Consider the following 72,089-nt stretch of genomic DNA (forward strand, 5'->3'; position numbering starts at 1 on the left):
ACAAAATCTCTCAGTAGACTTCGTGTCAAGATTTCTCCAAAATCTATTAGTTACAACATAAAAACATCTCCATTGTCTGCTTCGCTAACCACAGAATAGTAAAAGAGAGTCTATTTTCCAAGAGTCAACAAACTTTCATACATCTCATAACTGTTTCCTCTAGGACTTATCCAAAGAGTTTTACAATCAATAAATGTATATACATTCACGCACATTCATGCAAGAAAAATATAGTACATGCACACAGAATCCTGTTCTCGGGAAGCAGCGTACAATCTGCTCCACTACAGAATTATAACATACATTAACTAAGCAACTTCGCCCAGTTCCTCAAACAAGCTCAGAGAATACCTATTACTCCTCCTGCGATAAGCTTTAACGGAAATCCTTACGGTTTCCTGGGACTTAAGACCAGAGTTTCACAGATAACCTTCACTATGATACACACTCCTTATATACCAGAAATATATTCTAATAGTAACATACAACAATGTCACTGATTCCGAACCCAGACAATGTGAACGCGCAACTTCAATTGTCACACGTTATTCCTTACAATCCCGTCTTTCCCGAGAGCAGCATATACTTCCCTCTGCCCTACTACGGAACTGCTACAACAGCTTCCAAGTTCCAGAAGCACTACATATAACTCAACATGACGACTTCAACATATAATATTAGTACATATACCAATATTGACAAAATAAAATCAATAATCAATAAGCCAATGTACAAGCAATCTTATCAGATCAAGACAACCATCTAAAACCATCAATCTCTGCTACCAGGAAATTGATAGAGATCCGGGTATCTAAAATATGCCCACTACCACGGATAGAGTAATCACACAGTTACACGCACATACATTCATCATACGCTAGGGCCCATTTCACTAACATACGCTCAAATACTCTACCAGCAATAAACCTGTGGAAAGAAAACACCTAAACACCCTGCATCAATATCAGGTCGATCAGATCTGGTTTAGTGACTGTCCTAATCAATAACATAATCTACACAACATATACAATAATGATCAAAAATATAAACCCAATAATTGACAAGAAAGAAAATTCAACACCATGTTTAAAATTATATTGCTTTATCTAAAATTAGTCAAAATAAAATCAATCAGAATAAATCATTTCTCATAGTTACCTATTCTAACTAAGTGTCAGAACGGGTCAGGACAAGTCTCTCAGTAAAGTCTTTCAAGACGAAGTCCTCAGCACGATCCTCGGCAACGCAATCTCCCGCAGCAAAGGTAAAATGGCAAGTGGCAAAAGGGTGGCAAGAACCCTCTCTAAGCTAACAGTTTTTATAATAAATTGAACAAAGGAAAGATACATTAGAACATAGGAAAAATCATGATGTCCGCCGGACTCGCTGAGCAGAGCGAGAAGGAAAGGATGCAACATTGCAACATTTGTGAACCTCCGCTCAGGAAAAATACACATAGCGAAGACTACGGAACAGGAACCAAGAAAATAAAACATGTATCACATTAATCCGGCTTCTCCTCGGCCATCGAGCCACAGTTCAGAGTTTCCCTCTAAGGCTCCTTTGTTTTTCAAGATTGCCAAGGACACTTTCACTTCTCTTGGAGAACTCCCAAAAACTGCTGCTGTCCTCATGGAAAGTTTCATTCAAGGACCATGGTCAGTCAACTTCAAGACCATTTCCAGCAGGGGTCTACCTCGTCACGTCTTTCACATATTCACTCGAGGCCAGGCTTCAAAATTCAGCCATCTTAATACAGCCTCCATAGGCCACAATAGACCATCTTTAATTAAAGAGACAAAATAAACGTTACTACAGCATAGTGATTAAACAGTGTTAACCCCACTAATACCCTTATGTGTATGCATTTATCTAGCACTTGCAACATGGAAAAGCATTAATTCAAAAGCGTTTTGTGCTCAAAAATAAACAGCACATAGCAACGTTTAAACATGAAAACATGCACGTTAATTTTAGTCAGCACATTTATGCACACTCACGTGTAACTCTCTCTTCTCTTGTTAGGACAAACGGATTGATTAATATAAACGCACTTGCACAAGACAAATAATTAATTATTAATTATTAATACTTAGTACAACGAATAGACATGCCAGAACTTCAAAAGCCCCAGAATTTTCAAAATGAAAACTCTGCTCCAGCAGTTCTTTAGCTCTATCGCTTCCCTTAAGTCCTCCCAAGCCTGCTGCTGCAAACTAGTTTTATGCAAAAACAACAATTGATGGACAGAATGCAGAACAATGTCATACATTCACCCCAGTACAGAGATCTGGGCCTAAATCCATCGTTTTTTTGCTCACCATGCCGTTCCAGTTTGAACCCAGCCATATGCAAATCAGTCTTGACCCTGTGCCTCATGGGAACAGTCCAGCCCGAACTGCCAAGCCAGGTTCTCCCTGGACTGGAAACAAGCATCCTAGGACCGGTTTCTGGCATTTCAGCCGTCTTCAGCCAGGCTTGCTTGATTTCCAGTGGCATGGAGAGCAAGGGACCCACTGGGATGGGTATTCCCAGACGTGGGACCCGTGCTCACTACGCCACTGGAGTCAAGCTATCCTGGCTGATGACGGCTGATAGCCAGAAACCGGTCCTAGGATGCTTGATTCCGGTCCAGGGAAGACATGGCTTGGCAGTTCGGGCTGGACTGTTCCCATGAGGCACAGGGTCAAGACTGATTTGCATATGGCCATGTTTAAACTGGGGTGGTGTAGTGGGCAAAAGAACGATGGATTCAACCCAGATCTCTTGACTGGGGGAGAATGTATGCATTGTCAGCATTCCATCCATCATTTGTTTGTTGTAACGCTTTTCGCCCTAAGTGGGATGGGTATTCCCAGACGTGGGACCCGTGCTCACTACGCCACTGGAGTCAAGCTATCCTGGCTGATGACGGCTGATAGCCAGAAACCGGTCCTAGGATGCTTGATTCCGGTCCAGGGAAGACATGGCTTGGCAGTTCGGGCTGGACTGTTCCCATGAGGCACAGGGTCAAGACTGATTTGCATATGGCCATGTTTAAACTGGGGTGGTGTAGTGGGCAAAAGAACGATGGATTCAACCCAGATCTCTTGACTGGGGGAGAATGTATGCATTGTCAGCATTCCATCCATCATTTGTTTGTTGTAACGCTTTTCGCCCTAAGTGGGATGGGTATTCCCAGACGTGGGACCCGTGCTCACTACGCCACTGGAGTCAAGCTATCCTGGCTGATGACGGCTGATAGCCAGAAACCGGTCCTAGGATGCTTGATTCCGGTCCAGGGAAGACATGGCTTGGCAGTTCGGGCTGGACTGTTCCCATGAGGCACAGGGTCAAGACTGATTTGCATATGGCCATGTTTAAACTGGGGTGGTGTAGTGGGCAAAAGAACGATGGATTCAACCCAGATCTCTTGACTGGGGGAGAATGTATGCATTGTCAGCATTCCATCCATCATTTGTTTGTTGTAACGCTTTTCGCCCTAAGTGGGATGGGTATTCCCAAACGTGGGACCCGTGCTCACTACGCCACTGGAGTCAAGCTATCCTGGCTGATGACGGCTGATAGCCAGAAACCGGTCCTAGGATGCTTGATTCCGGTCCAGGGAAGACATGGCTTGGCAGTTCGGGCTGGACTGTTCCCATGAGGCACAGGGTCAAGACTGATTTGCATATGGCCATGTTTAAACTGGGGTGGTGTAGTGGGCAAAAGAACGATGGATTCAACCCAGATCTCTTGACTGGGGGAGAATGTATGCATTGTCAGCATTCCATCCATCATTTGTTTGTTGTAACGCTTTTCGCCCTAAGTGGGATGGGTATTCCCAGACGTGGGACCCGTGCTCACTACGCCACTGGAGTCAAGCTATCCTGGCTGATGACGGCTGATAGCCAGAAACCGGTCCTAGGATGCTTGATTCCGGTCCAGGGAAGACATGGCTTGGCAGTTCGGGCTGGACTGTTCCCATGAGGCACAGGGTCAAGACTGATTTGCATATGGCCATGTTTAAACTGGGGTGGTGTAGTGGGCAAAAGAACGATGGATTCAACCCAGATCTCTTGACTGGGGGAGAATGTATGCATTGTCAGCATTCCATCCATCATTTGTTTGTTGTAACGCTTTTCGCCCTAAGTGGGATGGGTATTCCCAGACGTGGGACCCGTGCTCACTACGCCACTGGAGTCAAGCTATCCTGGCTGATGACGGCTGATAGCCAGAAACCGGTCCTAGGATGCTTGATTCCGGTCCAGGGAAGACATGGCTTGGCAGTTCGGGCTGGACTGTTCCCATGAGGCACAGGGTCAAGACTGATTTGCATATGGCCATGTTTAAACTGGGGTGGTGTAGTGGGCAAAAGAACGATGGATTCAACCCAGATCTCTTGACTGGGGGAGACTGTATGCATTGTCAGCATTCCATCCATCATTTGTTTGTTGTAACGCAAACTAGTTTTACGGCATTTTACTGCCGATTTATAATTTGCCCTACATAGGGTCACCCTCCTCTTATCTCTTGGGGAGGATTTTAATGCTAATTTCAGCTCTCTCAGGGCGCGGGAGCACTTTTGGTCGAACCACCTTGGGTCATTCGTTCTTTCTTTGTATGTTTTGGCCCTAAGCAAACCATCAATTAGATGGGCGATACCCTCGAATGCCATGACCAGTTCAATACCCTCCACATTTGGGTTTAGACAGTCCGCGATAAGCTGTTAGCCATTTTCAGCTAATGCTCTGTAAAAAGCTTCGCCGTTAGTCTGTGACCATCTGAGCCTCCTCCCTTGATCTATAGCACATACCACCCCCCCCCCCCACTTTCTGTGGATTCTTGTAGGGATTTAACTCCACGAGGGACATGACTAGAGGGTTATGATCACTGAAAATACTTAGACATATTTTGAAACCCGTGACCCATTTTTTTAGTGTATTCGAAACAAAGATAAAGTCAATAAAAGAAACACTTCCTCTGCCTTTAAATGTGGGGTGCACAATTTGATCCTTTCCAGCTTCAGCCAGGTCCATGGTCTGTGTGAGGGCATGTGTGTTTAGAAGCTTGCCTAACGCCCTTCCGTCCTTTGTATGTTCCATGTGCGGGCCCTCTTCCAGAGTGTACGACAACCAGTCCCCTCCATTAACTTTCAGGTGTGGGCACAGGTGGCAGATAAAATCGCCAACTAAAACCAGCTGGGACATCTGCGCCCCTTGCTCCTGAATGCTCGTGAGCCTACTCTCCAGCTCGGCCACTCTTGCAGTACACTGGCCCGGTAAAATCTCATTATAGAAATTAATAAAATTTAATTTGTGGCCCTTATTATAAAACTTAATCCCCTGCATAAAATCTGAATTCCAGTCCAGATCGGTCCATCTGCCCTGTAACTTGAGGTCGACATAAGTGATCAATCCTCCCCTTGCTATCTCCCCGATGTGGCCATACTTGCAGGCACAAAATAGGTTTTATAACCCTCAAGGTGGAGGGTACTACTATTTACCTCCCACGTCTCATGTAGACAGATAACCTGAATTTTTTTTATGTAAACTAGCCAATCCTCATTTTTAAATTTGGTACCTAAGCCTGCTATATTCCAGGAGATTATCTTAAAATCCCTCAGGCTGTGTCCGTCTGGAATATCTGGTGTAAGGCAAAGTAGGGGACTGTGGGGTTCTGTGAGTGGGTAACTATGCTCTTGCGTGCCAGGTCCCAAAAGCTCTAAATACGATGGACTTGAAGTGTCCTCATTTGGATTTGCCCTAGCGGTTCCTCCCAAGTCTGTGTTAGAAAGATGACTCCCCACACCATGGGCGCCCCTATTTACTCCCGGCCAATCCAGTCAATCAATATCATTTAGATCCCTCGCATTCTTAAGTGAAGCATACCGATTCCATACTGAGATTGTTGAACCACCCCCATATGTTCCCACCATGTGGCCCTTGTGTTCACCACTGTTGTTCGTGTTCATCGTATGCCTATAAAAGAAACCCAGGGGTAGCATTTTAATGCTGGAGCCACCCTCATCATGATGAAACCCCCTACTTAGCGTGAGCAGGTTATGTACAAGCTCAGGGTGCCTTAAATTCACGATCACGCAGTCCCCTGGAAAACATTTCCTGGACTTGCCGATCCAGGACACCTTTCTGACCATTTGAATATGCTTGTGATTAATAATGTTGAATCCTGCGTTTCTACTCATCCAGTGGGCTGCCTTATTAGTCAACATTAGAGGGGTTTCTTCTCCATCACTTATACAAGCCGGAACCCCTGTCAGAACCACTGTGTATGGGCATGAAGCAGGCGGCAAATCTAAAGACGGCAAGTCTGGGGTACCCCGAACAATAAGGGCTGACATTTGCTCAGAGTCTTGGATTGTGGATACTCTACCCCCAGTATAAATGGGGGCTAATTGATGATTTGTGTTGTGACCTATAGTTCCTTCCCTTGTGTGCCTATGACCTCCGGGGTTAATGTGTACACTGGGTGGCCTTCCTTCCAGGGGCACTGGGGATAACACTCTGCCTATTGTGGTTGGTACATCTGGTAAATTGGGACCCTCCTGTACCTTGTGGCTGCTAGTTGCACGCCCATTACCCTCAATAATTGAGGTACTGTTCTGTGTCAAGAGCAGCGACAATTTTTCTTCTACGGACCTGATTTTCTCTAGTACGGGCCCCAAAAGGGTGGTTAATAACATTTCCATCCGTGTCCAAAGTTCAGTGTCCACTCCCTGCCCCGCGTTATCCCCTACACAGTTATGACACAAGTGATTATCTACACTGCTCTCTGTATCTGGGGGCCTAATAGCCTTAGGCACTGGTCTGGGCTTTTGTTTCGGTTTTTGTTTGGAATTAGAAGGCCCCCCACCCCTCGTTCGCTTTGCTGAATCAATATCGTTGTCCAGTGACTTTGTGGTGCTATTTAATCTGGTGGCCCTTTTGGAGCGAGTTATAACCTCCCCACCTGAGTGTGATGTGGTTTCAGCGTTTGTGCTTGGTGCAACCAGTGCGATGGTCCCCTCCCCCTGCCATGACAATGCGTCCAAATCAGTATCCCCCCCCCCAATATCTCTTGCAGCTTTCTCCAAGGAGCCACTTTCCACAGACTGCGGCTCACCAAGTGGGGGTAGCGGGGGAGATACCTGTGGGGACAAAACAACGGGAATTGGGCTTTTTTGGTTGTTACCACCTCCCCTCTTTTCTGAGCATGGAAGAACCCCGTCATTAGGTGATTTAGACATGGCTAAACTACCCATAGATGATCGTTTTTGGGTCACTATGGAGTCCAGGGAGAGTCTCTTCTCCGTGAGCTGGATTTGATGGACCAATAATGATTCCGCTCTAATTAAGAAAGCATCAAGCGTCCCTGTGACCCCACCCCCCACCAAAAAGCCGTTGCCTTGCGCTTACTCATTCTACGGGGCTAAATGCTCTTTGAGGTTAAAAAAGAGAACAGTACCTTTTGTGTCCTTAGTTGGCCACTCTAGGGTCCGTTCCAAAAATCACAGGTATCCCCTAGTGCCAAGATGTCAGATGTCAGGGGGGTGGCCTGGCCCAGCCCTGCCTCGTCCTGCGTCCCGCGCCGGGGGAGCGAGGCAGCGCTTTGAGCGCGGGGGCGGTGCCTCCCCCTCGTAAGCGGCGGTGGGAGGATAAGGCTGATGCACCCTGGGACTTGTGAGGTGCGGGGCAGAAGATGCGTGCGGCGGCAGAGGGTACTTCCTAGGACAACAATCCCACCAAGATGCTGCCAGATATGCCCCCAGAGTCAGCCCCAAAGCACAGAGACCAAAGCAGCAGCGTTGATTATACTCCTCTGGCGACTCCTGCTGTTGCAGAACAAAGGCTTCACAATCCGTGCCACATCAGAAGCCAACTTGCGGAGAAATAATATTTTGCGACTACCTGCTACTGCTGCCTTGGAAACTGGAGAGCAGCACAATGCGTTTTGTCCTGATGGGACTGCTCGTCAAAAAATGCAGTGAAGCCTTGTGTGAGGGCGTCGTGTTATAGCTCTATTGAGTCCGGCCAGATAGTGACTTCTACTCCGATCTTATTCAGCACTTCTGCATATGGTGCTTGGCGATGTGCCCCTAGGTCGTTAAGGCTGCACACTAATTGCAAGGGCATATAACCTGACTCCCGAAGATTCTAACAGACTCGTACCCAAATTCAGGAAACCAAGGGGTCTCTGACGGGCTGTGGGACTCCTCCAAGAGTTTTATGGTTTCTGGCGTGGCCCCACCCCTCTCAGCCAGGGGTCAGGGAGCAGGAGAAAGTGCTCCGTGCAACAATCTGGGGGTCAGGGAGCAGGAAAAAGTGCTCCGTGCAGCAGTCCGGTTTTCCGAGGGTGCCGTGATGCGGTATACCTCAAAGAGTTTGGTGGTGTCTGGGGTGGCCCCTCCCCTCTCAGCCAGGGGTCAGGGAAAAGGAGAAAGTGCTCCGTACATAATGTATAGGGTGCGTGTTGTTACAACCCTTCCTGCGCCGCAGACGCCGGCACGCGCAGCTGGCGATTACGGTGACGCTCAACGCGATCACAAGTATTTTCCGATTCCTTTTCTGTTCAGAAGAGGCATAACATCCAGTCAGTCAGTCAGCCTGCTCGGCCAGACCTCTATCAGAGGGCAGTAAGGAATGGCTTCCTCCCATGTCACATTCTGTTTGCTGCCTTTTCTTTCTGCTTCCTTGATCATCACAAGGAAATGAGTCCCACTCTGGGAATCTGAACCAGTTTGATCTTGGTGCAATGGAAACCAGACAGATCTTGGCGGACCGCAGAGCCGGGTTACAAAACTGTTTCCCCCCTCGGCAAAGAGCCAACTTACATTAGTGCCCTAAAGCGAAACAGGAACCATCTCAGAGAGGGCCAAGATGTCAAACATAAGGAGTCCCAAGGTAACTCAACAAAACAAACTGGATCGATATACGCTCCCTAAAGAGACGCTCCAGGACCTACAATCCAGGGACAAATCAATGGGGGGATCAGAGAGAGACCTCCCGGAACTCACCCTAAAAGATGTCATGGAAGCAATAACTGGGGTCAAAACATCTCTGAAGCAGAAAATGGACACAATCTTGTCATAAGTGACTCTCATTAGGGCAGACCTCACAAAAATCAACAAAAAAGGTCAAACAGATAGAGATTACAACAGCAAACTTGGTGGATGACACCTCACACCTACAAAGCGAAATTCGAGACCTGCTAACTTTTCGAAAATTCGCTGAAAGAAAGTTAGATGATTATGAGGGACGCCTCGGGAGGAACAACGTACGCATTCTGGAGAGAGCAGAGGGGCAGGCACCAGACATTTTCGTGGAAGACCTCATCCTCAAACATCTGCAACATAAAGGCCTGGGAATTTTTTTTGTAATTGAAAGGGCGCATAGAGTTCCTGGGGGACGTTGAGGGTTCAGAGTTTTTGTATGTTGTTGTTGAATCGACAAACATAGACATTTACACCTATCAAGAGGATTCCATGACTTACACAAGGTGTAATGAGTACACAATGGGACAAAAGTGTTAAAATACTGAGTTGGAATGTCAAAGGGCTTGGGGATAAGGTCAAACGCTGCGTAGTCCTACAATATATTAGAAGACAAGCCCCGGACATTATCCTGCTCCTAGAAACGCACGTAGTGGATAACTCCTGAAAGGCATTAAACAATTGGGGCTACAAGTTGGTGGCCCACGCAGGTTTCACCACTGGCTCAATAGGAGTAGGTATAATGTTGAGAAACTCCTTTCCCCTCTCCGTGTACTCCACATGGTCAGATGACTGGGGTAGATACATAGGAATCACGGGACAATGAGAGGGGACCACACTAACGCTCATGTCGGTCTATGTGCCACCTGGCCTTCAGAGCTGTACATTTAAGGATTTGGGCTCAATGCTAATCTTGCTTCTGGAGGGTCTTCTGGTGGTGAGAGGTGACTTCAATTCAGGGGTTTCAGGCTCCTTAGACCCATACCCACCACGGGAGCTTGGGGCCTCATATCGATGGCTACCTGACTTTCTGGAGGCTTTAGGCCTAGTGGATGTGTGGAGAACTTATCACCCAGACAGTATCCAACACACTTTTCACTCAGGGGCACATAACAGTCTTTTCCATATAGATTATCTCCTAGTCCTGGCATCCCAAGTGGCAAACGTCCAAGAGATCAGACACATGACGAGGGGTATCTCCGACCATTCCCCGGTGTGGGCACAAATAGTCCTAGGACAGAGGAGGGAGGGTAGAATTGCTCCCATAAATCCGTGGTATCTCCGAGACCCAGGCGTCTGAAAAGCACTACTCCACACCTTTGCCTACTACTTCCTAGATAACAAGGTTGAATCCCCCCAGGTCCTGTGGGAGGCATTTAAATCAGTAATACAGGGGCAAGCGCTGTCACTGATAGCCGGTACACAAAAAGAGAGATTAAAGGAGGTAGTGGAGGCTGAAAACGAAGTCCTCCGGCTGGAGGAAGACCTAGAAGTAGAGGTTACTCAGGAGAAACTGCACACATTACAACTCCAAAGAGATGACTATAAAGCGTTGGCCACAGACAGGGCTAAAACACTGGGGAGAGGAAAAGAGGGCAGAGTGTATGACCTGGGTGACAAGGCAGGGAAGCTAATTGCATGGCTTGATAAGCAGGAGTGGGCTAGTAGGCTGGTGTCCGAGCTGATGGATAAAGATGGCAGGTCCATGACTGACCCTCAAGCAATTGCAAATAAGTTTGCTGCACACTATAGTGAAGTCTACCGCACAAGTACACCATATACTGAAGATGACTCCCAGACGCTAATCAAGGACAAAGCACTTCCCACTCTGTCAGGAGAAGACCGGAGTCCATTGAAGAGCGACTTTACTAACGATGAAATAGCACAAGCTATCAGGAATCTCCAATCAGGCAAGGCCCTAGGTCCTAACGGCCTACCTATTGAGCTCTACAAACTCAGACCAGAAAAACTAGCTCTGCACTTGCATGCCATGTTTGAGGAGGGCAGGGAACTGGGGACACTTCCACTGGATCAGAGGATAGCCACACTGATCACTATCCACAAGGAAGGTAAACCAAAGACTACCTGCGCCTCCTATAGGCCGATCTCCCTACTCAATGCGGAGCCTAAAATTCTAGCCAAACTCCTGGCAAACCGCCTCGTCAAAGTAATCAGTGGGCTGGTGCATCCTGACCAATCAGGCCCCATCGACACACCGCGTTGAACTTGCGTAGAGTGCATGGTGTTCTGGGGGGAATGGCCACAATCCAGGAGGCAACGATAATTGTTTCATTAGATGCCTTCATTGCATTTGACACCATTGAAGGGCCGTATCTCTTTGCAGTCCTCACAAAGATGAGTTTTGGACCGAGCTTCATCTAGTGGGTCAGACTCCTCTATCCGGAGCCCCCTGGCTCAAGTTGTGGTCAACAATAAAAAATCTGAAGTGTTCAAACTGAGTCGGGGGACTCGCCAGGGCTGTCCGCTGTCTCCCCTCCTCTTTGCCCTGGAACCACTGGCTGCATGGATTCGTAGGGATCCTGTGATACGTGGACTGCGCTGGTCAACAGAATGGGAGGACTGCATCTCCTTATATGCGGGCGACATTCTGCTGTTCTGAGCCTCCCGAAAAGCGTCACTCGTAAGTGTCTTAGATATCTTTGCAATATTCGGAATGGGGGTTGGAAGCACACTGCCTCACAGTCCCAGCACAGTTTGCCCCTTTGCATCCTGGTAAATGCAGTACACAGTTCAAACCCACTTAAAAATTAGCTGGAGTTTTTCACCAAAGTTGGTGCAGACGTTGTATATCTCTAGACACGTGTTTCTGGGTTGAGCCAGTCATCAGTAGGGAGCAGCAGTATTAGAGAGCAAAGAAAAATCATCTGGGGTTGCTGGAAATGCTGCCAAGTTTCTCTCAGGTCACAGTACCACTCACAGGCACACAGGTGCATCTCCAAAGCTCGTCAGCTTGCTGGCTCAAAGGAGCCTTTTAAACAGAATGGGGGTTGGGAGCACACTGCCTCACAGTCCCAGCACAGTTCGCCCCTTTGCATCCTGGTAAATACAGTACACAGTTCAAACTTACCTAAACATTAGCTGGAGTTTTTCACCAAAGTTGGTGCAGACATTGCTGTATATCTCTAGACACATGTTTCTGGGTTGAGCCTGTCATCAGTAGAGAGCAGTAGTATTAGAGATCAAAGAAAAATCATCTGGGGTTGCTGGAAATGCTGCCAAGTTTCTCTCAGGTCACAGTACCACTCACAGGCACACAGGTGCATATCTAAAGCTCGTCAGCTTGCTGGCTCAAGGGAGCCTTTTAAACAGAATGGGGGTTGGGAGCACACTGCCTCACAGTGCCAGCACAGTTTGCCCCTTTGCAATATTCGGAAGATACTCTGGGTTCTCAATTAACTGGAGTAAGTCCCTCCTATATGTCCTCAGCGGTACCCCACCCACCCACCCCACCCCAGGACTGTCCTTTACAAATCACTACAGTTGGCTTCAAATATCTAGGTATTTTTGTCACCTCAGCCCAGAAACTCAGATTCGACCGCAATTTGCTCCCATCATTACAAAGGTTGAAGCAAGACATAACAAGCTGGAAAGCGCTTCCACTCTCGCTGCTGGGCAAAGCAGCTCTTTTCAAAATGATGTCCCTACCCCGCTTTCTTTATGCATTGCAGAACTCCCCAGACCTAGTTCCGGCATCCTATTTCAAGGAAATTGAGGGCCTGCAGAGGGATTTGCTGTAGGACGGGAAACCCCGTATAGCATTGGCCAAACTCACCCTAAATTGGTACGACGTAGGGATCAGTCTCCCAGATATCAAGAAGTACTAATGGGCGGCCCACCTAGCGCCCATCAATCATGGCACCTATGGACATACGTACGATCTGGGATATGCCATGGATAGGTGGATCCTGCCGGGAGGGAACTACAACAGGGCACTCTATTCTAAACCCCTGCGATACCCCCTAATAGGACCGACTAAACACTCAGTCCAGGTCTGGCACGCTGCGAATAGAAGTCTGGGATGGGAACAAAAACTTAAATTGGCAACTCTCCTCTGAGATGGCGAGAAACTAGTTAATCTGTGGACAACGAAAGGGTCCGACAAATGGGGTCTAATGGGATCTCAAAAATTGGAGACTTGTGGGTGAAAGGCGACGTGACACCGTTTGTCTCCCTGCAGCAGGATTACGAACTAGCCAACTCCGAATACTTTAGATATCTACAGGTTCGCCACGCCCTACACGCACACCTCCCAAATGGTTCCTTTCCCGCAGTATCCTCACCACTTGAAGACAGGCTGCTGGACGGCTACCTACCAGAGAAAGCCATATCGCTGACCTACAAGAAACTGATCAACAACATGGCGGACCCTCTCCGGCAGACAAGAGAGAAGTGGGAAAGGGATGGCATTGAATTAGACGACGAAGAGTGGCAGGAGGCAGTAGCCAACCCAAGGGAAGTGGCAATCTCTGCCAGACTGAGGCTAGTGCAACTTAAAATTCTTCAAATAGTATACATCTCTTGGCCCTGTCTGGTTCGAATGGGGAGGGCGGAGGGGGGAGATTGCAGACAACAATGTGGCCGGGAGGGCACTTTTATGCACGTACTATGGTAGTGCGATCGCATTCAGCCATACTGGCACAAAATACATGAAATCCTTAGTGAAGTGCTGACACTTGTCCTCCGCCCTGAAGCAAAGATAAGCCTTCTGAACGTATGGGAGCCTGCGGACCTGAATAGTAAGAGTAAGCTTTGGGTCACTCTAGGTCTAATGTTAGCAAAGATAAACATTGCGCAATTGTGGGGAGCCACGCATCCACCCAAAATAGAGGCATGGAAAGCAGACATAGATTGGTGTACGTTCAGGGAAAAGATGGTATATGTAGCACGGGGCTGCCCCAAAAAGTGGTCCCAGATTTGGAACTCTTGGAACATCTACCGAGAGAATATCTGTAAGCCCCCGCATAGCTCCATTACTGACGATCCACCCTCGCCATGAATAATGTAACCCCATTGTACTATTGCTCTGTATCAGTTTGATAATGTACCTGCAAATAGACTATAGAGTTGATTCCTCTTAACTGTGAACTGCTTTGTCGATTAACTATGTTTAGTAAAAAAAAAAAAGCGGGACCACAGGAGCCAGGCGGTCAGCTAGTAGTTTGTCAGAATTTTATAGTTTGGTATTTAGGAGTACCAGTAGTCAATATGAGCCCAACTGCTCAGGGTCTCTGTCTTGTTTGGCCAGTGAAACTAGCAACAACTCGCGGAGCGATCCCGACAGGGCAGATGCCTCCAGCGATGCTTCTTAGAGGGCCAGCAGGGGGGGGTCTAGTGCTATAGCATATGCTTTGTAGTATTCGGCTGGTAGACCATCTGGCCCAGGCGCCTTCCCCGGGGCCAGCGCCCCAATGGCTGCTTGGACCTCGGAAAGCGTGATTGGTTCTTCAAGTTCTACCCGCTGCAACAACGTGATGATGGGTAGGGAGATAGTAGAGAAGAATGATTCCAGCGCGCCCGGCTTGCCCCGAGAACGGACTTGTATAGCGCCATATAATGCCTGGTCAGTTCCAAATGTATCTCCTGTTGAGTGTGTAGCAGCAGGCCTTTGAGCGCAAAGACAGAATCGGGCGCCACGTCTGCTGCTGGCATATCAGCCACGCCAATAGACAACCCGCTTGGTCCGCTGTGGCGTAGGCCTAGTGAGCTGCGTAGTTTAGGCAGCGCAGTCGTTCCAGTAACTCCGCATGCTCACGCCGTGCCTCATCTAATCGCCGCTTGCGCTCCAAGTCTTCCACCGCGTCAGATTCCAGCTGAAGTAGCGACATCTCGAGGCGTGCTATGTCCCTGTTCAATTGCTTGCGGATGATCCAGCTAAGACCCAGACAATGTCCTCTGACCACAGCCTTGAATGTGTCCCATTCCACCCCCCCTGTTGGTGAGTGAGCCTGCATATCCTTCAAAAAAGGTGTGGATGGCATTTCCCAGTGACTCCAAAAAAGCAGCTCTGCGAGCGCCGCCGGTTGGAGGCGCTATATATGTGCAGTCTGCCCTGCTCCCTCCTGTGTCAGTTGGAGAATGTGGTGTCGAGGACTGCATTGAAATCCCCCCGATGAACCAAGGAAGAGCACTCCTGCGAGCCAGCCCCTGATATAGCATGCCAGAAGATCACCTGTTCTGTGTTGGGGGCATTTACAGTCTCAAGAGCTGACGTTCTCCGTCATGGCGCCCACTCACAAACACGTATCTCTCATTAAGGTCCACCTCCACCTAATCTACCGCAAAGGGGACTCCTGGCCTCACCCAGATGAATGCCCCATGGCGTATGAGGAGTATCCTGTGGCAAATACGTGTCTGCGCCATCAGCGCTGCAACCTGTGGATCTTGAGCGAAGCAAGGTGAGTGTCCTGCAGCAGTACTATATGGGCCGATCTGCGCTTGAGGTAGAAATATGTGGCATATCGACACGCATGGGTATGCATGCCCCTTACATTCCAGGTAATTATATTAATGGCCGATATCTATTGCGCAGGATATGGTTACACCCAATGTATGAGTGTTGCAGAGCATGGGGGCGAACTAGATGTGTAGACCCAGTTTTACAGGTGGGGGCCACACCTTTCAGTCTGTGTACTGGTGAACTGTAGTGAGTAACATACTTAAAAGTGGTAAAAACAACATGAACCTTAACTGAAAGAGAGGAGAGGGACAAAATGTATCTTCCCAAACTGTAAAAACACCTCTCTGCAACTATCTGCTAATCACACCGGATTTCTAAGGCTTGTGGCCTGTTGGGTGGTGGGAGGCGAGCGCAGTGATGCCCCAGAAAAACACATCAATGCGCACACTTTGCGCATTGACGTGTACAAGAGTCTGTTGCGGGGGAGGTTATTTGTTAGTCTGGATTTTGACAGCAGTGTCCAGCTGGCCACACCCTCCTCCCTAATATCCCCAGCAATGTGTACAGTATGGAGAGATGCAGTCCGTAGGTTTCACAACACTCTATCGGATAGAACAGTTCATCTGCCGTTTGTGACGTGACACTTGGAGGTTTTCCTTCTTTCTCCTTCAAAGGGCCATGTCGCGGAGGAGCCCTCTTTGCTAAGGGAATGCTCGTACGAGGTATCCCGTTCATGTCTGCCATCGTTGTAACGCATCTTTGCAACTGATTGTAAAGCCTGCGGCCGTTCTTGTATCACCTGTTCCAGATTTGGGCAGGCTTGTGGCGGGGGGAGTGGGTGTCTGCTGCGTCTTCATTTTCCTCTTTGGTTGGTCCTGTTTTCAGTGCCACTTTGTACAGGTTCTTCACTTCTGGGCTGCGATACCCAGTGCCCAGGAGACTCCAGCCAAGTCCACACCTCCCCCGGTGCATCAAAGAAATGGGTTTGCCTTCGAAGATGACCCAGAGACATGCCGGGAAGAGGAGGGAGTATTGGATTTCCAGATCACGCAGTTGCTGTTTGACCGCCAAAAGGATCCCCTCTTCCTCAGCACTCCTATGGCATAGTCCGGGAAGAAGAGCACTGCATCATTCTCCACTTGCACCTCTCCCAGCCTGTTCAGGTTCTCGGTGGCGGCTGGCCCGCTGGCACTCTGTGAGCTCGTTCACCTTCGAAGAAGGGCGAGAGCACTCCGGATGGCAGTAGGTTCCACAACCGTTGCTCGGCCCATGCCACCGCGTCACCCCCTCTGGCCCCACCAGCAACCCTACCACCCAAATATTGTTCCGCCGCGAGCGGCCTTCATCATCCTCGGCTTGCCATTCCCCCAACTGCACTCGGGCCTGCCGGTCTTGTACTTCGGTCAACAAAGCCCTGGTTGCAGGACAAGTCTCTGACAGTCCTTGTGCCATGTCTCGCACCTGATCTGCAATTTTGTCTATACGACCCTCAAGGGAGATGCGTGATTTGTCTAGGGAAGCACCCAGCTTCTCCACTGCCTGCAGCACGGAGTCTAACTTAGTGTCAAGCATGTGGCCCTTCCCATTGGCCTATGATCCTGGTCCCCTTGGGCGGCGCTGATGTTCAACTGTGGGGGCACTGGTGCTGACGCTGCCCCCGCACGTCAGCGTCCCATTGCTGTTAAGAGAGTCCAAGCACTTGGGAGAAAGGAGTACTACTACTCGCACCAATTTTCTGTTGTGCGGTTCTTCGGGCCCCCAAGGGAACCTCTCAGGGAGCCTCTCCCATGCCCAGTTACGCCTGCAGATGCCTCCTAGTCAGTGATGTGAGGGAGGCCGTCCCCGTGGTCCCCTCCTGTCTGTGGCGACCAACGTTAACAGGAGGTGCGGCCCGTGCTCACTCCCTGACCCAGGCCCGATGCGACTCCCGGGTCCCAAAGTCCATCATTTCCAGTAATAAGGCTGGCGCGGGAGGCAGTGTTGGATACGGGCAGTCCCCAGTGGGGCCCCAAACTGCTCTCTTGTGCTATGCTGCCTATTGTGGCTGCTCTGGTACCCTGCTCCTGTCACGATATTGCTGGGCCTGGGCCCAACACGACCCCTGAGCCCCAGTGCATTGTGCACCACTGCCCCTCTCCTCACCTGGCTTCCTATGCGGCCTCCGTCTGGCTTGGCTGCAGTCACTCTAAACACACCTAGCGAGGGCCTTCTACTCTGGCCTCACTCGAAGAGGGCTCGAACGTCGACACGTCAGCCAGTACCAGCTGTCTCCTGTCAAATAACTAGCACCGCAGCATTCCACAACTGCCAGCTTCATTTTCAATCAATCGGGGTTTTGTAAAGCACACTACTCACCCTTGAGGGTCTCGGGGGGGTGGGAAGGGTTGGGGGTGGGGGAATTAAGCAGCTCCGTTTGGGTCATTTGAAGACGCAAGGTCTTGAGGTCCTTTCCGAATTGCAGTGTCGGGCTTTGTTGTAGGTTGAAGGGGGACTTCATTCCAGGTCTTGGCTGCGAGGTAAGAGAAGGATCTTCCACCTGCTCTGGTCCTGTAGGAACGCGGGACGGTGACTAGGGTGAGGTCGGCTGAGCGGAGGTTTCTCTTGGGAGCTTGGAAGGAGATTCAGTCGTTGAGGGCTTAGTAGGCGTGTGTGAGCTTGAAAGTTATTCTTCTGTCGACGGGAGCCAGTGGAGGTGTTGGGTGATGTGGACATGTCGTGGGATGTCGAGGATAAGTCTGGCTGCAGCGTTCTGGACAGTCTGGAGTTTGTGGAGGAGTTTTTGGTGATTCCGTCTTAGAGAGCGTTGCCGTAGTCCAGTCTGCTGGTGATGAGTGCATGGGTGACGGTTTTCCAAGAGTCGGAGGTAGCCACTTGAACGTCTTGCGAAGTTTGCAGAGGGTGTTGAAGCATCCGGAGGATACGGCGTTGATCTGGCGATTCATGGTGAGTGAAGAATCGAGTACGATGCTGAGGTTGCGTGCATGGTCCATTGGGGTGGGTAGGTTTCCGAGGGTGGGGGGCCACCAGGTGTTGTCCCATGCAAATGGGGTGGAGATGAGGCTGAGGACTTCTGTTTTTTCCGAGTTGAGCTTCAGGCAGCTGTTGCTCATCCAGGTCGCAGCGGTTTTCATCGCTTCTTGGAAGACAATGTTGGGCTCGTGGTTTCTGACGATGGTTGCGAGGGGGCCCATGTAGACGTTGAAGAGTGTGGCTGAGGAAGGATCCTTGGAATACTCGGCATCTGATCTCTGTCGGTTCTTAGAGGAAGAGAAGGAGTCTTATTCTCTGTGTTCTGCCTGAGAGGAAAGATCATATCCAGTCTAAGGCTTTTCCTTGGATGCTGGCGTCATGGAGTCTGGTGGCTAGTGTGCGGTGGAAGGCGGTGTTGAAGGCTGCCGATAGGTCCAGGAGGATTAGGGCTGCCATGTTGCCCTGGTCTAGGAGGGCGCGGATGTCGTCAGTGGTGGCGAGGAGGGCGGTCTTGGTACTGTGGTTGCTGCGGAATCCAAATTGAGAGGTGTCTAGGATGCTGTTGGTTTCTATGGAGTGTACTAGCTGGGTGTTGACGGCATTTTCGGTGACTTTGGTGGCAAAAGGAAGCAGTGAAATCGGCCTGAATTTCTTGAGGTCCTTCGGGTCTGCAGTGAGCTTCTTTAGGAGGGGGTTGACTTTGGCATGCTTCCAGTTGTCTGGGAATGTGGCGGTCTATAGTTCGGCGTAGCTTGGGTGCGATGGCAGTGCCGGCCCTGTGGAAGATGTGCGGCGGGCAGGGGGCAAACGGTGCTCAGGAGTGGATGCTCTTCATTGACTTTAAGGTGTCCTCTGTGGTGAGAGTGGTCCAGGTGAGAAGGATCTGTTGGATGGTGTCATTGGGGGTGGGAGTTTAGGCGGTGCCGTGGTCTTGGTCGTCAAAGTTGTCAAAAAGCGTCTTGATCTTGAGGTGAAAGAAGGAGCGGAGTTTGTTGCAGAGGTCTTTGGAGGGAAGGACGTCTGTTGTTTAGCTGTTGGGTTCGGCGAATTCCTGTATGATGGCGAGGAGTTCCTTGGAGTTGTGGGCGTTGGAGAGGATTCTGTCTTGGATGAAGTTTTTCTTTGTAGATTTGATGAGTTGGTGGTGTGCTGTGATGGCTGTTTTGTAGGTGGAGCGTGCTTCCGGGGTTTTGCTGTTTCTCCACGTTTCTCCAAACATCGGCAGGAGCACTTGGATTCTCGGAGATCTGTGGTGAACCAGTTGACTTTCTTTTTGTGTTCTCTGGTGTTGTTCTGGAGGGGGGAGAGAGAGTTGGCGATCCATTGGTGGCGGTTGCTTGCCGCTGTGTTGCCGTCTGTCGTAGTTGGGGATGGAGTGCAGGTGAGGGCGGAGGTGAAGTGTTCCTCTGGGACTTTGTTCCAGCTTCTGTGTGGGAGGCGGCACGTGTACTTGTTTGCAGTAGGAGAAATGGATGCAGTGGTGGTCTGTCCAGAGCAGTTCTGTGGTGTGGCTGAAGCAAATGTTGTTTCCACCGGTGAAGATGGGGTTGAGTGTGTGTCCCGCTCTGTGAGTGGGGGTGGAGACAAGTTGCTTCAGTCCTATGTTGGTGAGGTTCTTCAGGAGGGCGGGGGTGTTGGGATTGCTGTGGTTGTCTAAGTGGAAGTTCAGGTCTCTGAGTAGTATGTAGTCTGTAGGGGCGAGGGCGTGGGGTACAATGTGGTCGGCGATGACGTTGATGAAGGTGGTGCAGGGTCCAGGACGTCTGTGGGCGAGTGTTCCTCGCAGCGTTGTTCTGGGGTTTGGCTGGATCTGGAAGTGGATGTGTTCCATGGGGGGGCGAAGCCCCTACAGGGGTTTGGATGACACCGTGGGCTAGTGTATTTTAACAGAAAGGGCCGATCTGCAGAGATTCTCTAGAGTGCGTCTGCCAGCTTGGTCGGCTAGCCACACCCCCCTCAAATTACATCACTGATGATGTCATCCAATGAGAGTGAATGCTTTCTAAAAGTTTATGAGTGTTAAACATATAAACCAAGGTACTACAAAAGTTAAAATAGTATACTTTCTGTACTACTAATGAGTGATACTATTTCTAACATATATTATGTGAGTAGCTGTTTGACTGTATGTATCCATGTGTGAGTGGGTGTGGCTGTATGGGTGAATAAGTGGGTGTGTGAGTAGCTGTGGGTGAGTGACTGGCTGTATTGGTAAGTGGGTGTGTCAGTGGCTGTATGGGTGAGTGAGTGGCTCTATGGGTGGGTACGTGGGTGTGTGAATGACTGTATGAGTGAGTGGGTGTCTGAATTGCTGTATGTATGAGTGACTGGGTGTGTAAGTGGCTGTATGGGTGAGTGAGTGAGTTGGTGTATGAGTGGCTGTATTGGAGAGTGAGTGTCTGAATGGCTGTATGGGTGAGTGAGCCGGTGTGGGAGTGCTTGTATGGATATGTGAATTCCATTCACCCGTCCCAATTCTACAAGTACCTGCAGGTCCGGCATGCCCTCAGCTCGCACGTCCCAACAGGTACCACAATCCTTGAGTTCAGTCCCTTGGAGGCCCAGATCATGATGGGTAATTTGGGGGGGGGTGTCGCGGATCTACCGGTCATTGACCAACAACAGTCCGATTACACTCGACCCCCTTAGACATCGATGGGAGGCTTGGTTGGGCCCGTTTGTGGAGGAGGACTGGCGTGATGCCCTAATGGCTCCTAAAACCGTTACTATTTCAGCCGGCTCCGTGTGGTCCAACTATACTACCTCCACTGTGCATACCTTACTCCTAGTCTCCTCCACCAGGCGGGCCTCCTAGCTACCCCATCCTGCATGCGCTCTGGGTCAGATGCAGCAGATTTCTTCCACATGATATGGGTATGTCTCCATCTCGTCCAGTATTTGGATGCACTGGTGTCAGAACTGACTAACGTCCTGGGCTTGGGGGTGCCATGTAATCCCCTGAACTTACTCCTGGGTGTCATGGACGGTCTAGATGGGTCCAGAGCGGACAAAAACTTTTTGGGTACACCCACCATGTCCCCAGCATAGCTAAATGGCGCAGGGGCGTAGACTGGTGTGCGGCACAAGAGAAGCCACTGTATGAAGCTAGAGGATGTCTGGCTAAGCATGGTCGGGTGTGGGGTAAATGGTTGGGTCAGGTCGGGTAGGAGATTTTCGCTACTGGGCCAGACACCTAGGTCCGGCCTCGGCATCGTAAGCAAATAACAAGACCGATATTGCTGTATCATGACTGTGATGAATTGCTGTGCTGTACTTACTCTTCACCAAAATTCAATAAAATTGGTTATCAAAAAAAATAATTTATGTAAAATGAACATGACCATCTGAATCAAATCTTAATATTTTAAGAAGTCTATAGTTGTTGGGAAATTGTGTACTCTGCATTACTTGGTACTGGGAAATTACTTACTATTCTGTCACTGTGGAAAACTGTGCTGCATATTATATAATACACCGGCATAATAGACGACTTATGTTATTATTTCTCAGTGTCACTACTTGTCATTTGTTTAATGCATTTGTTGATTGTCGTGAATTCGTTACGATGTATAATTGAGAATTCATGGCGATGTTACACGGGGGCCACGCTGATGGTCACGCCAAATTCATGAGTATCGCTAGTGGCAAAGAAAACCCTTTCTTTTGACATATACTCATAAGGGGTTCCACAAACACCCCTATACTACTCTCATTGGGTCAGGGCACATGCAAACTGACCCTTAATGCCACTTGCTTTCAGCCACGGGGACTGCTGCGATGAGGTTAAATGTCAGCTGCAACTCTCTGCTCAGGTTGCTTCTAGTCAATCACGGCATTCCTGTTGGTGCACGCATTCGCGATTAATTGCGAAATCGTCGCGGATTGGCTCTGGCCACAGATATCCTTATTTTTTTCCTATAAATTCCTCAACAACTACTGAAAGGATTTACACCGGATAACTGAGTGTTTGATCTGCAAACCAAAATCTACATTCCTGCCAAATTCGGTGTAATTCCGTCCAGCGGTTCGGACTGCAGGAGTGTCTAAAGGACCTATGGAAATTAACATAGGAAACACACTTTTTTTTGGCCCCTCCTTTTTTTCGGCCCCCACTTCAAGGATCACCCTGAACCTCTCCAGGCACAACAAGTCTCACTATCAAACTATTTTTTTGAATATTTTGTGAATATTCGTCAAACAGCGCCAAAGATATAGGCAAGTCAAAAACGACTTTCCTATGGTAACGTGGTCCTAAATATACCTCCTGGTGACATTATATATAATCAGAAAAAAGAAGGGGCAATGTAGGAATACTCCTACTCTTGGTGCAGAGGGACCATGCCAGGGCTAAAAATCATTTTTTTTAAAAAAGAAAATGTTTGCGTATAAAATTGTGACAGATTTGTGAATTTGTGGCAAATATTTTTACAACAAACTGAAGCGCGGCCTCCCTGAGGCTTTATTGAAATTAAGGAGGAGGCCAGAATAATGAGCGGAAAAAGGCAAAACAGAGGGCTTAAAAATGATTAGAAAAGGCAAAACAGCTGAAGAGGGCATAAAAATTAGCAGAAAAGGCAAAACTGAGGGCAGAAAATTGAGCAGGAAAGGCAAAACAGAGCAGAAGAGGGAAAAATAGAGGCCACTCAGAGACACTCACACACCCATTGAGACACTTGCACACTCACTCACACACCCACTGAGATACTATTACACTAACTCACACACTCACTCTCAATGGTTACAGGTTACAGTTGGCAAATAAATTGTAAGAAACCTTAGAAATTCACTTAAACAACCAAAGGTTACAGGAACATTGTAGTTAAGAAATAACATTAAAAAAACATAGAAATTCATTGAAAAAAACAAAGATTATAGGAACGTTATACGTAGGAAATAGAATTAAAAACCCCTTCGAAATGTACTGGAAAAGCCAAGGTTACAGGGACATTTTAGTTGGGTTCAGAATTCACTCATACAAAACCATTGAAATTCAGCAGTTTTAGTTACCTGACCTAACTATAACTTACGCTCCCGCAATGCACTGCTTATGACCTCACATATTACATAACTCATGACATAGTCAGTGACATCACTGCAGCGAAAAACACCACCAGAATACTATCTTAAGTAGCTCTCCTCGCCAGCTCTTAACTAACCACAGAACTTCTACTCACAGCACCACCTCAGCACCACCACAGCACCATCTCAGCCTCAGCACAGCAGCACCTCCTCATCAGTGCACCACCAGCGTAGCCGCACCAATGCAGCAATTCAGCACCAACGCAGCACCATTCCAGCATCAGCGCAGCACCACCTCAGCATCAGCGCATCACCTCAGCACAGCACCAACTCAGCATCACCTGGGCACCAGCTCAGCACCACCTGAGCACCAGTGAGGCATCACCACCTCATCACCAGTGAGGCATCACTACCTCAGCATCAGCTCAGTATCACTCAGCAACACCTAAGCATCACCTCTGCACCAGCACACCACCACCTCTGCACCAGCACACCACCACCTCAGCACCACATCAGTCCGCCCTCGGAATCTGGCATCTGTTGGTTCTTCCCTAGTGTCCTTCCGCTGCTTGTGTTGTAATTCAGGTACTGCTTTCCAACCCCCCCCCCCCCCCAAAACAAAAAAATGTATAACAAACAAGCATGAGAACAGATAGGAAGAAGTTGCCAGCCGTGCAAGTACAAAAAAACTAGAACACATTCTTTTTTAATCGGGTCGTTCAGTTGTATATCATGTCTTCTTGGTTTGGATAAAGCTAACTAAAATGCTTATAACACTTTTTTATTATAATTTTTCAACATGAACCATAGCAGCCACAATGCTCTACAACATAGCCAATAGTTCTGACTAAACACTTACAAGGTCCCAAAGGCGAGACCTATTTGCTATGCCAATGCTTGTTTAAAGACAGAAATTATTTCAGCCCCAGCCCAGGTTAGGGGTGGGGGCCCCATTCAATAAAGAATTGGAAATTAATGCACAGTAGGGACTCCAAACATATATCCTGTCTAAGAATAGATTTTCTGATACTTTATCAAGCCCTGGTACTTTATTAGTTATGATTTCACTGATGGCCTGGCTGATCTCCTCTGGAGTGATGCTTGTATCCTCCAATTGAACTCCTGCTACTGCAGGTAAACTTACTCGGGAAACAACATCTGCATTGCAGTCTTAACCACACATGCCATTACAACGCAAGCGTTACTGTGCTTGCCTTTCCTACACATATGCACCACACGTCTTTACAATGATTTGCGGTAGAGGCAAATGCGTGGTAACGGTAGTCAGTGCTCTAGACTTGAAGCAAATGGGCAGGGGGTGGGAGGTGTTTGAGGTAAAAAAAAAAAAACGTGGTACGTCAAAGGGATCAGGTCGTGGGTTGGTGAGTGGTTTTCAGGGCCGGGATTTAGGGCTCGGGGCAGATGTAAGTTTTCTGGTCAGGGCTAGGGTTGGGGTAGTTTTCAGTGCCGGGGGCTGGGTTTGTGGGCTCAGGGCGGTGGTGTTTTTTGAGCTGGGAGTTTTAGGGCTCAGAGCTGGGGTCGGATGGTTTTCAGAGCTGGGGCCGGGTTTTAGGGCTCCGGGTGGGGAGGCTGGGGTGTTTTAAGGCTGGCAGGCCGGTTAAAGATTTCATGGCTGGGGGCAAGGTGTTTTTCAGGGCTAGGGAGAGGGGATCAGTGGTGTATAGGGCTCAGGCTGTAGGAGGGGCAGCGGTAGGTGCCACCGGTTACAAAGCGGGTACCATTACCACACGTAACCTTTACCAAGTATATGCCTTTACCAATCATCCCTTTACAACAAAATTCATTGTAAAGGCATGCGTGGTAAAGGCATATTGTTGTGAAGACATGCGTGGTAAAGGCATATGTGTGGTAACAATACCGCATTTTAACTGACACGTTGTAAATGCATGCGAGAATCCATCATACAACCAACTTACTCTATAGTGTGTCCTGCAGGTCTGTCATTGGGTGAGGAGATTACGCGTTTGTCGAGTGAGGCATGCCCACTACTTCTGTTGTGGCACCGCTCCAGTGGTCCGGTCGCTCCTCCTTCACCTATGAAGCCTCCTACCCCTCTATTTTGAGGCGATATTCCAAGACCCTGAATTAGGGACTCTTTATTAGTTGTGATAGATCTGTTTACCCGTTTATTATATCCGAGGTATTTTCACTTGTAGGTCTATCCACGGTCCTGAAGAAGTGTCACTCGATTTTGAGCAGAGAAGACACGAAACATGTTGACCGTTGTCAACTATAGGCTACCCTGATACCTAGAATCAATATAGTAGCCTCCCTGGTTTTATCTACTCCCAGCCCCACACAAAACCAATTAAAATCATTTAGGGGCCAGGGCCTATTTTAGTTTTTCTAGTCCCCACACGAATCAGGAATCACTGACTTCTACATTTCCACTCACATTCATCATAAAACGGCGTTCTCAGATCAAAAGATCTCCGCAAAAGATGCCACCAGGCCCGTCGGACATTGCAGCGCCGGTCCGACGAGGAGCGCCCGATGATGAAGCATGACACCCTACCCGGTGTGTGAGGGCAACAAGATCTGAAATTTAGATTTCCCTTTCGTGACCAAATAACAGCAGGCTGGTAGTGATTCTAACTATCCTGGCCTTTAGGAGGAACTGTTCTTTCCGGTTTTCCTGTCATTGGGTACCCATGGGATAGCATAAAGGTTTGAAAAATTAGTGACCCATTCAGACATCGTGATATAGTTTTCGATGGGGCTGAAACCTTCACCACTACCTGTGGAGACTCTATACCCAAATGAACAATAAGCTTTTCTGGTGACTGCATTCAGCAAACTCACCTACTTCTCACTCTCTTTTTGATACCATAATGGCATTTGTATACGCTTTTCTGGATGCTTGGATCCATGTTCTATTTTGTTGTTTAATGGCGCCAGTAACTGCTACCCTTGCGTCTCTGCACTGCACTGTCTCCTAACTCTCTGATTCATTTCTACATAGAAATGCAGCATTTTTTTTTATATTCAGACTCCAGTACAGGTACACTGACAATACTTCAGACTGCACACCACATATCTAAATGACCGTTAGCAAATCATTGTTAGTCATTCTGCAGTTGTGATTGAATCCTATATATTTCTCTATTAAGGAGTTGTGTCCAATCAATCAATCAATCAGGGGATTGTAAGTGCGCTACTCAACCGTGAGGGTCTCTAGACGCTGGGAGTGGGGGAGATAAGCAGCTCCGATCAGTCGAAGAGCCAGGTCTTTAGTGTCTTCCTGAAGATGTTCAGGGAGGGGGCGCGTCTGATGTCGATCGGGAGCTCCAATACTCTTTTTTTTCCTGTTGTCACCAAAAATAAACAGGTATATTTTTCTAAAAGTTCTTAGAGTAGAACTTGATTTTCGAGCAGTTGTTTTCCTTTGTGGGCAAGAGATTAGAGAGGAGTTGATGCATACCCTTAAACATTAACCACCTACTTCCAGGTTCTTATGTAGCATTGCAGAAAGGTGGGAAAATGAGAGAACTTCTATAATTCAAACCCTGATGTAAAATGAACCCTGGTATAATCAGAAAGGATATATATTATCAGAGGCCTATTATAATGAAAATCGTGTTTGTCTCAGTGCATGGACCAAAAGGGACAAGAGGATATTATTTACAGGACAAGTAGGTTTCTGAAGTATCTCATTCTCTGGATAACTAGATATGTTATAAAAATCGACATCCCTACCACCAGACTACCACATCTTTCTTTGAATTAATTCATTGTGATGAACATAATTGATGAGCCATTAAATATTAAATCAAGATGTCAAAATCACTTTCTTATCAATGTTCTCCTTTAAATGAATTCAGAAGACCCCACTCGTCAACTTTCACAGATATATAATCTATCAAGGTAGACCAGTTGGTAGTCCTAAAAAGTGCAAAACTTGGGCTTTTCGGATAAAGGCTATTATTAGCTACTCCCAGATCACAGTATAACCATTTTTTTAAACCGTGAGTTGATTTACAGTAAACGTTTGAGTCCGATAAACAAATGCCTCATGATTCATGCGTTTCATTGAATTCTCAGGCAATTAAATGGAAAATCATATCCCAGTTCTTATCATCAAAAATGTACAATTGCAGAGACACTGCCCGGATGTGGTCCTTCTTCAAGAATCGCATCTGAAGGGGAATAAATGTAAGGCCCTCGATCGATTCGGCTACAAAATGGTCATGCACTCGGGGTTCACATCTGGGTCACGTGGGGTGGATATATTAGTACGTAATACCCTACCTTTTGTTATTTCGGACACTTGGGTGGATGAGGCGGGTTGTTTCGCTGCAGTGGTGGGTGGATGGGAAGGACGCACATTGGTGTTCTGATAGTGCTATATAACCCTGGCCTCCATTCTGGGTGCTTTCCCAAACAGAGCACGTTTCTGACAAACCTCCCTGAAGGAACGCTACTTCTGGTTGATGACACTAATGCGGTTATGTGCCCAGAGATAGACCGGTCCAATGCCCCCGCAGGTAGGAAGGGAGAGAGGGGCCTATCGGACTTTGTCACTGCCATGGGAGTGGGGGACCTGTGGCGGGCACAGAACCCCACACTTAGACAATACACATTTCACTCGGGACGGCATGGGTCCTTCTCCAGGATTGACCATTTCTTTACGCCATCGGACCAGATGGGGGACTTTGGCACTACTTCTCACCTGGCTAGGGGGATCTCGGATCATTCCCCTGTTTGTACCACCCTCAGGGGCCCTGTCGTAAACAGAGCGTTTTTTCCGAGAATAGACCCTTGGCGCCTTTGAGACCCTGAAATTGGTGATAGGCTCAGAGAAGGATCTGAGCTGTATTTTGAGGAGAATCAGGGGTCCGTGGACTCCCAGATTATCTTATGGGAAGCATACAAGACGGTGCTGAGGGGATTGGCTCAGTCACTTATTGGGGCGAAAAAGAAAGAGGAGTCCCTCCAGATTCGGCTCCTGGAGAGTGAGGTTCATCAGCTAGAGGGGGACGCGGCTGTAACCCCTTCAGTGGACACGTGCCACAGGCTTAAGCTGAAACAGAGGGACCTCAGGGCATTGACAGAGAACGAGGCTCGAGCATATGCGTTGGCCACTCAACACCGACTATACGACGTAGGCGATAAGGCGCTGAAGTTATTGGCGTGGTTGGAACGCCGAGACAGAAATCGATCGTGGGTAGCGGCGGTATGGGATGGAGCGGGCAAATTATGCTCGTCCAGCACAGATATAGCAGAGGCCTTTGCGGCTCACTTTGAGAGGGTGTACTCACCTGTATGCACTAGAACTGAAGAGGATTGTGAGGACTTCTTGAGGGACTTTGCGCTCCCCACTTTGACTGAGGAGATGAGCAAACGACTAGAGGAGGATGTCACGGTAGAGGAGATAGGAAAGGCGCTCAACTCCTTGCAGTCGGGCAAGGCCACTAGTCCGAATGGGCTTCCAATCGAAATTTATGAAAGGCAGGCCTCGGTTGTGACAGCCCCCATGCTCGAGATGCTCAAGGAGGTGCGAGAGCGTGGGCACTTGCCCCCTGACCAGAGAGAGGCCATGATCGTGGTGATACACAAGGCTGGGAAACCGACGGACCAATGTGCCTCATACTGGCCGATCTCTTTGCTTAATGTGGAGGCGAAGGCTCTTGCCAGGGTCCTGGCGGATCGGGTACTATCAGTGGTAACAGAATTGGTCCATGTGGATCAATCTGGCTTTATGCCCCACAGAAGTACTCGTCATAACCGTTGGGGTGTTGTATATGACTGAGGATGTGGGAGACACTCAGACGGCATTGATGGCGCTGGACGCGTCAATGGCCTTTGACCGCATAGAATGGCCCTATTTATTTATGGTACTTCGGCGGTTGTGCTTTGGGCCGACCTTCTGCAGCTGGGTACGGCTCCTATATGAGAGGCAGTCGGTTCGGGTGCGGGTTAATGGGGCGGTATCTAGGGCCTTTTCCTTACGGAGGGGGACAAGGCAGGGATGCCCTCTGTCCCCTCTCCCGTTTGCCCTGGCGCTGGAGCCTTTGGCTCATTGGATCAGGAGGGACCCTTCGATTTGGGGTCTAGCGACAACGGAAGAATGGAAAGAGCGTATATCTGTATACGCCGACATCATTCTGTATCTGGCAAGGCCATATCACTTGATTGCCCAAGTGGTTCACCGTTTTGAGTTGTTTGGTAGCATCAACTGGTCAAAGTCCATGATCTTCCCTTTGTCGGGTTCTCCCCCTCGAGTTCCGTCTAGGTGCTCTGCACTGGTGGTCCTGGAAGGATTTAAGTATTTAGGAGTGTGCATAACTCGTAACAGACAGGAGTTCTTCCAGAGGGATCTCGAGCCCCAACTGACTCGCCTGCAGGCAGACGTGGCCCACTGGCACACTCTCCCGCTCTCTCTTATGGGAAGGGCGGCCATGTTTAAGATGCTCACACTGCCGAGGCTACTGTATATCCTGCAGATCACCCTCTATCTGATACCCGCAAGTGTATTCAAAAGGATCTATCAGGCTGTGCGAACCTTGTCATGGGATGGACGGTCCCCTAGGATAGCGCTACACAAATTGCACAGGGGGGTGTACGACGGAGGGTTGGCAGTGCCGGATGTCAAATTATACTATTGGGCGGCACAATTGCAGGCAGTTAATGACTGGTTGTACGCTGACCGGAACAAACCTGCCTACAGGGTGGACAGAATGGTTGTGCAACGGGGCACTTGTGAAACTCTCCTGTATGCCCGTAGACCCCAGAAGATGTGGCCATACCATACAAGGGTAGTCGTCCACTGCTGACAGGAGGCAAATCGGCTCCTGGGCTGGGCTGACAAGCTCACCGGGAAAACTCCACTTTGGTAGGGGGACCTGTTGAGGGAAGTGGCGACGTTAACGGGGTTTAAGGTTTGGCCGCAAATAAGCACTGATTATCTGGGGGACGTCTGGAAGGGAGAAGCCATACGCTCTTTCGAGTATCTCCAGAAGGAGTAGAGTTTACATACCTCACAGAGATACCAATATGTGCGCCTCCAGCATGCTCTCCGCTCCCACATACCTAGTGGCACAGTGGTCCCGGAGTATCCCCGATGGAAGATCGTTTGTTACTTGATCCTATCGAGGAGAAACCCACATCCACCATCTACCGGAAATTGATAAATAATATACCAGATACCTTGGTCAGTCTCAGAGCGGCCTGGGTTCAGGACCTTGGGAGCCTCGTTGAGGAGGACTGCCAGGATGCGCTCTAGGGGCACAGGGAAATTGCTATCCGATCTAGGTTTCGGCTCGTACAGTTGAAGGTTCTCCATCGCACATACTATCCTCGTACCCACCTTTATACATGGGGAAGGTGTCTGTCGGCGCTCTGTGTGCGGGGCTGTCAACAACAGGGCTCCTTCTTTCATATCATTTGGGAGTGTCCGGTGATCAGAACATTCTGGGTAAAAGTTACGGACACTATGTCCAGGGTAGCGGGAGTGCCAGTCCCGATGGACCCAAAGTGGCTTCTCCTGCTGATCAAAGGGGACAGTGACTGGTCGAGGTATGTTGAGCTATGGCTGACCGTGGCGGCGGGGGTAGCGAAACGGAATATTCCTATGGCCTGGGGGATGCAGGCGCCCCCTTTATGGGAAGATTGGCAGCGGGACCTAGACTGGTGTCAAAGAGCGGAAGAAACGGTATATAAAAGCGGGGGGTGCACGAACAAATTGAAGAAAATATGGGCGCCATAGCGCAAATACAGAGAGGCAGGTGCCCTTGTGGAGGAATAATCAAATTGTATTGATGAAAGACATTTGTGATTCCCTGATGTGTAACTCCCGGATGATGTCTGTATTGTTCCCTAATGTGCTATTTGTACATAGAATTGTATAGTATGGTCTTATGAGCATTGTTAAAATAAAAAGATTTAAAAAAAAAAAGTACAATTGCTTAAAGATCCTCCAATTTGCCTTGAAACCTATTGGGACGAATATTAAACCTCACCAATATTATTCGGGCTTTCATTATTTGCGAACATGTTGGGGGATGAAAACCCTGAGAGTTAGTGTTACAGTAATCTCAGTAATAAGGAAATCAAAGTCATGTGATGAAAACATCGGACCAGAAGACACATATGACAGAACGCAACCCAGCCAAAGTGACAGGGACCTATGTTAACTGGGTGCTTATAGATGCAAGTTAGTGCAAGTCAGCCTAGCATTGTATCCTTCCAGTGTGGGTTCTGAATAAGCATCGATTATTGTGCCAAGACATTGCTTTGGTGATGAATTAGCATGTTACATAATAGATTGTCTTGTTAAACCTGTCATTTAAGCGATTCAGATAGTCGATTACTGGAGCAACCAGGATCATGTTAGACACACCAAGCAACAGATACATTGAAGAGGAAGCACCATAAGGCAGAGAAGATAAGGGTTTATGAAATGGCTGGGTTTGCCATTAAAGAAAAATTCTTGGCAAGAAATAGCAATAGCTGGATGGTAAGCGAAAGCTGGTATGTATGTAAGGTGCAGCCTAAGCAAATAAGAGTTGTGTGTATGTTGTTTTGACTCTTAACACATAAGGGAGAGCAGGAGGTAAGCTCCGTACGCCCATCTATTGAAACGCAACCAAGCCCAATAGGTACGGTAGCTGTAGGGAGAATACAGTAACCAGTGTTACTAACCTAAGCCAGATATACAGAAGTCCAAGTCGGACATTCATAGAATTCCTGTGCGAGTGCAAGGGGAAAGGGGAGGTCATCCTTATGAAAGAGGAAGCCTCTCACACAAAATTGCGTCATGCTTCATCATCTGCAACCTCTCCCCACCCTGGTAGGTTAGTACCACCAGGACGGACTCTACCGCCTGTCGGACACCGCGCAGAAGGGAGGTTTTTTTTTATAACATATTTTTATTGATTTTCATACCAATACAAATGTTATAGCAAATACTTTCCATTATAAACATCGCATTCGAGCAAAAAGGAGTTCATAGATTAAAAAAAACGACTGGATAAGGGAGGTATCCGGATCAGTGAATTAAAAATACCTTTTGTTCCCGGGTAAATTGCCTTTATTAATGGGAACTATAGGTAAGATTAAAAACAAATGGGACTCTCTTTCTTCCCTACACAGAAAGAGTTGGAATACTGTTCAGTTGCTTAAATGCAGTCCTGGTGTGGTGAAACCTAGATCCCTACAGTAGCAGTGAGGGATAGCTGCCATCTTTGCCAGTGCGAACGGTCCCAGCAGCGACCAAGACCGCATCACCCAGAGTTCCAGATATTTTCCAGTTCGCTGTTCCCCTTCCTAAATAAAAAGTTACAGTGCTCCCTTGCCTAATATGCAGTGTGTATGCCCGATACCTAAATGCGTTGTAAGAAAGACAAGGGGACCCCAACACTAGAACCAGGGGTAAGTAATATGTTTAAGAAAACAAAGGTTACTATGTGGCCAATAAGGTACAAAAAGACATGTACATTTGCATTAGAAAGGCGTTAAACAGTATGCCTGTAGTTAAGTAGGCATATGGGGTTACTAATACCAGAAGGAACAGTACGCCAATTACTAGTAGGGACACAAAGGAGTTATGTAACACGTTTTATTAAATATTTTTTTAAATATAAAAATAGTTCAGGTGCTCACAAAAAAGTGACAGCAAGCGTGATGTGGTGGGTGAAGGTGACTTAAAAAATACATCGCATTGACAACATAAGGCAGAGAAACCCAAGAAACAATTTTCTAACAATACAGGGAATCTCTTGTTGTAGGGGGTCGACGGCGTTTTGATCTCACTGAGTAGAGATCATCATCAGGACATTTGTGAGCAAGAAGAATTGAGATGACTGGTCAAGGCCAGTGATTGTAAATCAATGTAGATTTTCCTAATAGATTATGTCGGAAAGTCTTAATTTTATTAAAGACACAGAGGCAAGTATTATGCTTTCTTTTCATGCCTTTATTCAAATAGCAGCCAAGAAAAGGTACCAAAACTACAGTTCCCAGAAGGCCAAGCAAACAACCGGCCAATGGGAACACACTAAAACAAAACATCATAACCAATCGGGCAGTAGAAGTAGGTATAACATCATAACTGACTGCGAACAGTCTTCTTTTTGCTGACAAGCAGATCAGATAGAGTCAGTAAATAAAGAAACAATAAATAACACAATGCAAAGAGCCAAAGTCCAGGAACAAATCTCTTGACCAAAATCCAACCAGGATAGTCGAACCGCAGGAGTCACATTGGAGGAAGCCAAACCGGAAGAAGAGACGTCATGAAGAGGTGCAAAGCACACTTGCGGATAATGAATTCCATCACGAAGATGCAGGAGGCAACGCTGGATTCGCTATAGGGAGGGAGAAAGAACACAAATTAGAAGTGTTGAGGCGGGATAATACTCGCCTCTGTGTCTTTAATAAAATTAAGACTGTCCGTCATAATGTATTAGGAAAATCTACATTTTATGGCCAGACCGGAGGCTTCTATTATGCTTGTTCAAAGCATATCAACAACCAAAGAAACAGGAGAGACCACTGGTTTGCAATAAAACATACGGAATACATTATCATTAGACCAATCCGCGGATCTCAGAATGTCCTCCAGATGAGAACCTGCCCAAAAAGCTTTGGATGCCATGGCTCCCCTGGTGGAATGGGCCCCAAAAACCGAGACGTCAATGCCCGCAAGGGACATGACCCAACGAACCCAACGGGCCAATGCAGCAGAAGAAACGGGAAGGTGGGGCTTGCGAAAGGAAATGAGAAGTTGGGAATGAGAGGACGTTCTGAGATCAACGGTTCTTTGTTCATATACCTTGAGGCATTGACCTACACATAGTTTAGGATGGGAAGGGAAATAAGGATAAATAACAGAGTTCAGATTCGTCTTAGTATGTTTATTAACTTGAAACAAAACTCCAGTAGGGGAGAACTGGCGAGAGGAAACATACAGTGCCTTAACATCTGAAACCCGTTTGATTGAAACAAGACAAAGTAACATGGTAAGCTTAGCAGAGAGCATTATCAGAGAAAGGGCGGAGTTGTCTGGCCAATCAGAAAATAACTTAAGAACCAAATTAACATCCCATAAATTAGAATACTTAGCCAACGGAGGTTTGGAAAATCGAACTCCTTGTAGAAGGCGGCAAATGAGAGGATGAACCCAGACAGGCTTGCCATCGATAGGACAGTGATTAAGGGAAATGGCTGATCTATACAAGTTGACCGTTCTATGGGACTTACCTGCTCTGGCTTCAGAAGCCAAGAAATTGACCACAAAGTTTAGAGGGGCTGAAAAGGGATCGATATGTCTTTCCAGGCACCAGCTTGACCATAAAGAACAAGCAGACTTGTAGGCTTTGGAGGTACCTGGGGCCCAGGCTTTGCTGATAAAGACAGAATCTTCTTGTGAAATGAGGAGGTCAGGAGGGACAGGCTGGAGACTTTCCAAGCGGACAGGATCAAGGAGTTGTCCAGGACGAGACTGTGAGGAAGACCCGAGGGGTTCAGAAGCAGATCGTTGAAGACGGGGAGTAGAACCGGAAATTCTACCGTCCTCTCCAGAAGAGATGGGAACCTTTTTTGCGATTGCCAAAAAGGTACTACTATGACCAGAGAGGTCGATTGGCGGCGAACCTGAGAAAGTACACTGTTGATCATGAGGAAAGGAGGAAAAGCGTAAGTGAGATGAAGGGACCAGTCTTGGAGAAACGCACCCGTCGCTAATGCCAGGGGGTCCGGCCGCCAACTGAAGAAGCGAGGCAATTGGGCGTTGAGGCGAGAAGCAAAAAGATCGAAATGAAAAGGTTCCCATTTTTGAGAAAGAGATCTGAAAACGGATGGAAGAAGCTTCCAATCGCTGGAGTCGCGAAGGTAGCGAGAATGCCAATCTGCTATAGAGTTGAGCTCTCCAGGAAGATACTCTGCTTTGAGAGAAAGTTTGTTTAATAGGCAATACTCCCAAAGACTCTTTGCCAGTTCTGCTAGGGGTTTGGACTTGGTGCCACCTAGATGGTTTATGTAACGGACCGCAGAAACATTGTCCATGCGAAGGAGAATGGAGCAGCAAACTCTGTTTTTCGTGAGGCTTTGGATTGAAAAAGGAGCCTGCCAGCATCTCTAAACAATTGATGTACAATTTCGACTCATCGTGAGACCATGTACCGCAAGTCAATATTGGACCACAACGGGGGCCCCAACCCGATAGGCTTGCATCGGATTCTAATACAAGATCTGGGGCCGAAGCGAAGATAGTCGGCCCGTTCCAAGCATCTAAATGGTCGATCCACCATTGGAGCTTGATACGAGACTCTTGATTCAAAGTGATGAGATCGGAATAAGCTAGACCTTGGCGGAGGTGCCGAATCTTTAGACGTTGAAGGGCTCGATAATGAAGAGGCCCTGGAAAGATAGCCTGGATGGAAGCAGAGAGGAGACCGACGATCCGAACAAGCGATCTGAGGGAGATCAGAGAGGTTAGAAGAACGTGAGAAATTTATGACTTTATGGTCGAGACTTTGATTGTGAAAGCAGAAGAGACGCCGTGTAAGAGTCCACGAGAAAACCCAGAAATTCGATGGATTGGGATGGAATGAGCATAGACTTTTCTGTATTGAGAAGAAAATCCAGATCTAGAAGAAGAGATCGGGTGGTATTCAAGTCTGACAAGAGATACTGTTTGTCGGTGTTCATGAGCAGAATGTCGTCTAGGTAAATGATCAGTCTGATCCCGAGGAATCGTAGGTAAGACACCACTGGTTTCATGATATTCGTAAATGATGAGAATGGCCTGTTTTTGGAGAAGGTTTTGAATCTCCAGAGAAATGAGGTGTGACATGTCTGCCGAAAAGACTAGAGGAGGCGGAAAACTAGTTTGGGAAGGTGGTGCGTAGAACTCTAGAAGATAACCTTGGACTGAGTTTAGAACCCAGGGGTCTGCGGTGATAGTGCGCCATTTTTGGATGAAGAGTTTTAGACGACCCCCTACTGGGGGAAGACCTACCTTGTTGGTTGCTGTTGTTGTGCCGGAAATTTTTCTGTCCATGACCTCTGTAACCACGGCCTCGTGGATAGAATTGAGGCTTGTACTCCTGGTAGCCTGTGTTGAAGGAACCTCTGGAGCCTTGATTTGGATAGGAGCGGACGGAAGAGCAACTCCTGCCTCTGCCGGCCCGCCCAAAAACCCGAGGGGAAAAAACTTTTTTAATAGATAGTTGAGCCTTATCCAAAGAGGCGAAGGTAGTGACAAATTTACTGAGGTCTTTGACCAGGGAATCTCCAAACAAGAGACCATCGACCTTAATGCCGGGACCTAGAGGAGCCAGGTTGGCCAGCTTCGGATCAAGCTTGATAAGAAGACCTTTACGGCACTCATGAGTGATAGCTGCATTGGCATTGCCCTGCAGACAGAATGCTTTTTGGATCCACAAGGAAATATCTTCCGCATTCAAATCATGTCCTTCCAAGCGAGCAGCTTCTGCGAAATCAAAAATGCGAGCCATAGGACCTACAATATTCAAAAGCTTGTCCTGGCAGGTGGACCAAGCCTTATCCACCCCTTTGCGAGGGTCTTTGCCAAATTTGAGAAAAAAGTAAGAAGAGGTTGGTCAATGGAAGGGGCCACGGTAATGTTGGAAGGTAAAGAAGATTTAGGACATTCGGATTTTAACTTAGATTGGGCTGACTTGTCAAGGGGAAGCCGAAGTCTGGCTGAGATTTAATCGCCAACATGAGAGGCCGGGAATCACTCTGTGGAGTTAGGGTGACGAATAGTGAAAGGATCGAACATGGGGGGACCCTCCGAGTCTTATACTGGCGTAAAAGCAAAGGAGTCAGATTTGAGTTTCTTAGAGGGGGGAAGGAGGGTCAGAAACATCAAATACGTCAAATAAATCATCATCTGCGTCCTTCATATCATCGTCTGTGTCCATAATGGTTGATATAACCAGTTTTTTAGGTACCTCAACGTGTTTGGACTTTAGTTTTCTTTTACGGTCAGAAGACGACAACCCCTCCTTAGAAGGAGGCCTGGGAGGAACGGAGTCCACATTCTGGTGCGAAGATGGTTCGCCAATCAAGCGTGACGCATTTTTGGGGACATTGGAAGACACAGAGGGTACCAATTTCCTTTTTCTGCTATCCCCCGCAGAATGGGCCAAGGCTTTGGACAACAGACTCAGCATTGAATTTTCCATGCCTTTAGAGAAACGTTTCATAGATGCTTCCACAGCATTCTCCACTGAGCTATTAATAAAAGCATTCAAATCACTTTTGAAGGCTTCGCCTTCCTCATTGTGCAGGTCAGAAGCAGGGGAGCTATCAAGTTCCATAGTTAGATAATGTGTGCTCCACACGGAGAGGAAAGGGTTAATGCCAGAGGAATGGGAAATGCAGCGTTGAAATAGGGCGGTAACCAACTGGAAGAACACTCCCCCAGAGGCGGCGCTGAAGGGATCAAACTCTGCTCCGTGAGACACCAGAACAGAAGCGTCGCTGAAACGCAGACGCGTGTGGAGAGTCGGAAGCGCAGCAAGGGTTCGGAAGCGCAGCAAGGGCTCCGTAAGGCACCAGAAAGGAAGCATCGCTGAAACACAGACACGTGCCGCAACAAGGGGAAAAGAACGGTTAAACGTCAGTCAGGCGCTAAAGCAGCTGCCACGCCACGTGTTAGACACAGCAGTCAACGCGCACGAGCGAGCTAGCGGGGCAAAAACCGCTGAGAACACGATAAGGTAAGCGTTAATGTCACAACAGTAATAGACATACCATACAATGCATTATACAGGTCACATTAAAACTATACACATGGTAAAGAAAGTAATCACGGAGCAATAAAGGGAAGACACTTATCTGACTGTGAGCAGCAAGAAAAGAGGACTGTTCGCAGTCAGTTTTGACGTTATACCTACTTCTACTGCCTGATTGGTTATGATGTTTTGTTTTAGTGTGTTCCCATTGGCCGGTTGTTTGCTTGGCATTCTGGGAACTGTAGTTTTGGTACCTTTTCTTGGCTGCTATTTGAATAAAGGCAAGAAAAGAAAGCATAGTAGGAGCCTCCGGTCTTGCCATAAAATAGTGCTAACCGCTTGGAGTGGCGTGTGAGTTAGATATGGAGTTATAAAATAATAATGGGTGTCAAGGGAAAAAAACGCGCTACCTGCAAAAATACACAATCACTGACTGTGCGAACAACACTTTACACTACGGTGCATTCAACTTGAGGTTAAACACCCCATACCCTCAAAAAACAATCGAAGATTGAATCATGTAATTTCTTTTGTTGAAGCACATGTGAAATTACTGATAAAAGTCTCTTTATAATAACAGCAAAACAGAAAACAATTTGTGTGGGCTTCTCTTCTTCTTTATTTCCAAGTTGGATCTTCAATTTCTTAATTTGCAAACAATCCTCCACTCCCCAACGCGTTTCGTCGATAAGGGATTAACCCATCCGACTTCCTCAGGGCTGGAAGTGATAAATAATATAATTGGAGTACAAACTCTTACTTATTCCATTCTTAAATGAGCCCACAATTCCTCCAAGTGCAAAAGGAAATAAACATGCTGTGTGATATCACACCTGTCGTATCCCGTGTTATACACGTTTTTGTACTTGTTCCCAACATTATCACAATAACAATTATAATCTAAATACACCCACATAGCCAACATAAGAAATGTGAGCATTGAACAATTCCAGTGATGGCACCATTCCCAAACGTGCGGCACATGCTATAAATAGAACCTGAATAAATAATCTGTACCTTAATTCTTGTATCTCTCACCTATAAAGAAACAACCATGTAAAACCGCATTACACACTGCGGAGCACATGAGGCAAAGGCTGGACTCACCACCACATTTAACACCATAATAACGTACCTTCAAATACTGTTTTGATAACTTCAGTAATAACTGCTGATCATGTCCAAAACGAGTTGTTGGCGCTAACCTAAAATATAATTCAAAAATCTAGGTAAACTTAGTCCTCTATTGTTCCCTTCAGAGGTCATACAATATCCTTTCTACCTATCTCTTAATAACTACTTCTCACCTGAATTCTTTGTCTTGTTTCTCAAATAAACCGCAGTCACAATCCAAAAGTAATTCTAGTCCTTAATCACGAACATTAATCTTTAGATCCTCCACAAATCCCTGGAGTACGGAGATCTATAGGATTAAATAGCCAAATTAATCCCAGTCATTATTATATTCTTAATTGTAAAAGTCAAATTTAGACCGGCAGTAAGAATGCTCTCCCACCTACTTGTGAAACACCGTGGCCCCCGAATACAGGAACACAACCGTGTTCACAGTTCCCACGTTTGTTTATACAAATCATAGAAACGAACAAGGTGACTAACGTTAGGAAAAATTCACCAGCGCCATTTTGGATAGGTCATGCACTGAAATATTTAAATCCAATATATGTCCTATCGTATTGCTGACCCAACTAAACTAAAACCGTTTGGATCCTGCACCACAATTATGTGTAACTATGAAACTTATTCTCCCGCACGCTATCACATGTATATGTCCCCGTCAAAGAAAAGCCACAGAATTCTCTCACCTCCCGTTCGTTCAGGATAAAAAACGAACGAAGTGACTTACACTCGACATACTAAGACGGGCGCCATTATGGTTGAGTCTAATTTTTACACATCAATTAGGCAAACTAAATTACAGCAATCGCTATTCGTTATTTCTCTATGAACCACCAAAGTAGTAACAGCTACCATTTATATCAAATAAAATTCCAAGTAAATAAAGTCAAAAACAAACAAAAGTAAATGCAGTCCAGCCACCTAAGGCGGCACATTGATATGTTGTCGCCCAATAAATGAATAATAATCCATTACACAAAAATAATAATAATCCACATGAGTGCCATATATGTTTGGCATTCATCTAAAGTCATGGACTACAATTCTCTTACACACATTCATTATGAATCTTACACACCAATATTACTAATCCACTCTCACTGTACCATAACTCCTATACACAGTTCTTCAACCTTGGGTGCACCATATCAGCACCATTCAGACCTTAATAAAACATCTGATATAACCTGTTACAGTTAAGAAGATTGCAATGGAAGGTATTACCGAAATCTCATATGACCATTCTCAACTAATACTACCTTACCCTCACTTACTGACATTCCACTCAGAACCGCTAGCCTAATCACAGGCCTCGTCATCTACTCACCTAGGAAATACTGTAACTCTCGGTCATAATTAAGACCCTCTTCCACGGCCCTCAAGCGCATGATCCACCTCGCCTCATGCCTCCGCAGTGTGAGTTCTCTATTACCTCCACACGCTTCCATCTTCACATGTTCTATGCCAAAGAATTGAAATGATTTATGCAAATCTTGCGCTATACAGTTATGCATATGTTCTGCAATGGGATACTTCTGATCATTGTTCTTGACAGCTCTCCAGTGTTCACTAATCCTATCCTTAAGAGCCCTTATTGTGCTACCCACATATATTTTCTTACACTTGCACATAATCACATACACAACATACTTCGTGCTACAGTTGATATTGGACACAATATCATAGATTCATTCTCCATTAAACTTAAATTGCTTCGTTTTGTCCTTTGCGTGCTTGCACATACCACAATGGCCACATTTAAAAAAACCTTTACTAAACTGTGAAAGCCATTGTTCCTTCTCAACCTCTACTGGGTAGCTTGGACTCAGGATTGTGCCTAATGTCCTACCTCTCCGGTATACACATAGTAAAGAAAGTAAGCACGAGCAGTAAAGGGAAGACACTTATCTGACTGCGAGCAGCAAGAAAAGAGGACTGTTCGCAGTCAGTTTTGACGTTATACCTACTTCTACTGCCTGATTGGTTATGATGTTTTGTTTTAGTGTGTTCCCATTGGCCGGTTGTTTGCTTGACCTTCTGGGAACTGTAGTTTTGGTACCTTTTCTTGGCTGCTATTTGAATAAAGGCAAGAAAAGAAAGCATAGTAGGAGCCTCCGGTCTTGCCATAAAATTGTGTTAACCGCTTGGAGTGGCGTGTGAGTTAGATATGGAGTTGCCAGCCAGGGGGTTAATTCACGGCAGTATGCGAAGCTGTGGCACGTGTCAACACTTAATAGCTACGCTAATGAGGCATGCAGTGGCAAGGAGGCATGCAGACTGGTGCGAGTCATCCGGGAAGGTAGATCAAAAATGAAAGTTAGCTGAATGCAGACAATCGGAATGAGGAATTGCCGGGATTCAAGGTATCGCTTAGTGGTCAATCAGACTTGGGAACGTGGCCTAGTTAATTGGTTCGCGCTGCCAGGACTGGCAGCCGCTCCGTCTCAGGACCTGGGCTCAATGAAGCAATCAGTGCCGGCACCCACTCACATTACTTCGCTGGCCTGTACCTAATTAATTTACATCACTGGCCTTGACCATAGGGTGACCAGACGTCCCCGTTTTCCCAGGACGGTCCCCGTTTTTGGGGAAGTGTCCCCGTGTCCCGACACTTTTCTCCAAGTGACTCAAATGTCCCTGTTTTCAAACAGTGTCCCCGTTAAACACAGAAATGTCCCTGTTTTTCATTGTTCCGGTTGAGCATGCGCGCGCATGCTCTCTTTGCACTGTTTACGGCATGTGTCGTCACTGAGGTGAGCGTTGTAGCAAGAAGGGAAATCCTTTGAAGAGAGACATTTTACACGCAGCGCCACCTACGTCATCGTGCCAGCCAAAGTTTCTACTTTGGATAAAACAATATTTCTTCATCCTGTAGCTTGTATTCATAGCCATACAAACTTTTCAGTAGCCCTTATGCATACCGTGCAAGGATTAATGCATTGCTCATTGCATCTTTTATTCATAACCAATTGATGCATGCTTTGTGTTCTCCATATCAAAGCTATGACTTGACCTTTTGACTGACCTTTCAGATCACGGCAAACTGTTTAGCTGGAAAGGACTTAAAGGAGCAGAGTTTACGCCTGTGGGAGAGGCGAGCAGCGCTGCTCGAGCTTTTTGCTCAGGTCTTCACACTACTGCACTATGAGATGATACCAATGGCTAGAGTGCACTATAAATACCCCAGTAAGGTAACATGACATCCCAGCAGTGACTACGCAAATGTGGGAGGACTGTGTGGTCGGCCACCCTTTGCGACCCTTAAGACCCTAAGGCAGTAATACATGGAGAGAAGTGTTTTTTTTTTTTTACATTGGTCCATGGCTGCCATTTGGCAATTTAGCGTTCCGCAGTTTACCTCCCATCCTTTTCTGTCATGTGCAACTAAGCAACATTGGTGAGTTATACTTTATGTGGTACTGACGTGCAGCTATAGAAACGAGCATGGATAAAGCTATTAAATCTGGCGTTTGCTAGCCTGTGATGTTTTATTGGTTTTTGGCAAATATATGCTATAGTCCTTAAAAGTGTAAATGTAATAAAAAGTACTAATGCTGCTGTGTGAAGGAGAGGGTTGCCAATAAAAGACTGCGGATTTGTTGTCTGTAATGCTTCATCTCGGTCTGTGGAGGGAGCTGTAATTGTAGTCCTTTTTCTATGTCTATGACAGCTGTCAAATAGTCCTACTTTTATGTCGATTGTTACTGCAAACCGTAGTCCTACTTCTATGTCTATGACCTGTCCCCGTTTTTAGGTCGAGGACTACCGGTCTGCCGAAGGCAGAACCGGAAGTCGAGATTTAATGTTTCCTAGAGTGGCTCCTTAGCCCGCCTCTCTTTTTGCCTCTCCTCCATTGGCTGGCTTCCTAAACGGAGGCCAGCCATTGGAGGAGAGAGCCGTCCTTCCAAATAGGCTCCGTCTTTTTCAGATTCGGGGGCGTGTTCCTTGCTGTTCTTTCCACTTTTTAGCCACGCCCTTTTAAAACAGCATGAACACGCCCCCGAATCCGAAAAAGATACGATTCTTCCAGCCGCCATTGTTTTGCTGTTCTCTAGCTGTGACGATTGTTCTCTGGCTGTGAGGATCTTGTTTTGCAGTTGTGCGTTATTTCTAAGGTATTTTCCTTGTTTGTTTGTCTCGTCTGCCACCGGTCATTGATTTGCTTTTCTCTTTCCATTCGGCTTTAGCAAAGTGAGCCGTCTGTTTACTTTTGCATTGCGGTTTCACTTTTGCGCGATGCGTGTTGCTCTGACTTGTTTTCTTTTGCCTATCTCTTCTGCTTTAAAGAGGAGCAAGGCTGTGGCCATGTGACAGAACCAAACAATGCGCCTTTCTTTAGGTCTGCCTCCACCCGCGCCCCCCAAATCCGTTTCCTTCGTTTTGTGATCATTGCACAGGAAGAAAGCAGGCTGCTTTTGCATGCCCGGCATCTTTCTTTCCCTGGATAATTGTGGGACTCGGAAAGGGGTTTGAGCTGTAAAACAAAACTGAAATATTATTCCGGTGTTTTTCTTTGTTGGCAATCGGCAGCGTGCATACCTCTGGAGTTCTCCGCATATTTGTGTAGATTGCACTGATTAAGAATGTCTGTAAAATGTTAACTGTTCAGTCTGGAGAAAACTCGATTCTCTCTTTTTTTTTTTTTTTCCCTTTTTCCGCATCATTGAAAAGCTCCGTTATCATTCAGACTCGCGGTTTCATGTGGTCCGACCGTGCCATTCTGATTCGTCCTAAAGCAGACCTCTGGGAGCTCTTTTTTAAAAAAAGAAAAAAAAAAAAAAAAAAAAAAATGTAAAAATGTTTAGTCGCGTTCTCCACTCTGCTAAACCCGCTTCAATTATTAGAACCATTTTGGAGAGGCTACTGCGACTGGTATTTCTTCTGCGTTTCCATTATAGTGTATATTGTGCTGCCTGGCGTCTCTTTGGTACCATGTTGCCAACGCCTTGCAAAGCTGGGCACTCGTGTGCACCCTAAAGTGACCTCCCTGTGATCCTATATGGTTCGCCCACTGTTCTCCCTGCAAGGACTAGACCTCTACAGAAGATTTGGTCACTGTGTAATGGCCACCTTGATACCTGGTGGGGAAACGGAGAATCCATTCTAATGACTTGAATGTATTGTGAATTGTCTACTGCAAGTGTACCACTTTAGCTGTCGGACTCATCCTTCAACATTTTAGATAATATTTTAATAGACTGCAGTCTGCATGGAATAGAGGAGTAGAATTGCGATTACAACACAACAAACTTTTGAAGGCATTAATTTCCGGACTGTAAAAGTATTATATTTTTTACATTTAGACCAGCAACTCATAGACCTATATTTAAACCACCAATTACCTGAGTGGCTTGAGGCAGAAATTGAATTTTGTTCCACAAGTACCCATTTAGCCCTTAGCACAAGGTCCTGCAGCTCTAAAGGGGCCTGTTCAATAGTACTTTATACAATTGCTTTCTTACAGGAGATTGGACCTAAGCTACTAAATAAATTAACTTAATTCAAATTTAGTACACTATACAAGAGGAATAATATATTTGGTATTGTGGGGAAGACAATCTTCTGGGACACAAAGATAAATAATTTGCATCTCTTTCTGCCTTTACAATGGGCAGTACCTAAAAACATTTACTTAGCTTCAATCCAAATATAAGATACTGGATTGTGAATTTAATAATTTGCTAACCCTACACACGCCTATTACAAAGAGGGGGAGATTAATAGACATTATTCTCCTGAAATTTAATAAATTGATAAAGTGGTGTCAAGGCTATCGCATCACTTTCTCAATTGCCATATGGTTTCTGACTCCTCTGTTCACTTATCGTGTTTGGGATGAAATAGTGTCTGCATAAGGCCAGTCTTATGAAATAACTTTTTTATGTAGCTCTTCATTTCATACTCCTGTCATTTTCAAGTGGTATAAATGAAAGATGTTACTATTACCCATATTAATGCTAATCTGATTACAAACCTTAAAGATGGACGTTTGTTAGTCTTGTGTGCATTAAAATCTGTGGTCTGCACATCTTTCAAGAACATGCGTTTAGTCTTCTAAGCCATCCCGATCGGTTATACAACAGTCAAGGGGTCTACTTGTATGTTGAAGTTTGAGAGTACTGACCATTATGGAAAATCACTGCTGAGGGAGAATTCTGAGACGTAGTGGCCTAGTATAACTTATAAAGTATGTGTAGTATGGAGTGATGTCAACCAGGCTCAAGCAGTCCTGTGTCCTTTTGCGGTGGGGCAATGGTAATGTTATTTAGACTGAAATTAGGCATCACAAACGTAAATTCATACAGATTTTGATGCAACAGCACATGCCATGCAACGAGTAACCATTCCAACGTGCTATTCAGCTCACAAACGAAGGGTCCCATTTATCCACTGCACTTTATTCGTGGTAAGCACAATATGTTATATTAATAGTTGGCATCTAAAAGTCATATCTTTTCCAAATGATGACAGGCACCTCAGCGATTGGCTACATTATGCTTATATGGAACATTTGTTGAGAGACTGAAAAATACTTGTTTAGTCTTACACACAAGACAGCCATATTTCTGCTAAAGGTCAGCAGACTAGTTTATCTGCCTCTCACAAACGATTCTTCAGCACAAATATAATGAAGTCCATGTTCTCCACTTTAGAACACAATTAAAAAGTAAATGTAAGTACTGTAACACTAATTTGTATTCGTGAATGAGCTCAGAGCAAATGCACTTCCAACTACTTCTCTCTCTAAAAAGATCACTACCTCACTCTCTATATCACAACTTCACTCTCTCTCTAACTCACTACATCACTCACTCTCTATCTCTCTACCTCACTCTTTCTATCTCACTAACTCACTTTCACTGTCTCTTTCACTACCTCTCTCTATCTCACTACATCACAACACCACTCTGCTTACATCTCACTACCTCACAACATCCCTCTCCCTCACTGCATCACTGTTTCACTACCTCACTCTCTCTCACTACATAACTCTCTCTACCTCACTACTCCACTCTATCTCACTACCTCACTATCTCACAACTTCTCTCTCTCAAAACATCCCTACCTCACTCTCTAGCTCACAACCTCACAACTTCACTCTCTCACTCACTACCTCAATCACTCTCTATCTCACTACCTCACTCTTTCTATCTCACTAACTCACTTTCACTCTCTCTTTCACTACCTCTCTCTCTATCTCACTACATCACAACATCACTCTATGCTTATATATCACTACCTCACAACATCCCTCTCCCTCACTACCTCACTCTCTCTATCTCACTACCTCACTCTCTATCTACCTCAATCTCTCTCACTACCTCACTCTCTATTTCAATACCTCACTCTCTCTATCTCACTACCTTACTCTCTCTCTGCTAATGCAATAGGTATCACATATGCCAAAAAAAGCTAATGCCAATAGAAATGACAATGCCATTTATTTAGGGAAACAAAAATGATAAAAAAATAATGAGCAATACCAATAGCTCTACCTATAATATTGCCGAGACCATTGCATTGTAAATGCTTGTTTGTTTTGAGAATCTGGTCACCCTACTTGACCAGTCATCTCAATTCTTCTTGCTCACATATGTCCTGATGATCTCTACACAGTGAGATGGAAACGCCGTCGACCCCCTACAACAAGAGATTCCCTGTATTGTTAGAAAATTGTTTCTTGGGTGTCTCTGCCTCATGTTGTCAATGCGATGTATTTTTCAAGTCACCTTCACCCACCACATCACGCTTGCTGTCACTTTTTTGTGAGCACCTGAACTATTTTTATATTTCAAAAATTATTTTATGAAACGTGTTACATAACTCCTGTGTCCCTACTAGTAGAAACGCCTTTCTAATGCAAATGTACATGTCTGTTTGGACCTTATTGGCCCCTCAGTAACCTTCGATACGTAAATGCAGCGGTTTTCCACCTCAGTGATAGTTTCAGTCGTGAGTCAAATCTCTGGCGTCAGGGAGCACATTTGGAAAATATTGACTCATGTCCGTTTACTTCTCGATACTTACAGTGTACTGTAATGCCTGGCAAACGTTACTTGTGACACACATAGGTGTCCCAGTGGTCTGCCGCCTGTTGGGGTCTGTGTGCGGAATCTGGGGTCAAGGGTGGACGGGGTGTCGCGTCGGTAGGTAAGTGAAGTGCAGTTACACAAAACACGAGCCTACAGTGCACATTGTGAGGAGCCCACATGAACCTTGGGCATGAGCAAGGACTTATTGCAGTCTCTGGTCCCTTTCTCCCGCCCCCGCCAGACATGTACTGATAGAGGTGGATCTCTGTGGTAAGTTTGGAACTAGATCATGTTCGTATGTCCTCGTATTTCCACAGTCGCAAGTCTTGCTAACCAGCAAATCAGATGACTCCATCTGTCGGCGGTCTTTGTTTCTGTGCCTCTGAATACTGCCTGTTGATGTCTCTTGTCTCTTTTGGGTGGAACATGTTCTATATAATCAGAATCCTGCATTCTTTCAGGAAAAATTGATGACATTAAACAATTTCTGCCTATATTTACATGTGAACAAGTGGTTTGAAGTATCTGGTAGCACAAATTTAACACAAAAAGCTTTGTAATTCAACTGCCTATGAGTTAATTACCTAGGTTTCATTTCTTCATGGTGTGTGTTTATAGCTAAACTGCTTCTGGTACAGGCTTTTCTTTTTTTGTGTTCATTATTTGCGCTCCAAATGTATGTATTGTTCTTTTTTTCAGATAAAGGTATGTGAAGTGTGCCAGATTTCAGAGCAGAACAAACTCGCATCCAACAAAATCAGGCATTCGAAGGCTGAAGTGCCCTGGGATGCGCTGGGATTAGATGTTTATGGTAAGATGTATTTTTCCAAAAGATATATTGTAAGATGCAGATTGACCTGTATTTTACTAGCCTCGCACTGCTTCTACATCCTGCAGGGCTAAGTCACATATCGGTGGCGTGTCATTTCTAGCCAAAGGCCTTTTTATGATCTTGCATTGGGCTTAGTAGCCTTTCACAACATTGGTCCTCTGTAAGATTTTCAGGGAATCTGAATTTTAATTAGAATATTTTCATTTGTCCGTGGTTAAGCATAAGAACCTTGAGAAGCTACGACCCTCTAATGCTAACGATGGACACCCGTAGACTACATGGGCTCTAGTTAAAGGGCAGTTCATTAACACAGTTTATTCCCAGTATGATGCGTTTAAAAAAAAACACGATCCCAGAAAAATCTGCTGCAGCTTAATCTCTTGGTTTTATTTTGCGTTTCTGTTGCTTATGCTTGCATTTCGGTTTCCTTATTGATACACTACTGAACAGTACTCTTTCAGTAATGTGAAACAACATCATATATTTTGAATGGAGCAAGGTTGTCAAAACAAAACTTGATATTAGAAAGGATCCCTTTCTCCAATGTCACATTTAATAACAGATGATAAGGAAACAGGATCTATCTGTGTTTTGGTGCAGAAGCTGTGCTTTAGTGCAGACGTCTCAGTAGGCATTGGAATTGTGTTTCAAGTTTGTTTGTTTCCAATACACTTACCCCATTGCCCTTGAGCAAGAGATGACCTGCCCCAATATTAGTAGGTCTGTTACTATTCCCATGCCATACCCTTCCATTCAGGTATAGTCAGACTCTAGGTGTGGGGATCTTAAAGTAATTGCATTGCTTATTTAATGGTACGAGGCACAGCATTGTGTACATTACTTTGTGTCACCGCCTTGTCCAGTATTGCATGGTTTCAGTCAGTGAAAAGAAATGTCTTTACAATAGCGTTAAGGAGACATTGCTAATTGAACTCTATAGCCTGGGCACACACAGACCCCAAAGAGATTGGGTTTTAGCATAGTAGTGGAGGAAAATAGCAATTAGAAGAATACATACACAGTCTGCAGCAGTGGTGTCCAACCTATGCCCCAATCCATAGTGGATTTTCTGGTTTAATACGTAATATAAATTTACATGCAAATGAATTAAAAGAAAATGTATACACATAACAATTGGTTTTCCTCAAAATTTGGCTTGGACGTGATCTTCTCGAACCGACGTTGGCTGTTGCTGGATGAGTGTAATAGTTTTTTTTTAAGTTTTCAAAAATGTAACAGCACGAAATCAGCATCGTATGCATACATTGATACAGTACAGTCAGGTGAAGCAACAGCTCATACAGACAATACATACAGTTGGCAGTGAAATTACAAATGGTAGTCGAATCCATATACGGTAGCATGGCGTGTATAACATCGTCCAATTTATGAGTTATCATTGCATTGCAACAAGTAGGTGGTCAGCGGGCCCCAGATATCACGCAGCTTAGAGCTGCTAGGTAACTCTTCCGCATAACATACGAGTTGATCTCTACAGTATATCATGTCTTGCAGCCAACACTTTTTAGTCGCTGCAGGCCTACCCCCCCCAATGAATTGATAGTCTGCGTTTCGCCAGCAACAATGCAATCGCCACTAGCCGTTGGTGTGTAGCCTTGAGGTGCGCGACCTTTCCCAGTACAAATATTGACATTGTACACTCTATCTGCTCTCCCACCATACCAGTAAAGGTCTGGGTATCTTGCCCCCAAAATTCATATACCTTCAGACACGCCCATGCTAGGTGCTGAAAATCGGCCTCAGGCGCACTGCAACGGGCACAGCTGTCGGAGTCTCGCAGACAATATTTATGTAGTTGGACTGGAGTATAATACATCTGATGCAGAAATAATCCTCAGGTTACCATTAGCTGTCAACTTCCCTGTTAAACCACAACAGGAGTGCCAGTCAGCCAGTGTCGGGGGTTCCTCTAGGATAGCATTCCATTTTTCCAGGGGCCCTTCTGCCTCCGTGACCTCGTCTATTTGTGAAGCATGGTAGAGACGTGCAACTAGTTTAACTCTGGACTGAGTAGTGTAGATCAATTGCAGGGCGCCTAGCGTCTGCGGTTCCTCTGGGAACCCGGGGTATAGCGTTCTCACAGCCGCCCTCAGACGGACATATATAAAGGTCATCATCGCGGTGTCATGCCCATCCTCCCTCAATTTAGAAATGCTTATGAAGTTCCCTTCTGGAAACAGATCACCCTTAGGGCAGAGGCCTGTCCCTCCGAGTTGTTTAAGTGAACCGGCCTCTGCTGTCACAGACATGGCTGCATGGTGCAGTAGTGGCATGTTCGGGGCGTAAAGCGGGAGTTTCCGCTCCTGTTTCCCAAGTTCTCTCCAAGCATGCACAGTGCATTGCACCGAGTCAATTTCTTCTTTTTCAAATATTGTACTATTGTTTTTTTTTTTTTTTTTTGAAACCTTTATTACAGAATGCAAAGATATACAAAGATGGGCCTACAACCTTCAGGCCGGCCGCTAGCAAACAGTGAGAGCATAAAATACAGTCATTAAACACAAGCGGCAAGTGATAAAGGTCCCAGAAGTCGAGGGAAGCGTTGGCGGCCACACCGGCCGGACCCCCCAAATGGCGGTTCCATTTTTTATAAGAAACCACAAACAAATCCACAAGGCAGCAAAAGTCAAAGCAGCATTATGAGCTCCCCTGGGGAGGACCCTACCGATCCACAGGAATAGGGGGGGGGGGGGGGGGACAGGCCGGGACAGAAACAAAATAGACACAATGCCCAGAACCAAGGTGACAAGCAGACTAGGGAGACTGGGCCACTGCCAAGTCAGGCGTCAGCGGCGGGGTACAAATCCCGCCACGATAGGAGTTCCAGGGGCCCCACATCTTCACCCATTTCCCAGGCTTACCTCTCGCCACATACACTACCTTCACCCGAAACATACACCAATCCATGTTGTCCTTCCACACCGAAACCGTTGGTGACCTCTGGGAGCCCCACAATTGTGCTATGTCACGCTTGGCCACCATATATCCCAGAGTCACCCACCACGTCTGCTGCACCGTATAATCAGTCGGCTCCCACACATTTAGCAGACATCTCCTAGCCTCGGGAAACAGCGCCACATGCGTGACCGCTTGCAACACCGCATGTACACCACGCCAGAATCGCGCCACCTCCGGACATTCCCACAAAATATGGATAAAGGTCCCTAACAAACCACACCCACGCTTACACAGTCCATCCACGGCATATCCCATACGCATCAGACCCGGCCCCAAAACATAGACCCTGTGAAGTATTTTGAGCTGGACGAAGCGAAGGCGGGCCGGTATGGCCACCTCTTTCGGGGAGGCCACCGCAGACACCCAGTCCTCGTCATCCAGCTCCAATCCATCGGCGACCCATGCCTCACGAAGGCCAGTCAGCAGTCCGGAGCGATCGTTGATGAGCTTCTTATAAATCAATGAGATAGTGCCATCCGGTACATGCCCATCTAGCACTCTATCTTCCAGAGGGGAGCACTCCGGTATGGAGGCAACATCCGGGAATACAGAACACAGCGCGTGACGAACCTGTACATATCGGAAGTACTTCCTGTCCTGCAACTGGAATTCCTTCTGCAGCACATCGAACGTTTTGAATCCCCCCCTCGTCCAGAGATCGCCCACCCTGCTGATGCCTATCATGTCCCACTTCTCAAAGCCTTTCGAGGTCCACAAGCAGCCCAGTCGCTCAGATGCATACAGTGGCGTCGCCCGGGTCAACCGATCCTTCCACCCCATAGCCAAGTTTGCCGCGTGCCACACCCGTACCGCGACCCGCGTAGGGCCCGTCAAACGTGCGTCGAGCGATGTAGAGTAAAGCGCTCGATTATAGTCACCACCCGGCAGTAGCAGTTTGTCCATTTCAAAAGCCGGGTTAAGGGCGGGCCCATAAAGGCCGTGGTTTATCGCAGCCAGCTGGGAGGCCCAGTAATACCGTTTGATGTCTGGGAGGGCGACCCCCCCGTCATACCACGGGAGCGTCAGCTTCGCGAGGGCGATACGCGGCCTCCCATCCCAAAACAGGTGGCGCTGCAGACCCTCAACCTCCCGAAAGTAGCGCGCCGGGACGACGTCCATCGTGTTTTGTAAAGCGTATAAGAAACGTGGCAACGACATCATCTTAAACAGTGCCGCACGGCCGAGCGGCGAGAGCGGCAAGCGCCTCCAACGCGCCACATCCTCCTTCAGGCGCTGGAGGGGGGGGAGTAAGTTCTGTTTATATCGGGCCGCAGCGTCCAGGGTAATAAAGATACCCAGATACTTAAATCCCTGCGGAGCAACCTGGATAGGACAACCCCGCGGAAGGATAGGAGCCTCCCCCGAGAGGACATACACACAGGATTTAGCCCAGTTGATAACTAAGCCGGAGTTGCGGCCGAATGAACACAACACATCCACTAACACAATCAGTGATATGCGCGGGGAAGCAAGGTACAAAAGAATATCGTCCGCGTAAAGGGATACGCGATCCTCATACTCGGGGGTCCATCGGAGACCACGAATCGAAGGGTGCCACCGCAGCCACTCCGCCAGGGGCTCCAAGGCAAGTGCAAAAAGGAGCGGCGACAGCGGGCAGCCCTGCCGCGTGCCCCTGCCCAGCTCAAACGGCGCCGATACTCCACCATTCACCGCCACCTGCGCCAGCGGTCCGGAATACAACAGTTTCACCCAGCCAATGAATCCCGGGCCAAACCCAAACTTAGCCAGCGTCGCCCAAATATATGGCCACTCAAGCGTGTCGAACGCCATAGTGGCGTCCAAGGACGCCAAAATGGCTGGTTCTCGTATGAACGGGACCCTCGCGAGCACCCCGTGTAGACGCCGCAAGTTAAGCGCGGTGTTGCGATGAGGGATAAAGCCGGACTGGTCCTGGTGGATCAGATCGCACACCACGCCAACCAGCCGATTAGCCAGCACCTTGGCGAGAATTTTCGGCTCCGCATTCAACAGCGAAATGGGCCTGTAAGACGTGACCCGATCCCGCGGCCTCCCCTCCTTATGAATAACCACAATAGTGGCAAGACGCTGGTCCAGCGAGAGGGAACCCGCCGACCGGGCCGCGAGGAACATAGCGCGGAGATGCGGAGCCAGCGTATCCGGTCGTAATTTGTACAATTCAATGGGAAGGCCATTAGGACCCATGGCCTTGCCAGAGGCGACCGAACGTATGGCGAGGGCAATCTCCTCAGATGTCGGGGCCGCGTCCAACGACAATTTATCCTCCTCCGAAAGGGAAGGCAGCGCAATGTCTTTAAGCAGGTCATGGGAATCCTCTTCCGAGCGGGAAGATACCGGGGAATACACCCCACGGAAATACTCAGCGTAACATTCAACAATTTCCTCCGGCTCAGTGACACACACACCATCCAGTCTCTCAATCGACGGGACCACTCGACTCGCTCTCTCCTTTTTATCCAGCCACGCAATCAATTTACCAGCCTTATCACCCACATCATACAGTCGCCCCTGTTGCTCTCTACTCAGGCCCCTGGCTGCCTCCGTGACTAGGGCCTTGTAGTCCGCCTGTTTGAGTCGGAGAGCATGCAGTTTATCATCCGTTACCCCACACTCCAGACCACCCTCCAACTCAGCTATCTCAGATTCGATACGGGTCACCTCCTCCCGCTCGCGCCTCCGGGAATGGGAAATGAGGGACAGGGCCTCCCCCCGGAGTACCGTCTTAAACGCCTCCCACAAAGAAACCGCAGACGACACAGACCCCACATTGTCTTCAAAATATCGCTCAAGAGATTTAACCAAATCAGCGCGAATTGTGGGGTCACTCAGGTACCAGGAATTAATCGGGACCACCCTCCCCTCCCCCCTCGGGACAATGTCGAAGTACAACAGGAGCGGGGAGTGATCTGAAATACCCCGAGCCAGATGTCGTACCTCCCCGACCCTCCCTGCCTGTGCTGCTGGCATCAGAACATAATCAAGCCTCGAAAGACTACCATGAGCCCCGGAATGAAAGGTGTATTGTATCAGCGTAGGGTGTTTCAGCCGCCAACAATCCACCAGCCCCAGGGTATCCAAGAGGCCAGATAACCAAGCTTGGGCACGGGGGAGATCCCTGGGAGGGTGACGATCCTCAGTTCCGGAAATTACTGCGTTAAAATCCCCCCCAACCACTAGAATCCCCTCCGGCAGGCCAAGAAGAAGGCGCCCCAAATCAGCAAAAGTAATTGTCTGCAACCCTGGCGGGACATAAACAGAAACCAAAACAATCACTTTACCCTCCAATCTACCCACCAAAGCCGTATATCGTCCCCTATCATTATGGAGCACCTCATCAACCTCCAACGGGAGCGAGGTTTTAACCATAATGCCCACACCCCTCGAACCAGATGTGAAGCCCGAGTGGGCTGCAAGGCGATAGCCCCGTCTGTTCATGGCACGAAAGGAGTTTCCAATGAGGTGTGTTTCCTGCAGAAATACTATATCGGGTGAAATTCGTTTTAAGAACTGCAGGACCACTCCCCGTTTTATCCTGTCCCCCAGTCCATTGACATTCCAGGACAAAAGGCTCAGTCCCCTACCCCCCATCATAGCCAAAACCGATCAATCTTCCCCCCAGAGAGCACTTTAGCGATAGCACAACAATACTTCTGCCTTGTGGTACAAATAAACAATACCCAACCCCAACCCAACATCCCAAACAAAACTCCCCCCTCCCTGCACCCCTGCATGAGCCCAAATAGCCTCCCCAACTTGCAGTGTGCCTGTCGCCCCTGTGTAAACTAAACTACAAAGACCCCCTAGAGGAGGAAAGAGAACCCCCTCGAGACACAGCACCACCTCCAACGGAGGGGAAACAAGACACAACAGTCAAGAGACCCTAAGCCTGGCCGAAAGGTGGCATCATCAGGAATGAGCCCCAGTGTCAATACCTCATACCCAGTCCGGTGGGCACTCTCCTCCCGCCGCCCCCATCCCATCCCGATCATGTCCCCCAGACAAAGTGTCCAACCAGTCCCCGGCCACCTCGGGACGGTCAAAAAAGTGAGTGCGACCATCAGCCTCCACACGCAGCCTGGCTGGGAAAAGCATGGCGTATTTTAAGTTCATGTCTCGAAGCCGCCGCTTGACGCCCATGAAACTCAGTCTCTGCTTCTGGACCGCCTGCGTGAAATCAGGATAAAAGTTCACCTCCATGTTCTCCAGCTTAAGCGGCCCTTGCAGTCTGGAAGCTTGCAAAATCGCATCCCTATCCCGAAAGTTGAAGATACGGGCAATAAGAGGCCGCGGAGGAGCTCCGACCTTCAGTCTGCCGCCAGGAACTCTATGGGCCCTCTCCACCGCGAAGAATTTACTCAGTCCTCGAGGCTGGAGATGGGTACAAATCAGGTCCTCCACAAAGAGATCCGCCGCCGAGTCCTCCCGTCCCTCGGGCACTCCGATAATGCGAATGTTATTCCTCCGGGCCCTGCTCTTGGAGTCCTCCAGGCGCCGATCCGTGAGCGCACTTGCCTGCCGGAGCCGGCGCACCTCCGTCTGAAGGGCCGCTACCTCAGTCGTGAGGCCCGACGCGGTATGGGCCAAGGAGTCAACCCGGTCATTTGTCTTAGATAGATCTGCTCTAACAAGGTTGACATCGATGAGGACCGCATCGAGTTTGTGCGCCAAGGTGTCGAATTGTTGGCCTACTGAGGTCTTCATCTCAGCAATGGCGCCCATGACGTCCTGCAAAGTCAGATCCGTAGGCAAATCCAGGGCATCCGGGGGACACTCGGAAGACTTGTGCGATCCGCCGGGAGACCCCTTCGGGAGGGTGTAGCGATCCATAATGTTGACTTGAGGCGCGGTGCCACGCCGGGTCGATTTGGCCTTCAGCCGATCTCCATCCTGCTTCGTGGCCATCGTCGCGTATCTCGCACCCCCGCCAGTCACGCAGTGGAGAGCAAGCAATCAAGGCCGTGAGCCCCGGGGGTCACCTCAGGAAGGCGGAGCGGGTCCCCGCAGGCAGGCAGGGTCCCCCAGCGAGGCCACCACCACACAAAGAAGCGCCGTAATCCCACTCGCGATGACGGCAAGGGGACTCAAAAGCGAAAGTGAAAGTGTGGGGTACGCGACTCGCCAGGCCCGGCCCGCCGTTGTTATTCACTTCGCCACTGGGTCACCCCCAAACTCGAATCCGGGGTCAGGAGAGAAGAAGGCCGCAAACTTCAGTCGATGCTCACCCCGGCCCCCGGGGTCCGATTCAAAAACAGAAAACGGGTACCACCTCGGCTCAGGTTCACCGACACAGTCCCCTCAACCGATTCAGGATGAAGGCAGGATAAACGTAGGAGGTTGCGGAGGTCCTCGGGAGCCTCGCACCTACGCGGCCATCTTGGTTGCGCGCTAGGCTCCTCCTCTATTGTACTATTGTTAAATAGCATTGCTTTAAGGGGTAAGGGATGGACTGCCATGTGCAGAGTGTAATCTAGGGCTTGCACACAGAGATAACACAGCTTAAAGTCTGGAGCTGTAAATCCACCCATGTCATATGTCCGTGTTAGTTGTGCCCACTTCACTCTTGCCTTCTTCCCCCCCCCCCCCCAGGTTAGTGTGATGAGTAGTGTGCGAAGTGTGGCGAAGAAGTGCTGTGTCAGCTTAATAGGAATGTTTAAAAATAGATATAAAAACTTCGGTAATACCATCATTTTAATCAATGCTATTCTATCTGCAAGTGATAGTGGAAGCTTAATCCACCGGGATACCTGACTCTCGAGCTTTGTGATTGCTGCACCGAAATTGGCCCGAATAACCTCCTGTGGGTCCCTATTGATCCAGACTTCTAGATATTTCACTGAGTCACCTCCCCATTCCAGCAGGTATCCCAGATCCATGCGTGCCGTGCTGTCAGTGAGTGGAAGTATGATCGACTTGTCCCAATTTATGCCCAGCCCAGAGTGTCTTTCAAAGCGGATGTATTCACATATTAGTTTTTCAAGGTGCATGTTGGGGTCACGGACATATAGGACCATGTTGTCGGCATACATCGATACCGCCAGGGGCCGTTGGTGAAAGCGTAGCGCTGCTGATGCGTGTCGCTGACGCAAGATGCAGGCCAGGGGCTCAATTATCACGGCAAAAAGGAGAGGTGACAGGGGGCAGCCCTGCCTAGTGCCTCGCCGTATCGGGAAAGGGTCAGATATTTGTCCATTTATGCATATTCTTGCTGTTGGGTTTGTGTACAATAATTTTATCTAATTAGTGTATATAAAAAGGCACCCCCGCAAGACCGCAAACATGTATTTCCATGCAACGGAGTCAACCGCCACCGCAGGCAAAGTGGGCTCCAATATGTGTAGCACCAAGAAGAGCGTTCTGAGATTGTGTGAAGTGGAGCACGTGGGCACAAAGCCAGACTGGTCTGGGAAGACCATTACCGGCAGAAGGAGGTTCAGCCGATTGGCCAGCACTTTAGCTAGAAGTTTAGTGTTCGTGTTGATAAGGGAGAGGGGGCGGTACGAGCCGCACCTATCAGGCTCTTTCTCTGGCTTCAGGAGTGTTATGATTAGAACTTCGCGTAATGTGGGAGGGAGCTGTTGCACATCAAAGGCCTCCATATACAACTCAAGGAGATACGGAGCCAGTTGGTCTATATACTCTTTATAAAATTCTGCCGGCAGTATCAGCAGTATTCTCATACTCCCGCTCTAGGGCACTCAGCTCTTGCTCAAGGCACCTCAATGTGTTTCTAAGGGATTTGAGTACTCCGGCCTGGAGCCCTATGCAGACTCCACAAATCGCTACTTTAAACGGTTCCCAGAGCGTTCCCATGTTGTCGACGGAGTCCACATTTTATTAAAATAGTCTGTGATTGCCTCATTCTCTCCTTCTCTGAAAACTGGGTCAAGAGGCGAAGCCGACTGTAGTCGCCATTGAAACTGGGGTGGTGTGTATGTAGGCACCGCCATGCAGAGCAGGACTGGTGAATGGTCAGATAGCGTCTTGGGTAAATGTCGGACTGTGGTTGTCCATCCGTTTGTCAGGTGTAGCTAACCAGAAGTCGAGCCGCGATCATGATCTATGAACGTAAGAGTGACATGTGCCTTCCCGCCTACCGGGGTGGCACAAGCGCCAGACATCCAGCAGCCCAGATCCCTCATGCCGTCTAGGACAGACAGAGTAGCTTTTTTATGCGCGGTGTCAGCCGTGGTCTGATTATCCTCTCCTGGCACTATCACCACGTTAAAATCGCCTCTGCAAATTAGTGCAGCCCGGGGCAACGTATGCAATTTACTCCAAAGTGTGGTGTAGAAAGTTGGGTTGTCTATATTGGGGCCATAGACATTACCAATAGTCATTAAAGTACTGCATAGTTTACCTTGTGCAATTATATATCGCCCTTGATCATCTGCATCCACATGCAGGAGCTCAAATGCCACGCCTTTCTTAATTAATATCATGACCCCCCTAGCGTAGGACGAGTAAGATGATTCTAAGCGTGTTCCAGCACATCTAGTAGCGATTGCCTCCGCTGCATGTGCAGTGAGGTGGGTCTCTTGTAAGAGCGCTAACTGAATATTGTGACGGTCCAGGTAAGCCAGTACTTGCTGTGTCTTTTTTGGGTTGTTTAAACCCCGCGCATTCCATGTTACCCACGTGAGGTGATTGCTTATATTACCTGCCATACACTGTATGTCTGCGACTAGGCGTCGCTGTATGCCAGTCTGTATCGCTCAAACCTTGACATGTTATTAACCACCTCTGTACCATACGTGTCAAGTGATTGGAATTAAAACGTACCCCAACAAATCCCCCCACCCACTTCAGCATCCCAATTATGCTAAGGACCCCTACTAACAACCCAAGAACCAGTGCATATAACATCATGCTACTTCGCATGGGAACAAAAGAGGCACCGAACGTGGTGCATAGGAAAAAGTGTCGGAACATTGTAGGGTATACCCTTAAGAGGGGGCACAAGTGGCCGACCTACCGCCTGGTGCATTGAAATCCGGGGGATTCCCATCCAGAAGGTTCAACACCACATCTAGGGAAGGGAGGGAAATGACTTACTGTAATACATCCTAGTAAAGCATTAGTGCAGCAACAAAAATAGCTTAAAACAGTACAACAGGAGTTGTTAAATACATTATTTCGCTGAGTCTCTTATCATCTAATAGTATGAGGAACGATCTCTCAGGATCAGCAACCCTTATGTAGTCCCGCATCCACCATACAGGCCCATACGTTTTTACCAGCCCGGCCTGGGCAATGAAGCGCAGCAGGCACACAGTTCCCAGCTGATGGACAGTGAAGAGATTTTCGTTGCTTTCCGCTACCAGTGTCTCCTGGTCATAGGCATACTCACTTGTCTCTGTTAGTTAGGTATAGCCAATCAAAGGCGTCTGCCGTGAGCCTTGCAACGCACTATTACCTTTTTCCACCTAGGTGAAGCTTCGAGGGGGCCGAGGCCCAGGCAGAGCCACAAGGTTTTTAACCATCACCTGGTCCTGCTGATTTGCAGTTCGCTACCGTGTCGCCGCCCAACATGTACCACTGAAGGAGCGAAGAGTGTCAGTCCTCGTTGTCGGTATCTTCAGCTGCCGTCCGCGAAGCCGCTTGTCGCTCAACCTGGCGGACAAACTGCATAGCGTCCTTGGGCGATGAGAAAATCTTAACTTTGCCTTGATGTTGAATCCTCAAGCGCGCTGGGTACAGCATTGCGTCCTGTATTTTCAGTGCCTGGAGCTTTTTCTTGGTCGTGTGGAACTCTCGCCGTTCCTGTTGTACAGTGGCCGTGAAATCTGGAAATAGCGCTACTTGTACTCCCTGGTAGGTTGTGGTGCATTTTTCTCTTGCCAGTCGCAGCGCAGTGTCACGATCACGATAGTTGAGAAATTTGGCTATGATGGGGCTCGGCGGTGCGCCAGGCACCGATTTCGGCTCCAAAGACATGTGTGCCCACTCCACGATCAGCACGCTGGAGAAGTGTTCCACGCCCAGCATGTCCTTCAGCATGGTTTCAATATACAGCTCCAGCTTGCCCGTGTTGGTCGTTTCAGGCACTCCTATGATGCGAAGGTTGCAGCGCCGGGAGCGGGCTTCGAGGTCCTCGTTCTTTGCCTGTATTACTGTAAGGATCTTTTCCATTTGGGCACAGGAGTCCGTAACAGCCTCCACCTGATCTTCTGTAGTGGAGATGCGTTGCTCTGCCTCTGTGATACGTGAGCCATGCCAATCAAGTTTTGCCGCCATGGTGTCCATCCGCAGATTGAGATTGTCTCTTGTACTGGCGATGGCTTGCAGACTATGTTGCATGGCCAGCATTATGCGCTCTAGTTTACTGCTGGTACTGGGCTCTGATTCTGTGTCCGATGCAGCTGTTGCACGCGTTATGGCTGGGGGCTTGGTTTCAAATAATAGCTTTGGCTGCTGTTTGTCTGGCTTCCCCATTTTCGCACTGTTAGTGATGGCCCTCCACCCGTGGAAAGCTGGGGCTGCAGGCGTGGTGGAGTGCGCTCTCTCTCCGCCGGGCTCTTCGAACTATACCATGAATTAGGGGCGCCTGTTGCGTGAAGCGGTATACAGAAAACGCTGCCCGCCCCAGCCTATGACAATGGCCCGGCCCCTTATGAAGCCGACTCAGTCTGATGCTCTCTGGCAGCTCCTCACCCCCAGGCCATGTGACCCTGCTCCGCAGTAGTGTTGAGGCTGCAGCGTTGGTTAGCAAATAATAGGAGCTCACCTGCACCCCGTTAATCACAGCGTGTGCTGTGCAATGTTCATGCAATCGCGTTCCAGGGGGAAGCAAAGACAGTTTCAGGCCGTGTATTCAGCGCAGGGCCCTGCAAGCGGCGTTTCGACCATGAACCTCTCCGCACTCACAAAGGGGCCGCTGCAGCGTCTGCAGCTGCCTTTCGGGGCGAGTATTGCGCTGTGTAGGGCAGCCCGACCTTCAACGCCACTGTTTAGCCGCTCAGCACCTCGCCGCGGTGCATGCTCCGCCCCTGCCGCCTCGGCGCGGTGCACATCTTCCTGGGGGTCGCCGCGCTACAGTGTCCGCAATGTGGTTGCTGCTTCACCGCCCCATCACAGCGCGGGCAGGCCACACATCTTCAGCCTCCGCAGAGCATCTCTCTACAGGCACCCCACGTACCGTCCACTGCCAGCGATCCGCTTCGGTGCCTCCTAGGTGTAGCTGCGTAGGCCGCAGCGGCCCCATCAGGCACACGACGCAGCATAGTCGTCGGACGTTTCACAGACAGCGCGGTACCCGATAGGGCGTGTGTCAGTCCGAGGGTGTTCTCCACTACTGTCGCCATCCCCGCTGCATCGATCAAATCCATATGAGGGCACAAGCGTCCACCGCCAGGCGCCGGGTCAGACTACAGTTTCAGCCGCCTCCGTCTGGTCTTGTCTCGGCCTCAGCGCCTCAAGCCCGCCATGTTGTGACTGCCGCGAGTGTTGCAGCAAACAGCGGAAACCGGCACCAAAGTCGTCTCTGGTTACATGGATGGAATCACGGTATGCAGGCAAGTAGATTCCAGTGTTTGTGTTCTCTGGATGACGAGGATTATGTCGGATTTTGGGCGGATGAAAGCTCCGACTGGCGCCCCCATGTAATAGTTAACTAATTTCAGGGGCGGACTGGCCAATAGGGCAGTCGTGCAGGTCACGAAGGGCTGCTCTGACATCTCAGTGTCTGGGCGGATGTTTTGGTTGTTTGCGGGCCTGCTTTGTAGTCTATTGGGCTGTTTTTTACTGGTTATTTCCCTGATGTTACCTCAAACATTGCCTGCAGCAAGCACAAATGTATTCAGTCTTATCATTCATTAAAAGTTAAAAACTGCCCTGATTTGCGAATGTGGGTCACTTTTTAAACTTTCTGATTTGCTAATGAGGGCCAATGTTATTGTGGTGCCCTGGTAAGTCAATTTCCCTGAAAAGTGGTATTTTGGTGTCAATTGCCATCTGATCTTGAACAAAAACACAACTCTTTGTCCAACCACAGATTTAACCAGGAAGCATTTTGGAAGACCACAGCCCTTTAAAAAAAAAAAAGGAAGAGTTCTGAGAACCTTTGCAGTGGAAGCGGGACAATTCAAGTCCTAAGCGTAATGAAACCCATATAAAGCCAGCATGCATTTTGCACAGGTTGCTCAAATTACCAATGCCAAATGGGAAACATTCGTATTAGTCTTCAATAGGGTTTCTAATAAATTGTAATTAAATTGGTGACACATGTTAAATTCCCATAAATCATTTTATATTGTTTCAGTCTGGTTCATACTCCAATTACGTTCGCAGAGAAAGAGATAGTGTCTAGTGTCACTCATTGAAACTGCTGCTATCTGCTGGTGACTTGTGATGTAAGCTCTCTTGGGTGTTAGTTCCAGTCAAGGTGACATCACTTGTTACCCACATTAAACTTGAGCGCATCAAAATGCCAGCCTCCAGAGCAGAATGAAAAAATCCTAGCTAACGTAACGGAAAGTTTCAATTCTATTAAGGACTCGGAGGCGAGGATTATGCGTTGGCTTTCTTCACTTTAATATTAGCAGCCATTCAAAGTCAAAACAAATAAACTACTATTCCCATGCAACATAGGGAATAAACAAATTAATCATAGATTGTCCAAGGTTAGAGTGTCCTCTTTAATGCACCAATCAGCAGTCCCCCTGGGGTTGATAGTCCTTTGTTTGTGACTACCCTTCCTCTTTCGTCGCTCAGTCAGCCAGGAAATTCACATCAGGAGTCTTGTTTGCTCGAGTCCCCTGGAAAAAATAAAGACGGCGTAAGCGACAGTCAAGGCTAAGGCTTAGCCCTGTGGAGGAAAATGACACTGCATATACGCAAACAGTCCACTGGAAAGTTACGTAAACACTTTACTTACCCCAGTACGAGGGAGGGAAGACAACGAAGATGTACCCTGGGTGGGATAATCCTCGCCTCCGAGTCCTTAATAGAATTGAAACTTTCCGTTACATTAGCTAGGAAATTTTTCATTCTATATCCGGACCGGAGGCGAGGATTATGCTAGTTTAAAGCTTGCTCACGACCAATTGAGCCATGTCGATAACTGGTTTGAAATAAAACCGCTTAAAGGTTGAGTCCGAGGACCAATCCGCTGCGTTGAGGATGTCCTCTAGACGAGCTCCCAGGGTAAAGGCCTTGGAGGCCATAGCTCCTCTTGTAGAATGAGCACCGAAAATACTCAGGTCTATGCCTGCTTCTTGCATGATCCAACGAATCCAACGTGCAATTGTGGGAGAAGAAACCGCTTTGTGAGGTTTCTTGAGCGCAATAAGCAACTGGCGCTCACCAGGAGGCCTCAGCTCCTCTGTCATCTCTTCGTATGCCTTGAGACAGGCCACAACACAAGAGCTTAGGAGAGTCCGGGAAATCAGGGTAGGAGACGGTCGTCGTTCCACACTTAGTGCGCCTACGAATGGTGAACGTGACACCGGTGGTGGAAAAAATCCTCCCAGAGACATCCAGGGCTCTGACATCAGAGACTCGTCTGCAAGAAATCAGGCACAGAAGCATAGCCATCTTAGCTGTTAGTTCTTTCCTGGACAGGAACCTATTTGGTTGCCAAGACTGAAAAAGATTCAACACTCTATTAACATCCCATAACTGGGAATACCGAGGTTTCGGGGGAAGTGACAAACGTATACCCCTAAGGAGTCTACAGACCAAGGGATGTTCCCCGACAGGTGTACCATCAATCAAAACGTGACCTGCGGAAATGGCGGACCGAAATGTGTTGATGGTCCTATATGCGAGACCCTTCTCTGCTAGGGAAGCCAAAAAATTCAAGATGGCGGTAACATCCGCTGCCACAGGATTGAAACTCCGTCGCAGACACCAACAACACCATCTTCTCCAGGAGGAGCGATAGCGCTTAAGGGTACTATCCGCCCAGGCCTTGGACTGGAAAGTCTCGGCCTCTCCCGAAAGCCCCGGGACTGTCCATCGTTCCCTGTAATCCGCCACGCCATCAGCGTTGGGGAACCCTGTTCGATCAATGGGTGAGGGTGTCCGTCTGGACTCGGAAGAAGAGTGGAAAACTGGGGGAGTAGGATTGGAGAATCCCAGGAAAGTTCCAGTAGAACCGGAAACCAGACTTGAGACCTCCAGATCGGCGAGATCAGAACAATGGACGCTTCCTGCCGGCGAACTTGGGCCGAAACCCGGGTTATTGCGAATGGAGGAAAAACGTAGCCCCGTTCGTTCCTCCAATCCTGAAGGAAGGCATCTGTCCGCTCTGCCAGGGGGTCCGGCCTCCAGCTGTGAAAGCGGGAAAGCTGATAGTCCAGACGAGAGGCAAATAGGTCGACTGAAAAGGGGCCCCAAAAGGTCTGTAGATCTGCAAAGACTCTTGGGTGGAGCTTCCAGAGGCTGAGATCGTGAAAGTGGCGCGAATGAAAATCCTCCACCTGGTTGTCCTGGCCGGGCAAATATTCTGCTGTGACTTAGATCTGCCGGTCCAGGCAATACTGCCAGAGACTCGCCGCCAAGTCCGAAAGCGCTCTTGAGCGAGTGCCCCCGAGGTGATTGATATAACGGACTGCGGAAATGTTGTCCATCTTGAGGAGGACACACTAACGAACTGACTCTCTGGTCCAGCACTTGATGGCAAATGAACCCGCCAAAAGTTCCAGGCAGTTGATGTGCAACCGCTGTTCCGACGGAGACCAAACGCCTCCGGTGGTAAAGTCACCACAACGCGCGCCCCAGCCTGATCTGCTTGTGTCTGACTCGATAACGACATTGGGCGCTGAACCGAAGATGGCCCGCCCATTCCAGGCTTCCATGTGGGTCAACCACCATTGCAGTTCCTCCCTGGTTTCCGCCGTCAAGGTCGCCTTGAAAGAATAAGGGCGACCCCTGCGGCGGTGATCCGCCTTTAAACGCTGTAAAGCTCTGTAGTGGAGAGGCCCAGGAAAGATGGCTTGGATGGATGCCGACAGGCGCCCCACTATCCGGGCCAACTGTCTGAGAGAGATTCGAGCCAGAGTTAAGGCTCTCCGAAGTTCGTGGCGAATCTTCGTCAGCTTGCGCGCAGGAAGGCTGAGGGTGGACGCCACCGGGTCGATCAGAAAACCTAGGAAAACCACTCTTTGAGAGGGCACCAGAGTAGATTTGCGTTCGTTTATTACAAACCCCAGATTCTGCAGGAGATCTACCGCCGTTTGCAGCTGTCGCGACAGGGTGCACGGATCCTGCGCAATCAGCAGGATATCGTCTAAATAGACAATGAGTCTGAGTCCTGACCCTCGCAGGTGTTTCACTTCCGGCCTCAAGACCTTGGTGAAACACCAGGGAGTGGAGGACAGGCCGAAAGGAAGTGTGGTGAACTCGTAGGTGTTGCCGCGCCACTGAAATTGAAGGAACCTGCGATGAGGGGGAAAGACTGGCACGGCTAAATAAGCATCTTTGAGATCGAGGCGTGCCAACCAATCACCTGGGCGCAAGATGTCTCGCAAGAGATTGATTCCCTCCATCTTGAAGTGGCGGTAGACGAACCACTCGTTGAACTCTCGTAAGTTGATAACCGGGCGTTGACCCCCATCCACCTTGTCTACCAGAAAGAGGTTGCTGATAAAACCTCTTGGATGCAACACTGCCTCTTCTATAGCACCTTTGGACAGAAGGGCTTGGACCTCCTGGTCGATTAGCCTCGCGTCTACCTCTGAAAAACAAAGTGGCCTGGGAGGCACTGCTTGCACCGGGGAGCCCAGGAATTCGATATGAAAACCCCTGACTGTCTGAAGGACCCAAGCATCCCCCGTGATAGAAGTCCACATTGGGAAAAAATGCGCCAGACGGCCCCCCACTTTTAGACGGGAAGAAGGGAGAACACTCACCGGAAGTATTGGAGCCGCCACCTCCTCTGCCGCCTCTGTTTCTGCCTCGTCTACCTCTGGTAGGGTAGAAGTTTCCGAAGCGGGCTTGATCCTGATACTGCCCCTGGTTAGAGCCTTGTCCTCTGGTCTGATTTGGATGGCCGGACGAGCGGCCCCTACCTCGTCCGGCCCCTCTGAAAACCCGTGGGCGAAAGACTTTCCTGATGGAAAACTGAGCTCTGTCTAGGGAGGTGAAAGTATTAACGAATTTCCCTAGTTCTTTGAAGAAGGGTTCCCCAAAGAGGCCGCCTTGAGCTACAGGACCTGCCTCTGTGTCCGCAAGGTCTCCTAGCTTAGGGTCTACTTTAATTAGGAGAGACCTGCGTCGCTCAGAGGACAGCGCGCAGTTGGTGTTTCCTAGAAAGACTACCACTCTCTGGGCCCATGAGGAGAGATGCTCCGGAGATATTAAAGAGCCCGAAACCTTGGCTTCCTCCGCCATGTCTAAAATGTTTGTAATTGGCCCTAAGATATCCAATAGCTTATCTTGGCAGGCACGCCATGAGCGGTCAATCAATCAATCAGTGACACTTGTAAAGCGCGCTACATACCCGTAGGGTCTCAAGGCGCTGGGGGGGAGGGGGGGTGCCGCTACTGCTCGAACAGCCAGGTCTTCAGCTTCTTCCTGAAGGAGAGGTGGTCTTGGGTCAGGCGCAGGTCGGTCGGGAGGGAGTTCCAGGTCTTGGCGGCCAGGTAGGAGAAGGACCTTCCTCCTGTAGTCGCTCTTCGGATGCGGGGGACGGCGGCGAGGGCGTGGTTGGCTGATCGGAGGTGGCGTTTGGGAGCGTGGAAGTTGACTCGGCTGTTGAGGTAGCTCGGGCCTTGGTCGTGTAGGGCTTTGTGTGCGTGGGTGAGGAGGCGGAAGGTGATTCTTTTGTTGACGGGGAGCCAGTGAAGGTCTCTCAGATGTCCGGAGATGTGGCTGGTTCGTGGGATGTCGAGGATGAGTCTGGCTGAGGCGTTCTGGATCCGCTGGAGTCTCTTCTGGAGCTTGGCGGTGGTACCGGCGTAGAGGGCGTTGCCGTAGTCCAGTCGGCTGGTGACGAGGGCCTGGGTGACGGTCTTCCTGGTCTCGGTGGGGATCCACCAGAAGATCTTCCGTAGCATGCGTAGGATGTTGAAGCACGCCGAGGAGACGTTGTTGACTTGCCTGGTCATGGAGAGGGAGGAGTCCAGGAGGAAGCCCAGGTTGCGTGCATGGTCTGTCGGTTTGGGTGCGGTGCCCAGGGCGGGAGGCCACCAGGAGTCGTCCCAGGCGGAGGGTGAGGAGCCCAGGATGAGGACCTCCGTCTTGTCCGAGTTCAGTTTCAGGCGGCTGGTCGTCATCCACTCGGCTACCTCTTTCATCCCTTCGTGCAGGTTGGATCTGGCGGCGGCGGGGTCGTTGGTCAGGGAGAGGATCAGTTGGGTGTCGTCGGCGTAGGAGATTATGCTGAGGTTGTGTTTGCGTACGATGGCCGCGAGGGGGCTCATGTAGACGTTGAAGAGGGTGGGGCTCAGATATGATCCTTGAGGGACGCCGCAGGTGACTTCGGAGGCCTCTGACTTGTACGGTGGTAGGCGGACTCTCTGTGTTCTTCCGTCGAGGAAGGAGATGATCCAGTCCAGCGCCTTGTCCTGGATTCCGATGTTGCTGAGGCGCCGTACTAGGGTGCGGTGGCAGACCGTGTCGAATGCCGCAGAGAGGTCTAGGAGGATGAGGGCCGCTGTTTCTCCATTGTCCATCAGGGCTCGGATGTCATCGGTGGCGGCGATGAGGGCGGTCTCGGTGCTGTGATTGGCTCGGAAGCCGGACTGTGAGGGGTCGAGGGATCCGTTTGTCTCGAGGAAGGCGGCCATCTGCTTGTTGACGGTCTTCTCGATGACTTTGGCTGGAAACGGGAGGAGCGAGATGAGGCGGTAATTCTTGAGGTCGGTGGGGTCCGCTGTAGGTTTCTTTAGTAGGGCGCTGAGTTCGGCGTGCTTCCAGCTCTCAGGGAAGATGGTGGTGTCGAAGGAAGTGTTGATGATGTCTCGCAGGTGGGGTGCGATGACAGCGTCGGCCTTGTTGAAGACGTGGTGAGGGCAGGGGTCGGTCGGTGATCCGGAGTGGATGGAGTTCATCGTGCGGATGGTGTCTTCGGTGCTGATCGGGGTCCAGGCGTGGAGGGTGGTGGTGGGGGGTGGTTGTTCGGTCATGGTGTGCGTTGGTTGGTTGTTGAAGCTGTTATGTATGTCCGCGATCTTGTTGTGGAAGTATGAAGCGAGGGAGTTGCAGAGGTCTTGCGATGGGGTGATGTCGTTGTTTCCTGCGCTGGGGTTGGAAAGCTCTTTCACGATGTTGAAGAGTTCCTTGCAGTTGTGTGCGTTGTTGTCCAACCGGTCTTTGAATGCTGTTTTCTTGGCGGCGCGGATCAGCTGGTGGTGTTTCCGGGTGGCAAGTTTGAAGGAGGTCCTGTTGTCTGGTGTCGGTTCCCTTCTCCAGACTTTCTCGAGGGCTCGGCAGTTCTTCTTGGAGCTCTTGAGTTCGTCGGTGAACCATGGGGCCTTCTTGCTGCCGGGTCTGCTAGGCGGGGTCCTCAGTGGGGCGAGTTCGTCCGCGCAGTTGCTGATCCACTTCGTGAGGTTGTCGGCGGCTTGGCTGGGGTTCGCTGAGCTGGCAGGAGGGTGCTGGTTCAGGGAGGTGGCGAGCTGGTCTGCTGTGATCTTGTTCCAGCTTCTGCGGGCTGCCTGTTGCTGGTGTTGGTGGGTCGTCGTTCTCTTGAAGGTGAAGTGGACGCAGCTGTGGTCCGTCCATTGAAGCTCTGTGGCGTGGCTGAAGTCTATGTCTGTGCTGGATGAGAAGACTGCGTCGAGTGTGTGTCCGGCGAGGTGGGTGGGGGTGGACACCAGTTGCTTGAGTCCCAGGTTGGCGAGGTTGTCGAGCAGGGTGCTGGTGTTGCGGTCGTTGTTGTTCTCCAGATGGAAGTTGAGGTCTCCCAGGAGGATGTAGTCGGCGGAGGGGAGGGCATGCGGGCTGACGAAGTCGGCGATGTCCTCGCTGAATTGTGTGCGTGGTCCAGGGGGTCGGTAGATCAGGGTGCCTCTGAGGGTGGTGTTCGGGTTGGTGTGGATCTGGAAATGCAGGTGTTCGGCGCTGGTCAGGGTGTTGTCGGTGCTGGTCGTGAGACGGATGGTGTTCCTGTGGATGATGGCGATGCCTCCTCCCATCCGGTTGGCGTTTCGGTCCCTCCGGACGACCTTGTAGCCCTCTGGGAAAGCGATGGCGATGTCGGGAGCTGAAGAGGCGTTCATCCAGGTCTCCGTGAGGAAGGCGACGTCAGGGGCTGTGGCGTCTAGAAGGTTCCAGAGTTCGATGGCGTGTCTGTGGACGGAGCGGGTGTTGAGCAGGATGCACTTGAGGTGGGTGCTGCTGGTGTTCGACTTGGTGGGTGCTGGTGCGAGGCTGGTCCGGATGCAGGTGAACTTGCAGGCGTGGCAGCTGAAAGGTCCGTGGGTACGTCGTGGAGTGGCTTGATGGCATTCTGGGAGTCGGCTGGTGTTGAGAGCGGTGAGGGTGGCGGCGGAGTACGTCAGGCGGGTCGGTCGGGATCTTCGTTGGCCAGGGGTCCTGGCGCTGGGCGCGGTCCGGTCGCGGACGGGCGCAGACGGGCTTACCTTTGGCGCGCCTTCGGCGCACAATCGGCGCGCCCGCTGCGCGTGACCGCTGCGCGTGACCGCTGCGCGTTCGCACGGTCGCCATATAAGGCGAAGTGCGCGGGTGGGCGGGGCAGCTGGGAGGCGGGAGCGGGGAGGGAACAGAAAGGAAAAAGGGGCGTGGTCAGCGGTGGTGGCGGGAAGCGGGGAGCGGGGAGGGAAGGCGGAGGGCGGCGAGGTAGGCGGGCAGACAGGCAGGAGAACGCAAAGGGCTGAAACTGACTAGAAAAAAAATACAGGCACAAAAGTCAGACAAAAGCTGCTAACACGGGAGGAAAATGCAGTTCAAACAAGCACAAATGCTAGACAAAACAAGCACAAAAGTCAGCCAAAAGCTGCTAACACGGGAGGAAAATGCAGAAACTGACTAGAAAAAATACAGGCACAAAAGTCAGACAAAAGCTGCTAACACGGGAGGAAAATGCAGTTCAAACAAGCACAAATGCTAGACAAAACAAGCAAAAACAGACGCCAGCGGCGTCAGCCGGCAGCGAGGCAGGCAGCGAGGCAGAGGGCAAGGCGAGGGGGCACACACAGCAGCTGGTGGCCGTGCGGCGCGGGGGTGTCCCACAAGTGGGTCACACTCACCTGCGTCGCACGGTCGCCATATAAGGCCAAGTGCGCGGGTGGGCGGGGCAGCTGGGAGGCGGGGGCGGGGAGGGAACAGAAAGGAAAAAGGGGCGTGGTCAGCGGTGGTGGCGGGAAGCGGGGAGCGGGGAGGGAAGGCGGAGGGCGGCGAGGTAGGCGGGCAGACAGGCAGGAGAACGCAAAGGGCTGAAACTGACTAGAAAGAAAATACAGGCACAAAAGTCAGACAAAAGCTGCTAACACGGGAGGAAAATGCAGTTCAAACAAGCACAAATGCTAGACAAAACAAGCACAAAAGTCAGCCAAAAGCTGCTAACACGGGAGGAAAATGCAGAAACTGACTAGAAAAAATACAGGCACAAAAGTCAGACAAAAAGCTGCTAACACGGGAGGAAAATGCAGTTCAAACAAGCACAAATGCTAGACAAAACAAGCAAAAACAGACGCCAGCGGCGTCCGCCGGCAGCGAGGCAGGCAGCGAGGCAGAGGGCAAGGCGAGGGGGCACACACAGCAGCTGGTGGCCGTGCGGCGCGGGGGTGTCCCACAAGTCTATTCCCTTTTGGGGTCTTTTACGAATTTCTGCAGGAATGTCGCCATTCTGGGATCTATTTCGGGGGTCGCCGCCACCTTTCCATTTAGGGTGGGACGGGGACACTCTGCCCTAAGGCAGCTGCGAGTGGCTGGCTCCAGCGGTCGGCGAATCCTGTTGGCCACAAACTGGGCGACTTTTTCAGAGGGTGCCCAGTCAGAAGAGCGTGGATGCAAAACGTCATCCGGGTCCAACATATCGGCACACAAACTTGTGTCTGTCACAGGAGGTTTGGCAGGGAGCCATGGGCGGGATCGCTCCGGAGAAGCATCCGCATCACCCTGGTCATCCGGGTCCCCTCCTGAGGGGGTAGAAGGTAGAGGCGGAGGAATAGAAACAGTGTCTAACGGGCGGTTGCAACTAGAAAGGAAAGCTTGCTTAAGGCAAGCAAAGGGGTCAGAACCCGTCCCCCCAACCCTAGCCCGTTTAAGTGGAGGTGAATGGTCACCTGAATTAGTACCAGTGGCAGACGATCCTGAAACTGAGGATTGTGCGGCCTTAGATAATTTTTCACAGGCTTGATCAATTTTTTCGTGAAAGTCTTTCTTCTAAAGGGGTCATGGCCAATTCCACCGCCTTATAGATGGATTCATCCACCGCATCGTAAAAATCATCACCCCAGGGCATTGCCCCCAAAGGGTCTTCCTCCCACTGCTCCTCATAAACAGTATAGTCGTGGGAGGCTTCCATAATGCGCAGAATAAATATGGCCAAAGCCTGAAAAGGAAGTTATCCTGATTAAGGGTGGCTGGGCAGCAGCCAGGATATGGGCGGGCAAAGCTCGCAATAACAAAGGCTTGAAGCCTAGGGCCCAAATCGCCCTGGTGCATAAGGTATGTAAAGGGCAGTCTGCCTAGCACAGGTCCCTGCAGAAAACTGCGACACAGACTCCCCTCAAACAGAGTGTAAAAAGGCCTAAAATTACAGACCCCCACAGCAGGAAACACCACCTGCAGATCTGCCTAATGGCAGTTACAGACCCGGATTAACGGGCGTTCACGGGGTGTAATAAGAAGAGAAATGCCTAAAAGCAAGTTACAGACCCTTGTCAGGGGCGTTTATGGCAGACACTCGACAAGGCTCGCTCGCGGCGGTGCAGCGCTGGATTCCGATGCAGATTAGAATGATCGGAATCTTCAGCGCGCCCGCCGCGTCAGAGAACGTCACAAATGCGCCCTCTAGTGGTTTCAGAAGGCCACCGCGAGCTCGCACCATTCACTGCCGCTAGGGAGGAACGAGACTCCCGCGGCTGCAGCGGACGCCGAGTAG

The 72,089-nt window shown here is 48.8% G+C and overlaps 1 long non-coding RNA gene across 2 annotated transcripts; it reads right to left on the reverse strand.

Annotated features, from left to right (window-relative positions):
- Nucleotides 1–1,677: 1,677 nt before the first annotated feature.
- On the reverse strand, nt 1,678–39,689 carry LOC146783780 (uncharacterized). 2 transcript variants are annotated; one of them, XR_014970349.1, is made up of 4 exons: nt 39,619–39,689; nt 39,406–39,521; nt 39,234–39,303; nt 1,678–1,783 (listed from the first exon to the last, which is right to left on the reverse strand). It is a non-coding gene; the product is annotated as an uncharacterized LOC146783780 (long non-coding RNA). The 2 variants fall into 2 exon arrangements; XR_014970348.1 differs by lacking the exon at nt 1,678–1,783 and adding an exon at nt 33,568–33,700.
- Nucleotides 39,690–72,089: the final 32,400 nt, after the last annotated feature.

This window comes from Triturus cristatus, chromosome 11, assembly GCF_964204655.1.
Source record: "Triturus cristatus chromosome 11, aTriCri1.1, whole genome shotgun sequence".
Lineage (NCBI taxonomy): Eukaryota > Metazoa > Chordata > Amphibia > Caudata > Salamandridae > Triturus > Triturus cristatus.